This window comes from Staurois parvus, unplaced genomic scaffold, assembly GCF_062004578.1.
Source record: "Staurois parvus isolate SC_StPar_1 unplaced genomic scaffold, SC_StPar_1.0 ptg000376l, whole genome shotgun sequence".
Lineage (NCBI taxonomy): Eukaryota > Metazoa > Chordata > Amphibia > Anura > Ranidae > Staurois > Staurois parvus.
The window spans coordinates 2,672,746-2,744,834 of record NW_028318172.1 but is presented as its reverse complement, the minus strand read 5'-3'; the positions used below and the strand labels follow the sequence as shown (position 1 = coordinate 2,744,834).

Below are 72,089 nucleotides of genomic sequence, written 5' to 3'. Positions count from 1 at the left end.
TGGCGCAATCATAGTTTGAGTAGCCATATCTTGGTATTCTGCAGGGCCCATTATCACCTTGAAAGGTAAAGTTACTGCCAGTGACTATGTAGAAATTTGGGCTGACCATTTGTACCCTATGGTGTAGACACTGCTTCCTGAAGACAGCACCATTTACCAAGACGATAATGCTCCGATTAACATGGCTGATATCAAATCATGGACTGACGAGCATGCAGACAAAGTCTCGCATCTTCCCTGTGAGAACTGGAACAATTTTTGCATGCAGAGTGGTATCAGATTCCATTACCCACCATTCAAGACTTAGATTTGCCAATTCCCATGACAATTCAGGCCATCTTGTTTCCATAAATTTGTCCAACCCCTGTAGGTGCATGTCTTTGTCAGTATTGATGTTACTTTATGCATATTTCACTGCTAATAACTTTTTATTGCTATCTATAGCAGATACAGTATCTCACAGAAGTGAGTACACCTTCACATTTTTGTAAATATTTTATTCTATCTTTTCATGTGACAACACTGAAGAAATGACACTTTGCTACAATGTAAAGGAGTGAGTGTACAGCTTGTACAACCGTGTAAATTTTTTGTTCCCTCAAAATAACTCAACACACAGCCATTAATGTATAAACCACTGGCAACAAACGTGAGTACACCCCTCAGTGAAAATGTCCAAATTGGGCCCAAAGTCTCAATATTTTGTGTGGTCACCATTATTATCCAGCACTGCCTTAACCTTCCTGGGTATGGAGTTCACTAGAGCTTCACAGGTTGCCACTGGAGTCAATTCCACTCCTCCATGAGGCTATCACGGAGCTGGTGGATGTCAGAGACCTTGCACTCCTCCACCTTCTGTGTGAGGATGCCCCACAGATACTCAATAGGGTTTAGGTATGAAGACATACTTGGCCAGTCCATCACCTTTACCCTCAGCTTCTTTAGCAAGGCAGTGGTCATCTTGGGGGTGTGTTTGGGGTTATGTTGGAATACTGCCCTGTGGCCCAGTCTCAGAAGGGAGGGGATCATGCTCTGCTTCAGTATGTCACAGTACATGTTGGCATTCATGGTTCCCTCAATGAACTGTAGCTCCCCAGCAGCACTCATGCAGCCCCAGACCATGACACTTCCACCACCATGCTTGACTGTAGGCAAGACACACTTGTCTTTGTACTCTTCACCTGGTTGCTGCCACACACATTTGACACCATCTGAACCAAATCAGTTTATCTTGGTCTCATCAGACCACAGGATATGGTTCCAGTAATCCATGTCCTTAGTCTGCTTGTCTTCAGCACACTGTTTTCAGGCTTTTTTGTGCATCATCTTTAGAAGAGGCTTCCTTCTGGGATGACAGCCATGCAGACTAATTTGATGCAGTGTGTGGCGTATGGTCTGAGCACTGACAGGCTGACCCCCACCCCTTCAACCTCTGCAGCAATGCTGGCAGCACTCATACATCTATTTCCCAAAGACAACCTCTGGATATGATGCTGAGCACGTGCACTCAACTTCTTTGGTAGACCATGGCAAAGCCTGTTCTGAGTGGAACCTGTCCTGTTAAACTGCTGTATGGTCTTGACCACCGTGCTGCAGCTCAATTTCAGGGTCTTGGCAATCTTCTTATAGCCTAGACCAGTGGTCGGCAAGCCGCGGCTCGCGAGCCACATGCGGCTCTTTACACATTTTAATGCGGCTCTTCTGTGTGCCGGGCGCCCGCTCCCCTCCCTCCTCTCGGGCGGCCGAGGACTCTGCAGCTAGCCCAGCAATGATTGGCCAGTCTCGCTGCCACTCACATCCTGATAGCTAGTGATTGGCTGTCAGGATGTGTGTAGGCGGGGCAGCGTGACGAACGTGAGGGGAGCTAGGCTCCTCTCACAGTCCGCCCTGAAGACCGGAACAGCGCGGGGAACACGGCGAGAGGAACGCGCGGAGCAAAGGTAAGTGAATTGACACAGGGGGGACTTGGCTTACTACTTGCTACTTACTTACTACTACTATATGGGGGATGAATTACTATATGGGGGATGAATTACTATATGAGGGATGAATTACTATATGGGGGATGAATTACTATATGAGGGATGAATTACTATGGGGGATGAATTACTATAAGGGGGATGAATTACTATATGGGGGATGAATTACTATAGGGGGGATGAATTACTATAGGGGGGATGAATTACTATATGGGGGATGAATTACTATGGGGGATGAATTACTATATGGGGGATGAATTACTATGGGGGATGAATTACTATATGGGGGATGAATTACTATGGGGGATGAATTACTATGGGGGATGAATTACTATATGGGGGATGAATTACTATATGGGGGTTGAATTACTATATGGGGGTGTCAAGGTCCTACCTTTTCCCAGAGGTTATGTTACTCCATATGCTAGCATCCATCTTGGATTTCTGCTGAGCATGATGGGAATCTTTTATGCCTTCAGGTCTCTGAGGTCCATCCCCCAGAGGGGTGTGGCTGAGTACATATAAGCCTGGGATCTGCACATGCTCTTTGCACTTGTGTCTTGTGTCTTTGTCTTGCTACAGCTCTGTGTATACGCTCGTGACTCTTCTGGTATTCTGACTCGGCTTGTGACTAAGACCATTCTCTGCGTTTCCCTTTGATCTGACCTTCCGTTGCTGAACCCGGCCCGTGACCTGTGATTCTCTGTCTACTGTTCTGTACTGTTTTGTCCCGTTGTTATTGACCCGGCTTGTCTGACTACGCTATTGTCATTCTCACCAACTACACGCCATTGGCGGCAGCCATTACCGCAGCTGGGGTGTCTCGGGGGCCGCGACCTGGTCCCTGGTTGCGTCAAGTCCATCCCCACCATCAGGGGCCCTGGTGAAGGGCAGCCTGGGACTTAGACTCCGCGCCCTGAGGGACTTCAGTCTGTTGGTGGTGGTTGTCGTCAGCCAGTGCGTTACCCTGCCACTAGGCCTACCTGTCCGTTCCACAGCCCTGCCCTGACATTACACAAGTGCCATGAATCCTGACGGTGCAGGTACGCCTTCACTTCCTATGTTGGTTGCCAGACTGGATCAACAGGATCTCCTGTTGGATCAGTTCGCTCAGGCGTTGCAAACTCTGCTGGCACGCACCGCGCACCTTACTCCTGGTGTTATTAGGCCGGTTGTCACTCCGGTGGTCGCTCCCGTTGCTGTTCCGCTTGCTGTGCCTACCGCCGCGGCTGATGCGGCACCCGCGGTGTCCAGAGGTATGACCGGTTCAGCCCCTCTTCCACAGCGCTTTGGGGGTGAGCCGAGTCAGTGTCGTGGGTTCCTTAACCAGGTGGGGATTTACTTTGAATTAATCCCCTACGCTTTTCCGACTGAGAGGTCAAAGGTGGGTTTCCTCATCTCACTACTCTCAGACAAGGCCTTGGCCTGGGCGAATCCCTTATGGGAGAGGAATGACCCCGTGATTCACGAGTTTTCCGGTTTTGTCGATGCCTTCCGTAGGGTATTCGATGTACCGGCTCGCTCCGCCTCGGCTGCCAAGCTGCTCATGTCTATGCATCAGGGTTCACGGACCGTGGCCGAGTACGCCATAGAGTTTCGTACCCTGGCAGCAGAGGTGGGTTGGAACAATGAGGCTCTGGTGGCTGCGTTTTCTCAGGGTCTTTCTGATGCATTGAAGGATGAGATCGCAGCCAAGGAATTGCCTGTGGAGCTGGAAGCACTAATTTCCTTCCTGATCCTGATTGATACCAGGCTCAGGGAGAGGCCTTCACTCAAGGAATGCCTGCGGAGGCCTTCCAATCGACTGGCACCTGCGTTTTCTATCCCACCCATTCCTCCCTCTCCTCCCACGCCTCCTGGGGATAGATTGTCTGGTGGTGAGCCCATGCAGCTGGGGTTTGCTCGCCTTTCCGAGGGAGAGCGAGCCGCTCGGCGTCGGGAGGGTCGCTGCCTGTACTGTGGTCTTGGTGGGCACTTTCGGCAGTCCTGTCCGGTCCGTCCGGGAAACGCTCGCACCTGAGATCCTGTCGGGGACAGATCTTGGGTGGAGTCTCCTCGTCCCCGGCGTTCCGCAGAGATAAGCCACTGATCACCGTTGTCCTCTCTTGGGCAGAGGGCTCGGTGACGGCCCAGGCGTTGGTAGATTCTGGGGCTGGCGGGTTGTTTATGGACAGCTCGTTTGCTGCCCAGCACTCCATTCCCCTGCAGGCTCGAGTTACCCCATTGGTTCTCGAGGCGATAGATGGCAGGCCCCTGCAACCACCGCAGGTTACCCACGAGACTATGCCAGTTGAAGTAGCTATTGGGGCTGTTCACAGGGAGTTGGCCTGTTTCCAGGTGATTTCTTCTCCGCACTATTCGGTGGTTTTGGGGTATCCCTGGCTCCAGATGCACAATCCAACCTTCAATTGGCAAACTGCCGAGATTCTCTCGTGGTCTTCACAGTGTGGGGCCGGGTGCATCCGTGGGCCGGTTAAGGTGTTGTGTGCCTCCTCAGACTCTGCGTTGCCCACTGATTATGGGGAGTACCAGGACGTGTTTGATAAGGTACGCGCTGGTGCCTTACCTGCTCATCGTCCTTACGACTGCGCCATATCCTTGCAACCCGGTGCCACTCCTCCGCGTGGCAGGGTGTATCCTCTCTCGGTTGCGGAGAATAAGGCCATGGAGGAGTACGTTGCGGATGCGCTTTCCCGGGGGCACATTCGTAAGTCTACTTCCCCAGCAGGAGCGGGCTTTTTCTTTGTAAAGAAGAAGGGTGGTGAATTGAGGCCTTGCATCGATTATAGGGGTCTCAATCGAATCACCACTAAGAATGCCTACCCGATTCCCTTGATTACTGAGTTGTTCGACCGCCTTAAGGGGGCAACAGTCTTTACCAAACTTGACCTTAGGGCGGCGTACAACCTCGTACGGATCAAACAGGGGGATGAGTGGAAGACCGCGTTTAACACCAGAACCGGTCACTACGAATACCTGGTGATGCCCTTCGGGTTGTGTAACGCGCCCGCAGTTTTTCAGGAATTCATAAATGATGTCCTTCGTGACTTGTTGCAGCAGTGCGTGGTAGTTTACTTGGATGACATCCTGGTTTACTCTGCCTCCATGGAGTCCCATATCCAGGATGTCAAGCAGGTGCTGCAACGATTACGTGAGAACGAACTTTTTTGTAAACTTGAGAAGTGCGAATTCCATCGATCCCAAGTTGCCTTTTTAGGCTACATCATTTCTGCGGAGGGATTCTCCATGGACCCTCAGAAGGTTTCGGCAGTTCTGCAGTGGCCTCGTCCCAATGGCCTTCGGCCCATTCAGCGCTTTTTGGGTTTTGCCAACTACTATCGGAAATTCATCAGAAATTTCTCCACGCTGGCAAAACCTCTCTCAGACCTAACCAAGAAGGGCAGCAATCCTCACGAGTGGCCATCCGAGGCCATCGTAGCTTTTGAGGCTCTGAAATCCGCCTTCGCTTCGGCTCCGATACTGTCTCATCCCAATCCTGGATTGCCCTTCGTTCTTGAGGTTGATGCATCCGAGACAGGAGTAGGCGCTCTCCTGTCTCAACGTCGGTCGCCCGATGGACCCCTACTTCCCTGTGGGTTCTACTCCAGGAAGCTTTCCTCTGCAGAGTGCAACTACCAGATTGGAGATAGGGAGTTGTTGGCAATCATTCTGGCTCTCAAGGAATGGAGGCACCTGCTCGAGGGCTCCGCAGTTCCGGTCCTCATTCTTACCGATCATAAGAACCTGACTTATCTTTCGGAGGCCAAAAGATTGACACCCCGTCAAGCCAGATGGGCCTTGTTCTTGTCACGGTTCAACTATGTGGTCTCCTATTTGCCTGGTTCCAAGAATGTCAGGGCTGATGCATTATCGCGGCAATACTCTGAGTTGTCCAGGGAGGACTCTGAGCCAACCTCGGTCATACCTCCGGATCATATCCTGGCTGCCATTCGTACCAGTCTGACTTCTCCCCTTGGGGAGCAGATTTTGGCGGCTCAAACTGACGCTCCTCCCGAGAGACCGGAGGGTAGATGTTTTGTACCCGAGGGGTTGCGCACCCGTCTGCTGCGTACCTACCATAACTCCAAAACTGCCGGGCATCCGGGGAGGAACCAGTTGTCTTGGGTCGTCTCTCGGTTGTTCTGGTGGCCAACTCTCCGTGCCGACATCGCCTCTTATGTAGCGGCATGTTCGATCTGTGCCCAGAATAAATCTCCACGGCATCTTCCAATGGGTCTTCTGCAACCCATTCCCAATGGGGAGCGTCCTTGGTCACACCTGGGCATGGACTTTATTGTAGACCTCCCTGTGTCTCGGGGCCATACGGTCATCCTCATGGTCGTCGATCGTTTTTCCAAAATGTGCCATTGTATTCCACTCAGGAAATTACCAACAGCGCAAGAACTGGCCACGGTCTTTTCCAGGGAGATTTTTCGCCTGCATGGGTTGCCCAAGGTGATTGTCTCGGACCGCGGGAGTCAGTTCGTGTCCAGATTCTGGCGCGCCTTCTGCTCCCAGTTGGGCATTAGTCTCTCCTTTTCTTCAGCCTACCACCCGCAGTCCAATGGGGCTGCGGAGCGTTCCAATCAGGCCTTAGAACAATTCCTTCGGTGTTATATCTCGGACCATCAGGACGATTGGGCCGATCTCCTGCCTTGGGCTGAGTTTGCCAGGAACTCAGCGGTCAACTCCTCCTCCGGGATGTCCCCCTTCATGGCCAACTATGGGTACCAACCCGCGGTATTACCTGAGAGGTTCTCACCACAGGACATTCCGGCTGTGGAGGACCATCTTGCTGCCCTGCGTTCTTCATGGGGGCAGATCCAGAGGGCTTTGAGGGACTCGGCTCAGCGTCAGAAGTTCCAGGCTGATCGCAGACGGTTGCCCGCTCCTTCATACCAGGTCGGCGATCGGGTGTGGTTGTCTACTCGTAACCTCAATCTTCGGGTGCCCACACCCAAACTAGCTCCCCGTTTTGTCGGTCCTTTTCGCATTCTCCGCAAGGTGAATCCGGTGGCCTATGCCCTTGCCCTTCCACCTGGGATGCGGATCTCCAATATCTTTCATGTATCACTGTTGAAACCTCTGATCTGCAATCGCTTCACTACCTCTCTGCCTCGGCCCCGTCCCATTCGGGTTGACGGTCATGAGGAGTATGAGGTGAGCCGGATCCTGGACTCTCGATTGGTGCGCGGCCGATTACAGTTCCTGGTTCATTGGCGCGGTTATGGTCCCGAGGAGCGTTCCTGGGTTCCTTCCGCGGATGTCCATGCTCCTGCCCTCCTCCGCGCGTTTCATACCCGCTTTCCTCGGAAACCTTTTGTTGAGCCGCGGAGGGGGAGGGGCCCTTGAGGAGGAGGTACTGTCAAGGTCCTACCTTTTCCCAGAGGTTATGTTACTCCATATGCTAGCATCCATCTTGGATTTCTGCTGAGCATGATGGGAATCTTTTATGCCTTCAGGTCTCTGAGGTCCATCCCCCAGAGGGGTGTGGCTGAGTACATATAAGCCTGGGATCTGCACATGCTCTTTGCACTTGTGTCTTGTGTCTTTGTCTTGCTACAGCTCTGTGTATACGCTCGTGACTCTTCTGGTATTCTGACTCGGCTTGTGACTAAGACCATTCTCTGCGTTTCCCTTTGATCTGACCTTCCGTTGCTGAACCCGGCCCGTGACCTGTGATTCTCTGTCTACTGTTCTGTACTGTTTTGTCCCGTTGTTATTGACCCGGCTTGTCTGACTACGCTATTGTCATTCTCACCAACTACACGCCATTGGCGGCAGCCATTACCGCAGCTGGGGTGTCTCGGGGGCCGCGACCTGGTCCCTGGTTGCGTCAAGTCCATCCCCACCATCAGGGGCCCTGGTGAAGGGCAGCCTGGGACTTAGACTCCGCGCCCTGAGGGACTTCAGTCTGTTGGTGGTGGTTGTCGTCAGCCAGTGCGTTACCCTGCCACTAGGCCTACCTGTCCGTTCCACAGCCCTGCCCTGACAGGGGGTTGAATTACTATGGGGGATGAATTACTATATGGGGGATGAATTACTATATGGGGGATGAATTACTATATGGGGGATGAATTACTATATGGGGGATGAATTACTATGGGGGATGAATTACTATAAAAACTTATTGAAACTAAAAACAGTGTACCACCCTATGTATTTTCAGTTTTAAAAATGTGGCTCTCAAAATAAATTTCAATCGTGGTTTTGGCGAGATTTGGCTCAGTTGAAAAAAAAGGTTGCCCACCATTGGCCTAGACCATCTTTATATAGAGCAACAATTCTTTTTTTTCAGATCCTCAGAGAGTTCTTTGCCATGAGGTACCATGTTGAACTTCCAGTGACCAGTATGAGAGAGTGAGAGCGATAACACCAAATTTAACACACCTGCTCCCCATTCACACCTGAGACCTTGTAACACTAACTAGTCACATGACACCGGGGAGGGAAAATGGCTGATTGAGCCCAATTTGAACATTTTCACTTAGAGGTGTACTCACTTTTGATGCCAGTGGTTAGACATTAATGGCTGTGTTGAGTTATTGTGAGGGGACAGCAAATTTACACTGTTATACAAGCTGTACACTCACTACATTACATTGTAGCAAAGTGTCATTTCTTCAGTGTTGTCACATGAAAAGATAGAATAAAATATTTACAAAAATGTGAGGGGTGTACTCACTTCTGTGAGATACTGTAGATATGGCAAGTAAACCATTTCCTTACAAAGAGTAATTTGAACTTTTAAGAGACTTGTGACTGTGTTCTACTAAATAGTAGCAGAAAGACTCTGGCAAACAAATATCTTCTGAAGAGGGAGGAGAGCTGTCTGACTGTAATTTCAGAACTACTGTAATCTGGCAACAAAGAAAACCATAACAATAACCACAAGGGGAAAGTTATGGCTCATGCACACAGAAATTCTGTTTAGCCCTTCTGAATGCCAAAACTCTTTGCAGGAGAAGAGCCGCGTATTGCTTACGGTATTTAGGCATGTTCAACATTTATGGACTCCATTGACCATAATATTGTTCTGGCTACTGGAATGCACTAATGCTCAAACGCTAGACAGGTCTAGCTTTTTATTTTTTTGCACTTCAGCTCCCCTCCTAAACGCACCTTTCGTGTTTATTTTTTTTCAGTCTATAAACACTCCTCTTCTAATATGCTTGTAAACACCTATATGTACATGGACACATAGGCTTACATAGAAGTGCTTTTATAGGCTGAAAAAAAAAGCCAAATGACTGTAAAGGAGGAGGTTTTTAAGCTCTGTGTGCATGAGGCCTAATAATGCAGTATGTTACCAAAATACTACATAGAAAAACAAAGAGGGAATTTGAAACCTTGACCAGTGCAACATTTGAGTACTCCTAGAAAAGGTTTGCCTGCCACAGGCGAAAAACTTTATATGGTTCCTCAAATTTCATACAGGAATAATGAAATAACAACTTAGAGACAATTAGATATTGTGACTTCTGCAGATCTTTTGCTTTATTATTAACCTGACGCATTCTTGATCAATTTTTTTGGGAACGCTCGAGGGTATGCAAAAAATCAGTGATTAAATCAGAACTTCAGTTATGTTCTCTACATCCCGCAGCCTTTCTTCCCCCTTCCTGAACTCCCCATGCTATACATTTAAATAGGGCAATTGACATTTCTTACTGATGCACAGAAAAGTGCTCAGGTGAACGCCATTCTGTATGCAAGTACTGTGAGATGTGACAAACAGCCATCTCACATAGGTAGTAGAAAATATGGCAGTCTGACAAGAGCAACACTGCCCAAAAAAAAGTGGTTAATTAATTTTTTGGGCAGTGTTGCTCTTGTCAGACTGCCATATTTTCTACTATGTATTCTGGGTTTATAAATCCACATTTATATTATAAGTGAGATGGAGATATTATCCTGACACTGATATACGTGTCATGCTAGGTGGCTTCCTTCTTTTTGTTTGATGCATCTCACATATGTACCTTATCAACCATTTAAACATTCTGGGTGCACAGCTTAAGTTGGCACAAGAAAACAACATATTATTAAAAAATGCCAGCATACTATGTGATAGGAGTATTCTATATATTGTCTATCATTTCATCCTGCAGTCATGATGCCTCCCCTTATTCAGGTGAAAGCAGGAAAGGGGGCAGGGGGGGGGGGGAGGTGTCATTGATAGCCTGGGCTCACAGAAAGTGGGTCTGTTAGAGGACTGGAGGCCAGGACCGGGAGCAGCGAGTCTGCAGAGGACAGAACCAGAAAGTTAAGTCAAAAGCAACTTTGTGTGTTTTCCACTGCTGGGCAATACATCTGAAATTAAAATAAATAAAAAAAAAAACTTGGAGTTGTGGTTTAATTAAATCTAGAAATGGTTGCTGCTTTAGGAAAATCGTTCAGTGTCAGGACCAGCTCAATGAACTGCAACCCTGGTCATGACTTGATTCATCTTCTTAACACCACCAGGACTTATGTCTGCCTCTATAGAGGCAGGATTCTCCCCTTACCCTGGCCATGTGGTTAAAGAAAATAAGACATAAGGAAATGCTAACAGCCTCCTTGAATACCGTGAAGAAAACTTTAGGCTCACATGGTTTTATTGGGTGGAATACACATGCTGCCCATAATATAGATCTATCCTTGAACAATGAGTCCCAGGATGGTGGAAGTTTTTTCCCTGTGCCTTGATTCTTTTTCTATGCATACTTGTCTTCTGCCCTTTTTTCTTCCTCTTCTTCCCTTGCCCTTTCTATCCCAATATGTAGTACCTGTTATTTCTTTGACCTCATGCTTTGCAAAGAACTGGACATTCTACTGGCTGTCTGGTGCATATATGTAGATGGAACCATAGGACTTGTAATCTGCATCAACAACATATATGTAGATTGTAGTATTTTGAAGACAGACTATAACTTTACAGTCAATTGACCTCTCTATTATACCTTTTCTTTGTTTATATGTATGTATTAATATTTTGTTAATGTATGCATTAACATGCATTATTATTGTCCTATCCTTTTGTCAAAATAAAATAAAGGACTATTTAAAAAAAGGAAAAAAGATGCTGCGACCGCTAATGACTTGAAATTCAGGCTGCCCAAGCTTTAGTTCACATGCTTGGAAGAAAATTTTTTATAAATTACAGATACACTTTAAACACTAGGTAAACAACAAATAAAACAGCTTCTTTTTGGACTAAGGCTCCATTCACACTTGTGCAACTTCAAAATCGTGTGATTTTCATAGCAATTTTACAGTGCGACTTGGGCTTTGACCAAGGATGATTGTTTGTGCTTTACAAAGTCGCACACAATGTATAACATTCAGGTGCGACTTTCATGCGACTTTGGAGGATTTACATTGAAGTCTATGACTCAAGTCGCATGAAAGACTGTTCAATTGGTTATAATGAAGACAGACGTTCCATTTAGCAGTCAGTCTGAGAAAGGGCATAGTAAGACCTACATTAACTATATTCAAAACCAAGCAAAAAAATGTTTAATGTGCATGGAAGGATCGCTGCTCTCCCGATCGGCCCAAGTAAACAGAAGATGAAAGAGGGCCTCAGCCTGCGTCTCTCCCAAAACCACAAACAAACAAGAGATACCTGTCCCAAAACCACGTCCCATGGCAAATTTCACTCCACCCATGGGCTTAGTCATAGGGCCTATGACTAACCCCTTATTGGCCAGGGTGCAGTATGTCAGAGGGCGTGATTTTGGTGGAGACACACAGGCCGAGGCCACCTTTCATCTTGTGTTTACACAAGCTAATAGGGAGAGCAGTGATCCTTCCATTCACATTAATAAGCCCTCTGGAGCGGTACATGGACACCCAGCATCCCATTTCTAAGTGGATCCAGGGAAGCAGTCCTCTTTGCTTGGGGCTGGGAGTCCTGACTACACCAGTTTCATACTAGCTTTGTGAAAGTGGATAGCTGTAGGATAGTTGGATCTCAGCAGGCAGAACTAACTATAGGTAACTAGTAGGTTGGGAGCACCAGTACACTTTTCCCTCATTAAAGGCTGTCTTTTAATGTTACCTCTTAAAAATGTAGACAAGCATACAAATTATGGAAATGTAAGCATTGTTTAATTTTCGCAGTTTGAATGTGATCTACAAATAACAATTAAAAGAAAAACGTTTTCTTTGTCTCTCCTTGACAAACAATGCTTACAGCAATACAAGAGTATTAAAATGGATAATTAGTATATCAAAGGGCAATGATTTGCTGGTATATGACAGTAAAAAGAGCCACAGGGCTGGGGGAATAAATTATAAATGGAATATTGCCTCTGACCAATCGTCTAAACATCACAGGAAAAAAAAAAAAAAAGAAGAAGGAGAGGAGAGTCAACTGGCCAAATATGAAGAAATAAACATGCATTGCTGGTAAGCCTTTTTGTCAGGGACCAAAACAGAACCAAATGCCTTGTTGATAACAACAGTATGGGCTGCTACTAATAGAGATGGAATGAGCGGGTAAATTAAAGTGCAGCTAGAAAAAGAATCTGCCCTAGTCAATTTAAGGTAAGGGTTTAACTTGCTATCACACTAAAACAATTTAAAATGGTTAATCTGCACCACTAGCAATCAAAATGAAATTGGGTAAAATAAAAACAGTACTCCAAATGTTTAAGCAGAGTTTTAAAATCCAAAAGTGCTGGAGAGTTAGAGCAAGCTTAGAAATAACATTTTTGATTAAGCAGAAATAATTATCCCTCTGCCCATTTAACAATCATAATCAAGATAAACCAAAATATGTGCCTTGCCACGACAAGCAGCAAAATATTAAATCCATAATGAAAAAATTAATGGGGAACATACTTTTTTTTTGCAGTGCCCTTCATGCTTTTTTTTTTCTTTCACTTAGTCTCAAACTCATCCTGGACCTACCAGCCTCTACCTTAACTTCTACTAAGTGTCAAGCCCACATACGTTGTAAACATTTGAGACATAGCCCAAAATGTGTGTTTTGAAGCGGCTTGGTCCATGCCTTTCAGTAAAATTAACATGGGCATACCACTCCAATTATCCGTTAACACTCAAGAGCTCATTTAAACAATTTTAAATAATAAAAAAAAATCTTCTTTTTCTTCAGGGAGATTTTAGAGTAACAAATATCTTCACTAAGAAGGTGTCTATACATACTGCAAATGAGATATAAAATGCATAGATGTGTTTAAATCAACTTTAGCAGACCCACAGCAGGCTCTTTACTCCACACAAAATGTATGCACCATTGGCACCTAACTGCCATCTGAAGGCTAGTTATAAAAAAGTTCAGTCCTTGGGGCTTCATTGCTCTCCACAAAATATAAGTGGGTTGGATAGCATGATCCATCCCAGTGCAAATTTCCACAACACTCCTAACTCTTCTGCTGGGTCTGGGCAAGGCACAGCCAGCTGGAATTAGGAGTTACTTAGCAGATGCATCATTGCTGGGTAAGCTCCGTCAGGCTGTCACATTCACATCCCTGAGAGAGGAAGAGCCTTGTGTATAGAGTTCAGTAGACAGCACAGGCAAGGCAGAGTCCGGCTGCACCACAGAACCTCCCTGAGCCAGGATCTGCTGGATGGTTTTACGTAGATTTGGATGTAATCGTCCATGAGTCTGACAGAAGATTTCCAGGGCACATGATTTCAGTGGTCCAGCGCTAAGATCTTCATAAAGTGGGATAGTTTACATCCTAGATGTCTAAAATAAAACAGAAGATAAAAAGGGGCATATATTAGAAGTATAACAACTCTTACTGTTATAAATAGCATGTACTATTAACCACTTCCCGTCCAGCCGCTGTTTATAAACGGTAGGACGGTGGCAGTCCAGGGGCGGGTTGCCGTTCATAACCGGCACCCGCATTTTCAAGCTGTGTGCGCTCCCTGGGAGCGTGCAGCACCGCGATCCGGCGCCAGCTGTGTCCTCCGGACACAGTGAAACACCGATCGTCGGACGGGACCTCTGTGCGAGGTCCCGATCATGTGATCACTGATTGGCTATTCAGTGATCACATGCAGAGTAGTAAGCAAGATGTCACTTCTGACAACATTGCTTACTATGTGTGAAATCTGTGAATGATCACAAAGGTCACAAGGTACAAGGCTATTCACAACAGCCTTGTACCATGTGACAAGCTGTGACCAATCACAGCTCACACAGCATTTCTCAATGGCTGCAAGAATGCAACCAGAGAGAAGGAGAAATGATTGCTTTTACATCCTTTATGGGTATAAAAGCAATCAGCGTAAAAAAAAAAAAAAAATCTTCCTCACCCCCCACAAGTAGTACTGTGTCACCATGGTGACACTGTACTGCTAGGGTGACAGTATGAAAAAAAAAACATAAATAATAATAAAAAAAATTAAATAAAAATGTAAAAAATGTTTTTTTAAATTATAATTTTTGGTTATAAACTAATTTGGGTTATTTTTTTTTACTAAAAAGATAACTTTTTAAATTTTGGCCAAGATTTATGATGAAATATTATTTATTTGCAAAATTTTATAAGAAAAACACTTTTTTCTATAATTTTGGACCTTTTCATTTATATAACAAAAAAAAATAAAAATCCCAGTGGTGAATAAATACCACCAAAATAAAGCTTTATCTGTATCAAAAAAATGCTAAAAAATTCATATGGGTACAGTGTTGCATGACTGCGCAATTGTCATTCAAAGTGTGATAGCGCTGAAAGCTGAAAATTGGCCTGGACAGGAAGGGGGTGAAAGTGTCCGGACTTGAAGTAGTTAACAAAAACAAAAATAAATAACTGCATATAAAAGAATAAACAAAAAAAAACAAAACAAAACACATTCTTAATTAAACTGGTATGCACCATACCAGTTTAATATATGGAACCTACTATGCCATAGACTGGCCAACCACTAGTAGATCAGTTACAACAGCCCAGTCTCTAGTATAAGCTTTTAACAAACCCTGGTATATATTTCTATTTATTCAGTTATACTACTTTATAAAAAAACACTTGGAGGTATAAAAATGCAGGAACCTAAAGAATCAGATATGTTTTAAAAGTGCACTTAATCTTTAAAAGAGAAGTGCGGGAATCAATAAAAAGCCTGGACTGGCTAAGTGACATCAGCAGACTAGCCTACTGTTGGCTGAATATGGGTCACAGAACTGCACAACTAAGTGCGCTCCGGTGACCCACAAGAGAAGTAGGGCCGAAAGAGCTTTGGTCCTACCTCTCCTTTAAAAGCAAAGCCCACTCAAAACTGTTGAGAACTAGCTAAACTTCATAGACCTAAAGGTCATAGAGTACATTTGATTTTTTTTTACTTTGGGACCACTGTTGAATTCTTAGAAGATTATGAGCTTCGGCAAAGTAAGAACCACTGAAAACTGAATTAGGATTTTAAGACCAACACATAAAGCTGAACTCTGGGTTCCTGTAAACGTTTACTTGGCAGTGGGCACCTGTCCCACTCTACAATGATTAAATTCTTGTTTTGTCAGAAGGCTTACCTCATTCATCGCACTTCTGGCAGCCAGCACTCTTCAGCCCTATGATGTGAGCAGGATATGGGTGGGCCTTTGGCATCATGTACAATGCAGGACCACTTGGTTCCTGCATTGTATGTGATGACTTGGAGAGGCTGTAACCACAGAAGTGGCAAAGGGAAGTGCGTCTGGTACCTGTCATACTGGGGGATAGCGAGAGGAAGTGGGGAAAAATGTATGTGCCATATATCTACTTTTTCCAATCCCCCTAAACTAAAGGAGAATTTCACCACTGCATTGTGGAAGGGGGGGCACTGGTTCCAATGCAAGCTTCCATTTTTATAGTAACTTGGAATTCAGTTTTAATTCTTAGCTCAAAAAGGTATGAACTTCTTTAAAATGATCCCTTGTAGCTTTTGAGTGTTCTTTGTTGATATAAGCTAAGTGCACGCAGAAGACAAACATGTTTCAAGTCGCATTAAATACTTTATAAAGATTTCAATTACTTGGCAGAGTAGGAAATGGCGCACTCGGGGCAAGTCTGACTGGAAGTTGTGTCGCACCACAATCTGTAACCAGCGGATTCGGATTTCTGTGTTCATAGTAGCCAGATCAGAAGAATAGCACAGGGACAGCTGAAGCATCACCTCTAAGTAAAAGAAAAAAGAAGGCTCAGATACAACATGCCTGGTCTACCAGTGTCTTTACTCAAATCTAGCTGCCTGCATTATTTCTACAAGAAAGCCAACTGTCTACTGAGGAAATGTAAACAAACGTGTGGATTCTATTGCTGCCTCGAGTTTGTCAACCACTTGCCCTCCAGATAATTTACCCCCCTTCCTGATCAGGCCATTTTTTGCGTTACGACGCTGTGTTACTTTGACTGACAATTGCGCGGTCATGCAACACTGCACCCATTTTAAATTTACATCCGTTTTTTCCCAAGAATTGAGCTTTCTTTCTGTGGTATTTGATCACCTGTGTGGTTTTTATTTTTTTGCGCTATAATAAAAAAAAAAAAAAAGACCGACAATTTTGAGAAAAAAAAACAATATTTTTGACTTTTTGCTATTAAACATGTCCAGTAAAAAATTTTTTAAAAATCTAATTTCGTCATAAATTCAGGCCAAAATGTATTCTGCTACATGACTTTGCTAAAAAAAAAATCTCAATACGTGTAAATGAATTGGTTTACATGAAAGTTATAGCGTTTTCAAATGGCGGTATATATAATGTAATTTTTTTTTTTTTTACCAGTAATGGCGGCAATCAGCGACCTAGAGCGGGACTGCGGCAGGCATTCTGACACTGGGGGGAACTGACTTGGTGTCACTGACATCCCCAGTGACACCAATACAGTAATCAGTACTAAAAGAAAAGCACTGACACTGTACTAATGGCACTGGGCAGGAAGGGGTTAACATGAGGGGCGATCAAAGGGCTAACTGTGTACTGTTTCACTATGTGCTGTGTCCGTGCGCTTCACTGTAAGCACACTACTTTAGATGGTTGTGCTGTGCACAGCCATCCAAAGCAGTGTGCTGGAGCTGACAGGGAGGAGAACTGTTTTGTTTACAAACAGTTCTCCTGTCGGAAATGCTCAGCAATCACCGACAAGTAATCACCGGCCAGGACCTGGTGATTGACAGCCGTGGCCACGAATGGCACGCGCTCTCTATCCGGAAATGCAAAATCATGTATATATACATGTGATTTTGCACACCCGTGCCACCTTGTAGCAGTATTTCTGCTATAGGGTGGTCGGGAAGTGGTTATTACCATGTTTTTGTTGAGCTGAAGTAATAGTAACAGAGTTGGCAGTAAAAAGTTCTTATTTTCGACCAGAAACTGACTGGTTGCTATGGACAACTGCTCTGTATATATTATTGGCAAGCCTACAATTTTACAAACAGAGGTTAATTATCAAGACAGATGTTATTTTTAACTCACCATTCTCTACTAATGTTCATATTTTTTTTTATTTTTTAAGACAATGTTAACTTCAGGTAAACTGCAATTTTTAAACATGGTGATACTAGGATTCTTGTACTGATAACCATTAAGAAAGACAACCATGTGAGAATAGCAGCATATGTATAGCTACAATAAACGTCAAAGCTACTAATAGTAATATAGCTTGCAGTCACCTGGTCGCAGTGGAGATTGATCTAACAGCTTGTCCAAAAAGAGTACAGTCTGGAAAGTTTGCCAATCTGCGATATTGACAAAGGTGGCAGCAGCTTCAATATCCAAAGGTTCAGCCATCCACAGCTGATTCAATGCTTCCACTGAAGAAGTGAACACAGATCCCTGAGAAAGATCTGGCTGGGTCAGGGGAGGTCCTGGAGCATTAAGCCAGCGATCAAAGTCTAGACCTGACATTGGTGAAAACATAATGAGGACACATTTTATATACGAGAAGAAGTATATGTTTTACCTATTACCTTATCTTACCTTCACTATATGATGGACTCTCACCCCTTAAATGAGGGAAAAAGCTGAGATAGGACTCCAGCAGATCATTCGCTACAACACTGTGGAACTTAAACCTCTCAATATAATCCTGAAAGGCAAAGAGTGGAAATGATTTTCTAGGAAACAAAAATTAAAGTCAATTATAAAAACACAAATATATTTTAGAGTGCAACTAGCAAAAGTTTGTTAAAAGGGCATAATGAAAATAACTAAAATAATGTAAAAACAAATTAAAGGATTTCAGTAGATATTATATGGCAATGGGAAAACATGGACTTTGGAAATGGACCCCAGCAACATGTAAAGTTTGTCTCGAAGGGTTGTTATTAGGTATACTAAACCTCAATCTTAGAAAAAACTGCAACCTTTTAAACTGTACATAGAAGTCTGTTGGAATTAGTACAGTATCTTCATGATATTCACCTCCAATTATGATGCATGCACAATGTTTGCATGTAAGTTAATTATCCAAAGTTGTAAAGGGAATCTATGCCTAGAATATGTACACTAAAATACTTATGTATTCCAAACAAGCTGTAAAAGCACTTTAAAAAAAGCACTTATTCACCTCTGTGGGCACGGAGGATAAAATCATCTTTAACCAATTGCCCTCCTAAGGATTTGCCCCCTTTCCTGACCAGGCCTTTTTATGCTATTCGGCAGTGCACTATTTCAACTGGTAATTGCACAGTCATGCAATGCTTTACCCAAACAAAATTTACGTCCTTTTTTTTCCCACACAAATAAAGCTTTTTTCAGTGGTATTTGATCATCTGTGTGCTTTTTATTTTTTGCGCAATTAACAAAAAAAGACCGAAAATTTTGAAAAAAAATATTTCTTACTTTCGACTATAAAAAAAATATATAGTAAACTCATAAATAGTCATAAATTTATGCCAAAATGTATTCTGCTACATGTTTTTGGTAAAAAAATCCCAATAAGTGGATATTGATTGCTTTGTGTGAAAGTTATAGTGTCTACAAACTATGGTATACATACTGCAATTTACACCATTTTTTGCAACACAGCGCTGCACTAGTTCAACTGACAACTGCGCGGTCATGCAATGCTGTACATAAATGAAATTTATGTCCATTATTTCACACAAATAGAGCTTTCTTTCGGTGGTATTTGATCACTTGTGTGCTTTTTATTTTTTGCGCTATTATTTTTGAAAAATAATATTTCCTCATTTGTCATGAAAAAAATATCTAAAAAACGCAAATTTCATCATAAATTTAGGACAAAATGTATTCTGCTACATGTTTTTGGTAAAAAAAAAAATCCCAATAAGTGTATATTGATTTCTTTGTGTGAAAGATATAGCGTCTACAAACTATGGTATAGATACTGGAATTTACACAGCTTTTACTTTCTGACTGCCACATTTCTTGAGGTGCTAAAATACCAGGACAGTACAAACACCCCCAAATGACCCCTTTTCGGAAATTAGACACCCTAAGCTATCTGCTGAGAGGCATATTGAGTTCATGGAAGATTTATTGTTTTTCCACACGTTTTTGGAAAATGACAAAAACTTTTTTTTTTTTTTTCCCACACAAAGTTGTCACTTAACCTCCTTGGCGGTATTCCCGAGTGTAGCTCGGGGGAACATTTCAGTACCAAGAGCGGTAACCCCGAGCTACACTCGGGAATACCATGCGGCACTGCTCCGGCATGTGTTCTTAACTTACCTTACCCTGCGCTCCCACGATGTGTCCCCTGCAGCGTCCCTGGCCATCTCCTTCGGCCGATGCCGACATCCGGCTTCTGTGTCCTGTCCCTGTGACGTCGGGACGTACAGGCGCCGCCGGCGGCGGGAAATTTAAAAATTTTAAATAATGTAATTTTTTTTTTTTCACATTTTACATAGTAAAACATTGCTGTCTCAACCAATTTCACATACATTTTGTCCCGAGTGCTTTGACCTGTGCCCTGCCTGCATTTTGTCTGTTCTTTCTGCCTGGAAACTGAGAAACGTCCATGACGTCCAAAAAGTGTCCCTTTAGGTCAAAAGCGGTTTAGATCAGCTAGAGAACAGCGATAGTAAATCAGAACCACTTGCAGAATTGAGTGATAATGATTTGTGGGGAAATTCGTCATCAGACACTGAAAACGATTTTGCGACTTTGCTCAGTGATGTGCAAACTTGGCACTATATTTCAAATTTCAGTGTTTTCGGTTTGATTATATTATTGAATTAAATGTATTATTATTATATTATTATTTTTTATGATTATTTATTAAATTATAATTTATGATTTTGTGTTTCAAATTTTATCATACCGGGGATGTTTAATAGACTCTTGTTCGGACAGATTTCAGTGAGTTATTCCTAAATATTACAGCCTACAATAAAAAAACTACATATTTCCATGCAAAATAATGGTACCGCTTTCAGCACCAAAAATTTGAAATAATCATACCGCCAGGGAGGTTAAATGATATATTGTTCACACAAGCCATGGGTATATGTGGAATTACACGACAAAATAAATTCTGCTACTTCTACCGAGTATGGGGATACCACATGTGCGTGACTTTTTGGGAGCCTAGCCACATACAGGAGCCTGAAATCCAATGACCACTTTGAAAGCCTGAAGGCGCATAACTTCCGCATTTCACTTCCTCACTACCTATCACCATTTCGAAGGCCCTGAAATGCCAGGATAGCACCTAACCCCCCCAAATGACCCCTTTTTGGAAAGTAGACACCCAAAGGAATTTAAAAAGAGGCATGGTGAATATTTTGCAGATCTATTTTTTTCTCACAAGGTTTTGAAATTTAGAAAAAGAAAAAATGTTTTTGTTTTCTTTCTTCCTTTTCCAAAAGCTTGTGGCAACAAACGAGATCTGCAAAATACTCACCATGCTTCTTATCAAATTCCTTGGGGAGTCTACTTTCCAGAAAGGGGTCATTTGGGGGGGGGGGGGGGGTGATGGTGCTATTCTGGCATTTCAGGGACTCCGAAACTGTGATAGGTAGTCAGGAAGTGTAATAAGGAAAGAAGGCCCTTTAAAAGCCTGAAGGTGCTTATTGGATTTTGGGGTCCTGTACTTGGCTAGACTGCCAAAAAGTCTCTCACATGTGGTGTCCCCATACTTGGGAGAAGTAGCAGAATGTATTTTGGGGAGTAATTCCACATATACCCATGGCATGTGTGAGCAATAAATCATGTAAGTCACAATTTTGTGCAAGAAAAAAATAATTTTTTGGGGGATCATTTTCCAAAAACTTGTGGTAAAAAAATAAATTCTTCTATTGACTCAACATGCCTCTCAGCAAAATGTTTGGGGTGTCTACTTTCCAAAAAGGGGTCATTTTTTGGGGTGGGGGCATTTTATGCCCAGCATTAGAAGTTTATGCCTCACATCACTCACTCTTCTAACCCCATGATGACCAAGCCTTTTCTGACAATTTTTGTTCACATGAAAAAAATTAATATTTTTTGCTAGGAAATTACTTTGAACCCCCAAACATTTACCCTAGTGAATAAAATGGTGGGTACTGCAATGTTTTATAAACAAATTTAAACGATAGTGCCGTGCTCCTAATTACCAATAAAACATTATATAACAAATTTCATATCTCCCAAGAAAAATATATAAAACAATACAAATATAAATAATCTCTATACGTGTAATTAATAGTGATAAACGTCCATTGTGATAATGTGATACACAACCCATAAAAAAGTGATAATAAAAAAGTCTCTCTAGTGAAGAAAGTAACAAATCCAAAGTGAGAAATCACAATTCCCGGTGACTTCTTATTGTATTCTCAATATGCGCTCACCTCATTTAAAGCCTACTGAAAGGCTCAACCAGCTTTTGTTCACCAAATGGAACTATAAATCATATATTGCACCATAGCAGTAGTGGTGAGTATCTACCAATTGCTGTTCCAACGTGGCTCTCCTCTCCACGTTGAAACACATTCACAACTAAAACTTCAAATTTCTTGCCACTTCTGGGTTCTGACATCACACAGTGGGAGGAACAAGATCAGTTCCTTTTACTGTGTTTACTGAAATCAATGCCGCCGCTCGTGAGACCACCCCTACAGCCACCTGTAATGGCTTTTATAGCTGCTATGATTACATTTACAAGGAAGGGAATCGCTGGCTGAAGAAAATGATAACTCGATAATTGCTGCAGCTGCAGTAATAACCAAGACTTCACCATTCCAATCCAAGTGGTTAATATGGCGCAGGCCACACCTGACAATTAAAATGGCACAGGGAGCTTTGTTGATTTCCCAGTTTATCCTTACCCTGAGGAAGGCATCAAAGTTGTCCTGGTCCCCGCATAACTGGGACAAATAGTGCACAAAGCAAAAGCCCTTCTCATAGGTGAATAAGTTCATGAGGTTACTAGGGTTTACACCTAAAGACAACAAAAAAGAAATAAGACAGGATATTATTTTTAGCTATTTGTAAATATGAAAATAAAATTGTTAATGTCAACCTGAAAAAAGTTAACTTTAATTCTCAGGCCCCAATAAGAGGCTATACTTGCATTCCCTTCCATTGCTTCCTTATTTTTCCAGGAAAGTAAACTGACATACCTGGTATTTCCGGGCGTATGACTCACTCTTTTTCCCAAATGACAGTGCTGATCAGGCACTTAGAATGTCATATGGGGGTGGAGATCCCTAAGCCCTGTGCTCATCGCTCCTGATGTGAGGTGAACTTAGTGACAGGGGAGCAGAGTAGGTTAATATAAGCAGCTGTGGAGGCTGGCATTCGTTACCCAGTTGTAAACACGTTCACCTCAATTCTGCATTAAAGCGTATATCAAAAAACACTTTAGTTGGCTAAAAATTTACAAAAGTTCTTACAGACTTTTTACCTGGATCCAGTTTGGCCTGCAATCGGCTGAATGGTATATCGTGACCAAGGATTCGGATCTGTCTGTGCAAAGCTTCAAGTCGAAAAGTTGTCTCTAGACACGTGAAAGCAGCACCTGTCAAAACATAGAACATGGAGTTACATAGGAAAGAAAAAAAAAAAAACACACCAAATACACATTAGGATGAAACATGCAGCTTGATTAAAATTGTCCTGTCAGACCTATCAATATACATTAACGCAGAATCCATGAAATACATGGATTTTCAGAGATTACTAAAAATCTTATGTTTTTCATTTCTAAACTCTAATGAAGGGAGACTGTAGAGGACAAATGAAAGTAATTATTTATGTTCAAAGTAGTGATTCTGTAAGATAACCAATTTTTAAAGTAGATGACTGTTCTAATTCCAGAGTGGCTGCTACATGCAAGAGTTTAGATGGTACATTTGCTGCTATTAAGGCCACAAAGAGCTGTAAGGTAAGCTTTCAAACAGGTATTTGAAAAAGGGTCAAGATATGTGATTTTAGCACTTACTATTTCTTGGAGTTCATTAGCCTCCTTAGAGGTCTGATTATGTCAGTATTTCTGTGCTCAAAGCGGTACATTTTTTTGCATGGAAATATGTATTTTTTTTTTATTGTAGGCCAGTAATTTTTAGGAATAACTCACTGAAATCTGTCCATACAAGAGTCTAGTAAACATCCCGGGTATGATAAAATTTGAAACACGAAATCATAAATTATAATTTAATAAATAATCATAAAAAATAATATAATAATAATAATATAATAATACATTTAATTCAATAATATAATCAAACCAAAAACACTGAAATTTGAAATATAGCACCAAGTTCCCACATCACTGAGTAAAGTCGCAAAATCGATTTCAGTGTCTGATGAATTTCCCCACCAATCATTATCACTCAATTCTGCAAGTGGTTCTAATTTACTACCGCTATTTTCTAGCTGGTCTAAAACCGCTTTTGACCTAAAAGGGATGCTTTTTGGACGCCATGGACATTTCTCAGTTTCAAGGCAGAAAGAACGGTAAAAATGCAGGCAGGGCACAGGACAAAGCAGTAGGGACAACATGTATGTGAAATGCTTTGATACAGTGATTTTAGTGTATTTGGTATTATACTGCTGCCTACCGGAGAATTTGGACGCTGTCAAACAAAAATTGTGGCCAGCCCAATATACCCCCTCCTACTCCCACATGCCTCATTTTTGTGGAAAAACAGTATCTAAAAGCATGAACATAGAAACAGGGGATGAACCTGTGTTCTGAATGGACCTCCAAAAAAATCAATTTTTACGGTAAGCCTAAAAATCCCCAAATTACTTCTAGTTCATTGAGGAACACAAGAATTCAGAAACTGTCAAAGTCACACTGCTGCCTACTGGAAAATTTGGAGACTGGCAAACAAAACTTGTGGCCAACCCAGTAGAACCCTCCTACTCCCAACATGCCTCAATTTTATGGAAAAGCAGTACTAAGAGCATGAATACAGCCAAAGAGAATGGACCTGTGACCTGCAATGAACTTTAAGAAATTGGTTTTACATTAAAGTGGTTGTAAACCTCAGTCATGAAGTCTGAACAAGGCACATATATATGATGTAGTGTTTACTTGTCATTCTCCAAAGCTCTATGTGAAGTTTCTCTCTGATGCTTCTTCCTGTTATCAGCATGTCTACTCAGAACACAGCTCTGCAAGTTTCTTTGCAGGTAAACAAGTAAAATGCCTTAGATTGTACGCCCCTTGAGGGTTAAGGACTGATGTGAATGTATAATATATATATATGTAAAGCGCTGCATAAATTGACGGCGCTATATAAGTACCTGAAATAAATAAATAACATTTTGCAGTAGAATTTGTTTCATCTCTGTGTCTCATCTGAGACTACTCACTTCACTGTGTATATGTAAGAGTTTACAACCACTTTTAGAAAAAAAATAAATAAATAAATAAATCACAAAAAAACACAGGAATTTATAGACTGCTGGCAAGTTTAAAAACAAAAAACAAAAGAAATGGGGACACCTCACAGCTCAAAGAGCTGCCTGAAGAACCTCACGTCTGAAGCTGGCATCAGATTACCTGTAAAATGAATTACCTGTAAAATCCATTTCTTGTAGTACATCATAGGACACAGAGTAGGCTATTCATGACTATGTGGGTTATCAAACAGCAAGTCCTCCTCTATATAACCCCTTCTACACAGGAAGTACTTCAGTTTCTGTAGCAAGCAGTGAAATTCCAGAAAGCGCTGCCCTGTGATGTAGGATAAATTTTCTTTATCCTACATCACAGGGCACAAAGCAGGCTATTCATGACTATGTGGGATGTCCTAAAGCAATAAAATATCTGAGGGGTGAGTGACACCGTAATAACCACTATCAATCCCAAAGGTCCTAATCAGCAGTACGTGACACGGTGAGGCCAAAGGCAGAATCATCCGCAGCTCTGACATCCACCGATAAAACCTTGTAAATGTATGAACCAAAGACATTGTAGTGGCCTTACAAACTTGAGCAACTGACGCCTGGTGGCGGATAGCCCAAGATGCCCCCACACTCCTGGTAGAGTGTACTCTCACCCTCATAGGCTTGAAAGAGTAACTGGCAGATCCAATGAGAAATAGCTGGTCTGGATACTGCCTGCCCTTCCTGGGCCCTTCTGGCAGTGCAAACCAGGATTCCTGACCTGTGCCACCAAACTCGAGTAAATCTCCTAACCACCCGAACTATATCCAGAGTATGCAACAATCTTTTCCCTGCCACCAGTGGACTAGGAAAAAATAAAGGCAAGACACTGTCCTGATTCAAGTGAAAACTAGAAACCACTCTAGGCAAGAAAGATGAATGAGGATGCAAGATCACCTTATCGTGATGCAAGACCAAGAACGGCTACTTACATGAAAGAGCCTCCAGGCTTTGACACTCTCTTGCAAGAGTGCTAGTAACCAAAGAAGCCACCTTCCGAGTCAAAGGACTAAAAGTCTCTGGAACTGGTTCAAAAGGTGGCTTCTGCAAGGACAGCCAAGACCATGTTCAAGTGGGACCGTCCACGTTACATTCTACACGAAGTATGAATCAAGGAGTGAGAAACAATTTTCTCTGGGAAAAAATGGATAGAGCCGAAATCTGACATTTAAAAAGGTACTGAGGACCAATTTCATTTCTCCTCTGGATTGGAAAAAAGGAACAAAAACCTTTAAATCAAACATTTCCACGGGTGCGGCATATAAGATTTCCAGGTCCTGTAATGGAAGCTACAACAAAAACCACCAAAAAGGATATAGCAGCTGTCAATGGCAGTATTTATTCTGGATGTAAAAAGTATATGTTGGAACCATACAAAACAATGCATATGCCCAACCCAGACCACCCCTCCACCCTTCCCCCCTCACCTCCAACTGATCCCCCCTACCCAACACCCATCACCCCCAGCTAGATACCCACCCGACTCTAGGGCACCCAGAGCCACCACCACCCACTCCTCCTTGTCTTCCCCTGGTCCCCCTATCCTAGAAATGCTTTCTAGTAGCAGTGCCAAAACTGAAGGATGGTAAGAGTCTATGTTAGTATGAATACTCGGCTCAAGTCCGCAATAGAACAACATAGTCCCAATACAAGTAATGCCGGGTGTAACACCACTTGGGGGAGGAAAGAGCGGAGGGACAACTACAATTCCCCACTTGAGGTGGACTAATTAGCTCATGGTGTGCCCAGCCACTCAATGCCGCTACTCCCTCCAGAGTGCAGTAGTTACTCAGACACCATCTGGGCTACCCCAGGGTCGACAGGTCAAGCCCACCAGAGTTGCACAGTATAAAGGTAGCTGAATGACCCATACACAGCCTGTATGACGCAGGTGGGTTCTTCTAATTACAACACAATAGTATATATGGAACAGGCTCTCAGGGAGACCTCTCAGGATAGGAGGATGTGATCCCTTCCGCCTACATGTTTTGCCCCTCCGACTGGCCAGGGCTTCTTCAGGGCGTAGGCCTCCATGTCCAGTCTGGATAGTATGTGCTGTTTCCACACATCCATGCATGGACACTGTGAACTGCGGCCACAGAGCTAAGGATGATATCCCATAATAATGGAATCTTTTACTCTAACAGCCAGTCCATCCTCCACAGTTACTTCCTTTTGTACCACTAGCCCCTCCCTCCTAGATTGTAAGCTCCAAGGAGCAGGGCCCTCCTTTCCCTTTTGTATTGAACTGTATTGTCTCCCGTTATATTGTAAAGCACTGAGCAAACTGTTGGCGCTATATAAATCCTGTGTAATAATAATAATACTAATAATAATATGTTGGCATACGCGTGGTGAGACCGGTCCATATATACTGTTATGCACTGCTACAGAGGGACTCTTTGTGGGACACTGCCCAGCATTTCTAGGATAGGGGGACAAGGGGAATACAGGGGGGAGTGGGTGGGGGTGGCTCTGGGTGCCCTAAAGTGGGATGGAGGTCTAGCCGGGAGAATGGGGGAGAGGTTGTTTGGGTTGGGCATATGCATTGATATGATTGTTTTGTATGGTTCCACCATATACTTTTTACGTCCAGAATAAATACGGACGTTGATAGCCAATGGGGTGCTATATCCTTTTTGGTGGTTTTTTTGTTGTAGTGCATTGTTCTTGGATGCATCTCCACGATGCAGGGTAAGGCACTGGCAGATATACCATTTCCAGGACAAGGCTTTGCCGTGGGTTTTTATATATACAGTAATGGAAGCTCCCTGAAGCCAGCTTCCTGGCACCTTTTGCTCTGGTGCAGAGAAAACAAGACCGAAGACCCCCCCGATCTTTCCATGCCTGGGATCAATAGCCAAGCCTTCAATCCTAGCGACCGTTAAGCAGGATACATTATTGGACCCAAAACAATAGGTCTGGGTGGACAGGAAGTGTCAAAGGAGCATCCCCTGCGAGATACACTTATGTTGGTGTACCAAGCTCTCCCAGTATTAGCCGCTAATGACTGCGGGGAAAAAAAAAATGAATTTTCTATACCTGCAACATGTACTGCCGATAAAGACAGCACATGCTATTCTGCCCCAGAAAGAATGTGGTTCACCTTTTCCTGAGCTGCACGACTCCTGGTGCTGCCCTGGTGGTTAATATACAACACTGTTTATTAAAATTTTACAAACAGTAATAAAAACATATTTACATATATACAGAAAATTATATATATATATATATATATATATATATATATATACACACACACACACACACACACACAAATAATAGTGTGTTGAAAAAAGTGAATAAAGCTCAAAATCCTTCTAATATCTTTTATTTCCATACACACAAATGCATTGGGAACACTACACATTCTATTCCAAATCAAAACATGAAGAAAAATAGATCAAATTTGTGTTGTTCTTCTAAAACAATTGAAGAAAAGTGTATATTGGACTGTTCAAAAAAATAGCAGTGTTTGTATTCTTCTTTACAAACTCAAACATTCACTATATAAACTGAAAAATGTTTGAAGATTTTGCTTTCCTCTGAATCACTTAATATTTAGTTGTATAAGCACTGTTTCTGAGAACTGCTGTACATCTGTGTTGCATGGAGTCAACCAACGTCTGGCACCTGTGAACAGGTATTCCAGCCCAGGATGATTGGACTACATTCCACAGTTCTTCTCTATTTCTTGGTTTTGCCTCAGAAACTGCATTTTTGATGTCACCCCACAAGTTTTCTATTGGATTAAGATCCGGGGATTGGGCTGGCCACTCCATAACGTCAATCTTGTTGGTCTGCAACCAAGATGTTGCACGTTTACTGGTGTGTTTGGGGTCGTTGTCTTGTTGGAACACCCATTTCAAGGACATTTCCTCTTCAGCATAAGGCAGCATGACCTCTTCAAGTATTCTGATGTATTCACACTAACCCATGATCCCTGGTATGCGATAAATAGGCCCAACACCGTAGTACGAGAAACATCCCCATATCATGATGCTTGCGCAACCATGCCTCACTGTCTTCACAGTGTACTGTGGCTTGAATTCAGTGTTTGGGGGTCGTCTGACAAACTGTCTCCGGCCACTAGACCCAAAAAGAACAATCTTATTTTCATCAGTCCACAAAATGTTGCGCCATTTCTCTTTAGGCCAGTCAATGTGCTCTTTGGCAAATTGTAACCTCTTCAGCACATGTCTTTTTTTCAACAATGGGACTTTGCGGGGGCTTTTTGCAGATAGCTTGGCTTCACATAGGCGTCTTCTAATTGTAACAGTACTCACAGGTAACTTTAGACCTTCTTTGATCTTCCTGGAGCTGATTGTTGGCTGAGTCCTTGCCATTTTGGCTATTCTTCTATCCATTCGAATGGTAGTTTTTCGCTTTCTTCCACGTCTTTCAGGTTTTGGTTGCCATTTTAAAGCATTTGCGATCATTTTAGCTGAGCAGCCTATCATTTTCTGCACTTCTTTATATGTTTTCCCCTCTCCAATCAACTTTTTAATCAAGGTACGCTGTTCTTCTGAACAATGTCTGGAACGACCCATTTTCCTCAGAATTTCAGAGAGAATCGCACTGTAAACAGCATGTACAACATTTGCTGCCTTCCTTCACTAAGGGCAATAATTGCCACCTGATTTTCAAAGAATGAATGACCTCACTAATAGAACTCCACACTGCTATGATTTTGAACATGCCGCTTTCAATTAGTGATTCAATTACAAAGAATCAGCAGCATGCATGTCATGACTGTTGGGTCTGTTGGATTTCTATTACTCTACTACACCTGCTAGTAAATTATTTGCCATGTAAAAATATTTCTACCAAAAACAGTGATTGATCAGGTTAGCGATGTCTGACTGCTATTATTTTGAACACAACTGTATGTATTTTGTAGTGCACTGTATTAAATTCTTGTGCAATTCTAAAGCCTGCTACCACACACTGGCAGTAACGAATGGGCAACTCAATGCAATAAAGCGTGGGTAAATCCATTTAATCTCATTAAAGTGGTAGTGAACTTTTTTTTTTTTTAACTTTTACCTACAGGTAAGCTTATAAGCCTTACCTGTAGATAAAATGATATGTCCTAAACGTGCACTGTTTAGAAGATATCCTTTTTTAAAGCCGACGCATGCGCTCTGAACGGCATACCCATGCCAATCCTTCGGAGTACTGTGCCGTAGCCCAGGACTCCCACGTGCATGAGTGACATCATCATGGCCCTCCCTATCAGACAGAACCTGAAAAGGAAGACCAGGTGAAGACAGAAGCCTCTGCAGCAGTGACAGTGCCCCACCGGAGGGCTTAGTTTTAAGATAAGCTTTACATAATGTGATAGTATGCAGTGCATACTAGCATATTATGACATTAACCTGCAGGGATCACTTTTCTCCTGCGGTTTACTAACACTTTAAAATGTGCAAATTCTTTTGCAGGCAGTCAAAGACAGCATGGATCTATTTACCCTTACTAGCACCATCTTTTGAAGTTGGAAGACGGATATCTTTGGCATTTTCAAACATCTCTTGCAATTCCTCTGAAGTTGTGCTATAGGGGATGTTCTTAACAAACAGAGTTCGTGCATCTCTCTCCGAGATTAAAAGCGAGTCTTATGAAGTTACACACATTTCATTTAAGTATTAAAAATATTTTCATTAAAATTAAAAATTTTGTTCAGATAACCCATCTGGAAAAATAAGCAGCTCCAGGACCACCACCTTGGAGTTCTGCTAGATTCAGTTTAGACCAGCCCCACTTTGAAAATTCATCGATTTTCACTGCAGACTAGAATGCAGGTATAGCTCTAGAAAACTACTGAAATGCAACGTTTATTTAAACTCACAGAACAAACCTTTTGTGAAGGGCTAACTGAACACATCAGGCCTACATTTCTACGACTTTGGAACATGCACCACGAAGAAGCTACTATTTACTTCCTCTAGTACTGCAAACTTTACTTATGAGGAAACTGAAGCTATTGTTGAAACAAGGATGCAAATATAGGCTTGACTGAACCCCAACCTTCCTTATCTGCTCACTTTATTAAAACTGGTGATTAAGTATTAAAAACAGTGTGTCAGCATAACAACCAGGATGCCAACATCTTTTTGGTCCCCCCAATAACAGCATCACTATAAAGGGAACAAAGAGTGAGCAGTAATTGACTTTGATTTACAGAGAGTTTCACAATCCATGCCTTAAAGTCAATTAGAATCCAAAAGATACACAGGACCTATTCTTGCTTGCTATTAGGCTAGATGTGTACATTTAATATATAATCATATTATGAAAATGTAAAAACTAGCCAACGGATCAATTTAAAAACAAAAGTACTATATGGGAGGACCAACAGATCCTATCTTATGTTCTCTGCATTTTTTGTTTTCTCTGCAGGAGTGTTGGCCTTCTCTACTTTCATCGCAAAACAAAGAACCTTCTTTCCATTTAATTTCAGGGCTTTTTCCACTTCCTCCGCAGTAGCAAACTCCACATAGCCAAACCTCCTGCAGTAGAGATGGAAAAGTGAAGGAGCTGCAGCACAGCAAACAAACAAGAGATCCCTGTGCTCAAATCCTATCCTTCCTATCTTGGCTGTTGGCAAAGAGATCCATGGAGGGAGTGCCCCATCTGGCGCAGATTTGATTGAATGCTGTACGGCTGAGGCACCACTCTGTTCGGGTGACCTCTCTGCGGCTCAGTTGGTCCGCCAACTGATTGAGATCTCCTTTCAGATACACTACTGTGATGGACTCTAGGTTTGTCTCTGCCCAGCTCAGGAGGGTTTCTGCCAGATCCATCAGTCTTGGGGACCTTGTGCCCCCTTGCCTGTTTTAAGTACGCAACAGCCGTTGTGTTGTCGGATAAGATCTGAACCTCCTTTCCCTCTACCTTTCCCTGGAAAGCCACAAAAGCTTTGAAGATTGCCAACAATTCCTTGTAGTTTGATGATCTGCCCGTGATTTCCGCGTCCCACTTGCCCTGGGCCAGGCGGTCTTCCATGTGAGCACCCCACCCTGACATACTCGCAGCTGTGGTGATTCTCACCGGGCTGACTTGCTGCCATTTTCTCCCAGCCTCTAAGGTGTGGATGTTCCCCCACCACCTTAGCGAATCCCTCACCTTGCGTGTGAGGCGGATCCTGGAATCTAAGGCTGCTTGGCTGCCATCCCAGTGGGAAAGGACATGGTTCTGCAGTATTCTGGAGTGAAACTGTGCCCATTGCACTCCGGGTATGGCTGCTGTCATGCGCCCCACTAACCTCATCACGGCTCTGACCGTGCAGGTCGCCATCCCCCGGAAGGTCTTCGTATCTTGCTGCAGTTTGAGAGCTTTTTCCGCTGTTAGGTATAAGCAGGTATTCGTGGAATCCAGGGCATACCCCAGATACGTGATCCTTTTGGAAGGTACTGGCTGGGATTTTCCCCTGTTGATTAACCATGCCAAGTTCTCTAGGAAGGATATTGTGCGCTGTACATGGGATCTCAGGCTCCTTTCTGTATCTGCAAATAAAAATAGGTCATCCAAATAAGGGAAGATGTTTATCCCCTCCAATCTTAGAACTTGTAGCGGTTCCGCTAGGATCTTGGTGAATATCCTTGGAGCCGATGACAGACCAGAGGGGAGTGCGTTGAACTGAAAATAGAATTGTTCTTCCTGCGCCTTCCAGTGCAAACCTGAGAAACGTCTTTGATTCCTCCCTTATGGGGGCGTGCAAATATGCGTCCTTCAAATCTATCGCAGCCATAAATACGCCTGGTGGCCGGAGTTCTTTCCCCGTGTGTATGGTCTCCATGCGAAACTTTTTGGGTTTCACGAACTCGTTCACCTTTTTCAGGTTGAGTATCATCCTGCAGGTTCCCGGCGCCTTCCTTCTTAGGAAGAAATGGGAGTAGAAACCACTCCCCCTCTCTTCCTCCTCCAGCTGGCAAATTACATTCTGCCTGAGCATCCCATCCAGGAGGTCTATTAATATGTCCGTTTTTCCCCTGTCCCTCGGCAGGGGTGTTGCGAAGAACCTTTGGGGGGGGGGGGGTCTTGAGAACTCTATTCTGTAGCTGTTCGGATTGCATCTAATATAAGTGTTCTGGGTGATTTTCAGCCATTGTGTGTGGAAGTGTCCCAGCCTTCCTCCCACTTGGCTCCTCCAGTCACTTGGGCTGGTTTGATGAGGAAGCCTTCCATTCCCCTTGACTCATTCCTGCCTCTCCTTGATCCCCAGCCTGTGCGCTGCCCCTGAAACCTAGTTTCCGTCGTATACCGCCTGTTGGGCCAAAACCCCTTCCGCCCTGTAGGCCTGCTTGGAACTGGAAAGCCTTTCCTTCTATCGGCCGACCTTTCCAGGACTGAATTTAGTTCTGGCCCGAAGAGGAGTTTTCCCTCGAAGGGCAGACCGCAGAGTTTGGATTTAGAGGCAGGATCCCCCTGTCAAGATTTTAACCAGATAGCTCTTCTGGCAGAATTTATAAGTGCAGTTGACTCAGCTGTAAAGCTAATAGTTTCCGCCGATGCGTCTGCAATGAAAGCCATCCTTTTCCCTAAGACTGGCAGCAACTTCCGGATCTCTTCTGATGAGGTGCCTTGTTCTAGATGAGAGCGGAGCTGCCCCAACCATACATCCAAGGTTCTGGAGACACAAGTCGTCGCTATTGCAGGCTTGAAGTTCACCACAGATGCCTCCCACGCTCTCTTCGGGAATGTGTCTGCTCTCCGATCCATTGGATCTTTCAGGGGGCCGCCGTCCTCAAAGGATAGGTCCGTTGCTTTTGAGATTCTAGAAAGAGGAGCATCTAGCTTTGGGCAAGTTTCCCACAGTGAAGCCTCTTCTTCCTTGAATGGAAATCTCCTCTTGAGGTTTTTGGGAAAGGAAAGCCTCCTTTTCGGGCTCTTCCCATTCCCTTCTGATAGTGGGCCATAAAGTAGAATGCACAGGGAATGTGCGGCCGCTCTCTCTTTTTTTTTTTTGTCGTAGACCTGCATACAGCTGGTCGCGGAGAGAGAGAGAGATCCAGTTGTTCCTCCTCCAGATCCAGAGTGTCGTAGATCACTTTCAGAAGGCCCTCCGTGTCCTCTCCTTCACCTTCCTCCGAGTCTAAAGTGCTGGATAGCTCGGTCTCTCTAACTGCGGCGGCGGCCTGGTCCCTGCTTCCTCTTTTTTCCCCTGCTGGGCAATGCCTGAAGTGCCTGGTTGGGGCTCGTCCTGGGCGGGACCCGGACACCTCTTTTATTAGCTTATCGATGCACTCTTGGCAGAGTTGCTTCCGCCAGGTGCTTGCCAGCTTCTTTCTTCCTATCCTCCACCTGTGGGCCCCCTGGGGATGAGGAACATAATGCGTCCATCCACCGTGCAGCCCCCTCGGGGCCCCTACGTGCACCCCCTAGCACCCAGAAAGCCCCTAGGGTAGTGTAGGGAAGAAGGGCAGAGGGGGGATGAGAGGGCAGGGGGGATCGAGGCCCTTACCTTGCTGCAGGCCTCCCCCGGCCCTGACAGATCTACCTCCATCCTCACCGCGAACTCCCCCTTGGTGCGGCTGCTTTTCAGGGTTAGTGGGCTCCGCCCTCTCCCTGGGGTCCTCATGCGATGGCCTCCCTCTCACGGCCGCCGGTGGAAGAAGCGGCCGTGGTGTGGGCGAGTTCTACGGCCCGCCGCCCATAACGCACATGGCGGCGCCGCTTCCTGTTACTACGCCGGAAGTGACGTCACTTCCCGGCGCCTGGAAATTACGCGATTCCAGCGTCCTGGACCGACCACCATCCATGCTGCAGAGATCCTGGAGAAGGTAGCTCACCTCAGCCCAGGGAAAAGGCAATCCTGCCCAGGTCGGCCGAGCGGGCTCTGCCCCCCTGGAGAGCCCCGCTAGGACCATTCGGGGTCTGTCACCCCCACCCCAGAGGGGCTCACACGAAAGGGACCTGACTGAAGCCCCCTCACAAGGCCTCTGCCTTGCTTAGAAAAGGAGGAGAGGGGGCCTCAGCACCTCGCCAGGCGGCCCGAAAAAAACAACAAAATGGGCGTAGCTCATTCCTGGCCGGAGGAAATACTAATACTGAGGGTCCCCTGGGAGACAGGCTACTTATAGAGGAAAAAGGTGGAGCGGGTGTTTCTTGGGAGGAGCCTATCTCTCAAGTGAGCTGTCCTAGAAGATGACTCGGGAAAAAAGATTTTAACCAGAAATACCAAATACACATTAGCAAATATGGCATGAACTTTGAAATGATGGCCAACATTGAATAGAATTAGCATGTAAAGCAGGAATTTCAGCTTCATTATCTGTCCCAGAGACCCAAGGGAACGCTATTATGCTACTATACGAACACAACTAAAAGCAGAGATATACACACACCGATTTAACAGTTTCACATAAATGACATTCAGAGCATCCCATGAGAAAAACTGTCACAGTTACCTGCATCTTTCAACTAAACTGTCAAGCCATTTAATGGTTGGTGTTATAACCAATCACACGCGCAGCACCATGGCAACTGCAGAACAGAGGTTAAAGCTGGCCATACATTACACAACTTTCCTATTCAATTTCCTTTAGATTTACCTTCAACTAAGACACGCAAGAGCCTTCCTGACTGCATACAAACTGAAAGTTTAGGTTTGACCGCATATGTTTTGGAAAATCTAAAGGAAATTGACACTTGCAGACTTAATACTACTGACAAGAGAAAACTCAACTGAAAGTTTCTTGACACTTGTACCCCTGAAGGGCCATTATATTGCCAGGTGAGAATTCTCAAATTTTCTCAACTGGAATGCACACAGCCAATATGGATTTCCTGACATTTTCATTAATCTGTGCATCTGGATATGCATAGTACATGAGAAAGGTCTATAGGTGCCAGAAACCAAGAGTCCAGCATACATCCAGCGTCACTTACAGAGCCAATGTTTTTAAATTTTGTGCACATTTGTACATAAAAATGCACACGAAACCCTGAAAATATTTTAAGAAGGTAGAAAAAAAATTTTAATGTATGAACTTTTTTTTTTTTTTTTTAAATATTTTTCAGCAAAAAACTAATGAAAACAAATGCTCAATTTCCTGGTAAAGTATAAAAAAACAGCTGTAACGGCTCAGCATTTTTACATGCCACTGTCGTACCAGTAAGAGCAGGAGCAAAAATGGGTTAAAAAGTTTTATATAAACTCGCTTAGAAATTCCCCTTGCACTTTATATATAACAAAAAAAAAAGGGGGGGGGGAGGGTCCCCAGCCAACAAAGTTATTCTGGTAAAATAAAAACTTTGCGCTTTACAAAACAAAATACCTTCATTTCCACCTTCTGTTTTCTACTTCTTTGCTTCAGGAGCACCTTTACTCTCTTTTTTGCGTTTTGCACAGTCTTTTGTGCCCTCTGAAGAGAACAGAAGTTAGCAGAGAAAACTACTATCTGTTATACAAGATGCAACATACTAAATAGAACATACCATCATCATCCTCCTCTTCATCATCATCCTCCTCCTCCTTCTCCTCATGAGATTCCTCTTTTTTGGCAGGACCAGCTTTTTTTCCCTTTAGTAACAGTTGGTGTCACTTCCATTGCTTCTTCATCTTCTTCAGAGTCTGACATTTCAAAAAGCTATTGCATATTGTAACCAAAAAACCTCAAAACACACTTTTGTAAAACGTCATCTTATTTAACCACCTCCTGTCCGGCCGCTGTATATAAACGGCTGGATGGTGGCAGTGCAGGGTCGGGTGGCCGTTTATAAACGGCCTCCCCACCCCCCACTTGTGCACGCTCCCTGGGAGCCCGCAGCACCGCGATCCGGTGCCCGCTGTGTCAGTGTGGAACACTGATCGTAGTACAGGATCTCTGTGTGAGGTCCCGATCATGTGATCACTGATTGGCCAATCAGTGATCACATGCAGAGTAGTAAGCAAGATGTCACTTCTGACATCATTGCTTACTACGTGTGAAATCTGTGAATGACCACAGAGGTCACATGGTACAAGGCTATTCACAACACCCTTGTACCATGTGACAAGCTGTGACCAATCACAGCTCTTACAGTAGTATTCAATGGCTGCAAGAATGCAGCCAGAGAGAATGAGAAATGATTGCTTTTACAGCCTTTATGCGTGTAAAAGCAATCAGTGTAAAAAAAAAATAAAAAAAGTAGTGTCACCATGGTGACACTCCACTCCTAGAGTGACAGTATGTAAAAAAACAAATATAAAAAAATAAAATAGTAAAAAAAAATGTTTAAAAATTATAATTTTGGTTATAAACTAATTTGGGATTTTTTTTTTACTAGAAAGATAACAGAATACATTTTGGCCAAGATTTATGATGAAATATATATTTGCTAAATTTTATAAGAAAAACACTTTTTTTCAAAATTTTTGGACTTTCATTTACATAGCAAAAAAAATAAAAATCCCAGTGGTGAATAAATACCACCAAAATAAAGCTTTATCTGTCTAAAAAAAAGGCTAAAAAATTCATATGGGTACAGTGTTGCATGACCGCGCAATTGTCATTCAAAGTGTGATAGCACTGAAAGCTGAAGATTGGCCTGGACCAGGAAGGGGGTAAAAGTGTCCAGACTTGAAGTGGTTAAATATGGCAATGCAGTTAAGTAGAGCAAAAAGGCTTTTTTTTCCCTTTTTAAATATGTTGGATAGAAGAGGAGAGGGTTCCATTTATTGACCATCTGTGTCAGAGAATTCCCTTCACTTCCTTCAATGTTGCCTCAACATGAAGAGGAGATATCTTTCCAATGTGAAGGATATCCTCTCAGACAGTTGTCACAGGAAAAAGTGCCCCCATTAGAAAAAGGCCTCCTGCATTCATGTTTTGGTGGCAACAAAATGTTGAATCTCCACAACGGGGACACACACGGCAAAAAAAAAAAAAAAAAAAAAAAAAAAAATCTGACAAAAGGTTTTCTTTCATTACACAAGTAAAAAAAAAAATAAAAGTTCCAGTAAAAAGAGATCTCCATTGCATGTTAAAAACAAAGTTATCACATTTCTGGCACATCAGCAAACATCAGTCATCAAAGATCAGTATTAAGTCCCAAAATTGTTCATCATTTGTGCCAACAATTCACAAGACAGCAGGCAGCTTACCCTCCTCTTCAGACTCCTCCTTTCCAGCTTTCTTCCCTTGAGGCATTTTGGCAGGAGCTTTCTTGGCAACAGGTTTTTTCTCTTCTTCAGATTCATGTAAAGAATAGAATTCCATTAACACACCAAACCACATTTCAGTGACACCATCTCTCTATTAGATATCTAGTATTGTAAGAGTGGGAGGAGCCATCCACTATGTCCATGTCTCCTTCCCCTGTAATCCCAGGGCGCGGCCATGGAAACAGAGGTGACCCGGAAGTAGAAAAGAGGGCAGCCTGTCACTTCAGGTGTCCTCAACCCACAGAGAGCCGCCTCTTTCTCTATGATTTGCCTCCTGTTCTCCTCCCCCTAGGTGGAGACCCGCCCCTTCCATCACAGCAGATGAGGATTCTGATCCCGCCTCTTCTCCGCCCCCTCGAAGAGTTCTACACCATACTCCTCCCCCCAGGCGGAGTTTCGGTCTTTTCCCCACTCTCATTTAGAGAGGTACCACGCCCCCACATTTATGGAGGTGAAAGCCACCCCCTCTAAAAAATCAATGGGAGGACATAGAGATGCAGCCCCAAAGCTTTGTGGCCCCGCCCCCATGCTCTGCAGCCACGCCCCCGTTTTCTGAGCGGTAGGTTGCAAAGTCCCGCCCCTCTCATTTGCATAAACGTTGCAGAGGATTGTGGGTATGTCGGTGTGTGATCCGGGGATGGGGGCTGAGCGGTTGTGTGTAATGTATGAGTACTGTATTCGGTGTAGGAGGTATACATTATTAATAATAATACATCTACACATACATCACAGCAGACACGTCTAGGAATAAAGGGAATGAGATGGACGGGCTCTCCATGATGTGGCCCTCACAGATCCTGGAAGGGTTTATATAGCCCAGGACACACCATAGGAATTAGGTGAAGGAAGGCTCACTACCAAGGCTGTATCACCTTGGGGGATGGTGAGGCCAGAACCAATCAGTGGTGAGTCCACCCAGACCACATGACATGAGAAAAGCAACAAACGAACATTGAAGATAAGAAGAGATGTTGTCATGTGCGACCATGGAAGGAGACTCCTGATTGGCTGGCAGAGCAAGTCTGATTCAGACTACTCAACCTTCCCTCACCAAAGTTTTACTTCACCACAGCATGTGAGGGTGCTGCACGACCCGATTCAGACTACTTTCCCCTCCCCCACCCTCATTATTCATCACAGCATGTGAGGGTGCTGCACGACCTGATTCAGACTACTTTCCCCTCCCCCACCCTCATTATTCATCACAGCATGTGAGGGTGCTGCACGACCTGATTCAGACTACTTTCCCCTCCCCCACCCTCATTATTCATCACGGCATGTGGGGGCGCTACATGACCCGACTCAGACTACTTTCCCCTCCCCCACCCTCATTATTCATCACGGCATGTGGGGGTGCTACATGACCCATTCAGACCACTTTCCCCTCCCCCACCCTCATTATCCACTTGCCTACCAGGCACTTATAGCCCCTTCCTTACCAGGCCAATTTTCAGCTTTCAGCGCTGCCGCACTTTGATTGACAATTGCGCGGTCATGCAACATTGTACCCATACGAAATTTTGATCATTTTTTTCTCACAAATAGAGCTTTCTTTTGGTGGTATTTAATTGCCACTGGGCGCTTTACTTTTTGCGCTATAAATAAAAAAAGTGCAAAAAATTTGAAAAAAAAAAATTTTTTTTCTTTGTTTCTATTATAAAATTTTTCAAACAGGTATTTTTTCTCCTTCACTGATGTGCATTGATGAGGCAGCACTGATGGGCACTGATAGGCGGCACTGATGAGCACTGATAGGCAGCACTAAAGGGCACTGATAGGCAGTACTAATGAGGTGGCACGGATAGGCGGCACTGATAGACAGCACTAATGAGGTGTCACGGATAGGCGGCACTAATATGAAGCACTGATAGGCGGCACTGATAGGTGACACTGATGATGGGTACTGATAGACGGCACTGACTGGCATCACTGCTGGGCACGGACTGGCGGCACTGACTGGCACAACCCCTGGGCACTGACTGGTGGCACTGACTGGCAGCACTGCTGGGCTGCACTGGTGGGTGGCACTGGTGGGCAGCACTGGTGGGTGGGCACAGGTGGGTGGCACTGGTGGGCACAGGTGGGTGGCACTTCTGGGCACAGGTAGGTGGCACTTCTGGGCACAGGTGTGTGACACTGCAGAGTGGCACAGGTGGGTGCACTGCTGGGCACAGGTGGGTGCACTGCTGGGCACAGGTGGGTGATCTGCTGGGCACAGGCGGGCGGAGCTAGTGGGCGCACTGCTGGGCACAGGTGGGCGGAACTTGCGGGTGGCACTGCTGGGCACCGATCATCAGGGCACTGATCATCAGTGTCCTGATGATCGGTGCCGATCCCCGCTGTGACAACTGCCGGTTCTCGGCAGTACTTTCCTCATGATCTGACAGCGTGAGGAAAGTGCAGCCGAGAACCGGCACTTGCATTTCCCTGTGATCAGCGTGTCATTGGACACCGCTGATCACGTGGTAAAAGGCCGCTGGGATCGGCCTTTTACCACATCACGTGATCAGCTGCGTCCGTAGGACACAGCGATCACGGATATCGCCGGGTGCGCGCCCCCTGGGGCGCGCAGGAGAGCGCGTTCTGGGGGGACGTCATATGACGTCCACCCAGAACTGGCCGGCCGCAGTGAAGCCGTCATTCGGCTATCTGCGGTCGGCAACTAGTTATTCATCACGGCATGTGGGGGCGCTACCTGACCCAATTCAGACTACTCTCCCCTCCCACACCATCATTACACTCCACCACGGCATGTGGGGGCGCTACACCACCCGATTCAGACTACTCTCCCACCCTCATTACACTCCGCCACGGCTTGTGTGGGCGCCACACGACCCGATTCAGACTACTCTCCCCTCCCCCACCCTCATTATACTCCGCCACAGCCCGTGGGGGTGCCACACGACCCGATTCAGACTACTGTCCCCTCCCTCATTATACTCCGCCACGGCTTGTGGGGGCGCTACAGAACCCAATTCAGGCTACTCTCCCCTCCCCCACCCTCATTAATCCCCGCCACGGCCAGTGTGAGCGCCACATGACCCAATTCAGACTACTCTCCCCTCCCCACCATCATTATACTGCACCACGCCCACTCTCCCCTCCCCCACCCTCATTATACTCCACGGCTTGTCGGGGTGCTACACAACCCAATTCAAACTACTCTCCCCTCCCCATCCTCATTATACTCCGCCACGGCTTGTGGGGGCGCTACACAACCCAATTCAAACTACTCTCCGCTCCCCCATCCTTATTATACTCCACCACGGCTTGTGGGAGCGCTACACAACCCAATTCAGACTACTCTCCCCTCCCCCATCCTCTTTATACTCCGCCACGGCCTGTGTGGGCGCCACAAGGCCCAATTCAGATGACTCTCCCCTCCCCCACCCTCATTATACTCCACCACGGCCCATGGGGGCGCTACACGACCCAATTCAGACCACTCTCCCCTCCCCCACCCTCATTATACTCCGCCACAGCTTGTGTGGGTGCTACACGACCCAATTCAGACCACTCTCCCCTCCCCCACCCTAATTATACTCCGCCACGGCCCGTGTGGGCACTACACAACCCAATTCAGACCACTTTCCCCTCCCCCACCCTCATTATACTGCACCATGGCCTGTGGTGGCACTACACGACCCAATTCAGACCACTCTCTCCTCCTCCACCCTCATTATACTCCGCCACGACAAAACCACTTCTTCGGTTCCAAGACCTTCCATTCTCAACCAGTGTTCCATGGAACCCTGGGGGCTCCTCCAGAGGTTAAGAGTCCTTTGAATTGTGGCTGAATCTGATGGTGCCTGAATAGTTCTGGACCCAATGCCTATTTGAAGAGCCAACGGCAGGACACCAAAGATCTTTTTAACGGTCTGTAAGAGTGGCCTGCTGACCACCATTGTAGGGGGCAATCTTCCAAATGACTACCACTAAAAGGGGGGTGCGAATTCTTCCCACTGGCCACCAATGCAAGGGCCACTCTTTCAAATGATTACCACTAAAAGGGGCAAAATTCTTCCCACCGGCCACCAATGCGAGGGCCGTTCTTCCCACCAGCCACCAATGCGAGGGCTGTTCTTCTCACCAGCCACCAATGCTAGGGCCGTTCTCCCCACCGGCCACCAATGCGAGGGCTGTTCTTCTCACCGGCCACCAATGCGAGGGCCGTTCTTCCCACCGGCCACCAATGCGAGGGCTGTTCTTCTCACCGGCCACCAATGCGAGGGCCGTTCTTCCCACCGGCCACCAATGCGAGGGCTGTTCTTCCCACCGGTCACCAATGCCAGGGCCGTTCTTCCCACAAGCCACCAATGTAAGGAGCATTCTGCCCACTGATCACCAATGAATTAATTTTAGCAAGGGTTTCCTGAAACCTGAAAATTATTTCAAGGATTCCTCGGGTAAAACTCTTGAGAAAGTCTGTCTAAGAGTTTCACAAAGATGCTCAGCATTTATATTTACAGCTTAGGTCACCTCACCCTGATTGCCATGGAACATGGAAATGTGGATTGTCCAAGAGCAGGATGTGGGTGTGTGAAAGTGGCACCATCCTGTCCTAGTTACATAACCCCATTGTTGGTGTCAGGAAACCTTTATAGTCGTTAGCTCCTCCATTTACATCGGCTGATAGTGTGAATTGTCGTCAAATCCCTGGGACATTAAATGTGGTAGTAAGATGGTGAAGAAGGCCACCCACCCAGTGGTGTATTTAGGTTTTGTGCTGCCCTAGGCAACACTAACATCGTCCGACCCACGGACACCGACCAACACCAACCCCCCCCCTTGTCCCTCTCGTGGAGAAAGCCTGACATTGACCAACAAAACCCCTGCCCCCCACCTGGGAGAGCCTTCCACTACCACCCCCCGCCCTGGCAATAGGGAGAAAGATACTCATCTCTGGACATCCCCGGGAACGAGAGTCAGGCTCTACATACACCATTAACCACTTCCAGTCCGGACACTTTCCCCCCCTTCCAGTCTGGACACTTACACCCTTCCAGTCCGCACACTTTCACACCCTTCCAGTCCGGACACTTTCCCCCCTTCCACTCCGGACACTTTCACCCCCCTTCCAGTCCGGACACTTTCACCCCCCTTCCAGTCCGGACACTTTCACCCCCCTTCCAGTCCGGACACTTTCACCCCCCTTTCAGTCCGGACGCTTTCACCCCCCTTCCAGTCCGGACGCTTTCACCCCCCTTCCACTCCGGATGCTTTCACCCCCCTTCCACTCCGGACACTTTCACCCCTTCCAGTCCGGACACTTTCCCCCCTTCCATTCCGGACACTTTCGCCCCCCTTCGGGTCCGAACACTTTCCCCCCCTTCCGGTCCGAACACTTTCCCCCCCTTCCAGTCCGGGCACTTTCACCCCCTTCCATTCCGGACACTTTCACCCCCCTTCCAGTCCGAACACTTTCCCCCCCTTCCGGACTGAACACTTTCCCCCCCTTCCAGTCCGGACACTTTCAACCCTTCCAGTCCGGACACTTTCACCCCCTGCAAGTCCGGACACTTTCACCCCCTGCAAGTCCGGACACTTTGTCCCCCTTCTAGTCCGGACACTCCCCCCCCCCCCCCAGACCAATTTTCAGCTTTCAGTGCTGTCACACTTTGAATGACAATTGCGCGGTCATGCAACACTGTACCCATATGAATATTTTAGCATTTTTTTAGACAGATAAAACTTTATTTTGGTGGTATTTATTCACCACTGGGATTTTAATTTTGAAAAAGTCCAAAAATTTTGAAAAAAAGTGTTTTTCTTATAAAATGTTGCAAATAAATATTTCATCATAAATCTTGGCCAAAATTTATTCCGTTATCTTTTTAGTAAAGCAAAAAAAAAATAACCCAAATTAGTTTATAACCAAAAATTATAATTTTTCTCAATTTATTTTTGTTTTTATTATTTACATACTGTCACCCTAGCAGTACAGGGTCACCATGGTGACCCTGTACTACTTGTGGGGGGTGATGAAGATGTTTTTTTTTTTGTTTTTTTTACAATGAATGCTCTTACTCCCATAAATCTGTAAAAGCAATAATTTCTCCTCTCTGGCTGCATTCCTGCAGCCATTGAGAAATACTGTGTGAGCTGTGATTGGTCACAGCTTGTCACATGGTACAAGGCTGTTGTGAATGGCCCTGTACCATATGACCTCTGTGATAATTCACAGATTTCACACGTAGTAATCAATAATGTCAGAAGTGACATCTTGCTTACTACTCTGCATGTGATTACTGATTTGCCAATCACTGATCACATGATCACACAGAGATCCCATACAGCGATCGCAGTGCCGCTCACTCCCGGCAGCGCTCCCATCTGGTTGTTTATGGACATGGTCCGGACGGGAAGAGGTTGACGGGTTAATTTGCTGCCTGTACGCGCCCTAAACTGAACTTCACTGTATTTTTCATGGAAATTTTAGCTTTGCGCTAATGTCGTGGGACGCAGAAACTTGGATCGGCCGCCATCTTGTTCTCCGAGGTCTTTGCTTTCAGGAAACACATCATGGTGGGAGGTTTCATCTGACCTATCAGGACTAAAACGCAAATCCAGCTCCGGCGGGGGAAAGGGTTCATCCTGATTGGTGGTTATAGGTGTCAGGGCTCCGCCCCTGCGGTACGGTGCACTCACCTGACTGTCCGCAGCTTGTAGGAGGAACGCGGAGGAGGACAGGGGTCTCCGGAGGAAGGGGGAGCCCTAGACACATCTCTAGAGACAGAGAGAGAGGGAGAGGGATTAGTGAGAGGTCACAGAGTATACCCTGCATGAGGAGCTCCGCCTTCACTGGGAACATGCTGCTTCCTCCAGGAGAAGGCTCTGTGTACACAGAATGGAGGGGCAGTGAGGGGGCACCGCCCTATTCACTGTCTACCACACCGGAGTCTCACCTCTGCCGCTGCAAACAGCTGCCTGAGCGCCAGTGTAGCGGCAAGATCTGTCTCCCATGAAGCAACTGCTCATGTCCCGGTTTTAGGCATAAGAAGCCAATCGCGGTCTGTAGTACGGAGCTGCCACAGTTAACCCCTTTTAGGCTGGATTACACTTACACGCACCGCTGAAGCAGATCCCTCGGATCACTAGGCGCCGACGACGCTCCCGCAAGATGGTTCTAAGCTGCGTATTGGGGAGCATCAAGGATCGGAGAGAGGGCAGTTACACTGGGGAGGGGGGTTGTTACATGGGGAGTACAGTCACATGTGAGGAGTACAGTGACATGGGGGGAGTGAATGACATGTGGAGGGCCAGTGACATGAGGGGGGTGAATGACATGGGGAGGACAGTGACATGTGGGGGGAGGATGGGGGCATGACATGGGTAGGACAGTGACATGTGGGGGGAGGACAGGGGGGGCCTGACATTGGGAGGACAGTGACATGTGGTGGGGTCAGTGACATGAGAGGGGGAAGTGACATGGGGAGGACAGTGATATGTAGGGGCCGTGACCTGGGGAGGACAGTGACATTTGGGGGGGGGTCAGTGGCATGGGGAGGACAGCGACATGAGAGGGGGAAGTGACATGGGGAGGACAGTGACATGAGAGGGGCAAGTGACATGGGGAGTGCATTGACATTGGGGGGGCAATGACATGGGGAGGACAGTGACATTGACGGGGGGCCATGACATGGGGAGGACAGTGACAATGGGGGGCACTGACATGGAGAGGACAGTGACATTGGGGGGGGCATAACATGGGGAGGACAGTAGTGAAGTGCTACATACCATAACCTTATAATAAAAATTATTTTAAAGTGCAACAATGTGCGCCAACATATAGTGCCAAACCTACAAATACATACAAAACCACTCAAATCATTTTCATAAATACATTTCATAAATCACACTTAAAGTGATACGTGCAAAAAAAAGTGACCAAATTATGTGTATATACCAAATATACACATATATTTCACTCTCCAATAAATACTAATATGTGCAATAAATGATTAAACAACCCCTATCACAAATTATATACCAAACTTAAAGTGATAAGTGCAAAATAGTGTCAAAAATTATACAAAATGAGTATAAAATCACAAAAAGTGGTGGTGTGAACCTCCTGCGCTCCTAATCTTAAATATATATCCTGTTATGAGAAGCTGCTAATATTAAATCATATACCCGTGATCTGTGGTTTAACTGGTTGCCGACCAGCCACAGTGTTTTTACTGCGGCAAGGCGACACCTCTGCGCAGAACGACGTTAAAAAACAGCGCTCTGCAAAACAGGTAGGGGGCGCGCACAAGGCGCGTGCCCACCCTATCCGCCTCGCTGATTGTGGTTTCCATCATCGGGTTTCGGCCGGTCACAACCCTCCGAGTCTCGGCGATTACAGGCAATCACTGACAGAGAGCATGGCTGCAGTGTTTACACTGCAAGTCTGCTATCTGTCAGTTCCGAGCACACAGCTGATCCTGAGAGAAGAGTTTATCTCTCCAGATCAGTGTCCTGTGAAGCATCCTAACCCCCCCCCCCAGTAAAACACTCCCCTCACACAGTTAACCCTTTCAATACTTAAAAAAAGTTAACCCCTTCCTCCCCAGTGCCATTAGTACAGTGTCAGTGTTTTTATTTTGCACTGATCACTGTATTGGTGTCACTGGGGATGTCAGTGACCCCAAGTCAATTCCCCCCCAGTGTCAAAATGTCCGCCGCAGTCCCACAATCCCGCCGTAGGTCGCTGATCACTGTCATAAATTGCTGATCACCACCATAAGTCTCTGATCGCCATTATTAGTATAATAAAAAAAAAATCCCAGTGTCTTTCCCGCCATTTGTAGACACTATAACTTTCACGTAAACCAATTAATTTACACGTATTGGGACTTTTTTTTAGCAGAGACATGTCGCAGAATACATTTTGGCACAAATTTATGACTAAATTAGATTTTTACATTTTTTACTGGACATGTTTTATAGCAAAAAGTCCAAAAAATTGTTTTATTTTCTCAAAATTGTCAGCCTTTTTTTTTATAGCGCAAAAAATAAAAAACACACAGGCGATGAAATACCACCAAAAGAAAGCTCAATTTGTGGGGAAAAAAGGATGTAAATTTAATTTGGGTGCAGTGTTGCATGACTGCGCAATTGTCACAGCAACGTAACACGAACCGCTTCTGTGACCGCCCTATAGCAGAAATACTACTACAGTGCGGCATGGGTGCGCAAAATCACAAATATATATACGTGATTCGTGCTCCCGTGGATTTCACGCCCCTCCCAGGTAGTGTCAGATTGCCCATCAGTACACCAGTCATCATATTTAACCCCTTGATTGCCAGGAGCACGCTCATGCACAATAAACCTCCATTGCTAGTATAGTGTCTGAACGGGTCAATATCTTTGATTAGATCAGCATTATACCAGCATTCACATTAGTATAGCGTCCCCAAAAATGCAGCGTTAGCGAGATCAGCCCCGGCACCTGCCAACACCTGCATTTAGCCCCTACGCTTACCCCCCCTTCTCCCCCAGCAAGTGCAGTGTCAGTAGGTCACTGTCACTTGATACATTGCACACAAAACCGCAGTGTTCGCAGAATCAGGCCTGATCTCTGTTAGCACTTGCCGGTAAATTTTGATGACTCTCATATGCAGCAGAGTGCCAGTAGTAGTGCCACGCTACCTTTTGGTGAACTGGCGAGCACCAGCGGTCTAGTACATCATGGTCTTTCACATACCTCCGTGATTTTTGGAGCTGTTTTTCACGGAATATCTGTATGCGTTGATTGTGGATCAAAGCAATTTATATGCACAACAATTTATCGATGCCAACCCAAATTCAAACCTTGCCAGATCATTCGCATGGAAACTCATTACGGTTTTCGAATTTACATTTTTTTGGGGCCTAGCCAACATGGGCATTACTTAAAGAAATGAATTGCAGTTGTATTGGTCCGCAGACCCGATTCATCATATGCCGTGTTCTCTGCTGCCATGGCCAGGCATAGATATGAGAGTATAATGTGTTTTATGCATTTCAATGATAATACACTCTGTCATCCTCGGGGTAACCCTGAATTTGACCGGCTCCACAAAATTCAGCCCCTCGCAAATCACCTTAACCAAAAATTTGCAGATGTCTATACTCCCCAGCAAAACATCTACGTTGATGAGTCCCTCATTAGTTTTTCTGGCCGCCTTGCAGTCAAACAATTTCTCCCCAGCAAGCGTGCCAGATATGGGGTCAAGATGTAGAAGACCTGTGAGAGGGCAACAGGCTATACTTATAAGTTTTGGATTTACGAGGGAAAAGATAGTCACATGGAGCCCCCTGGATGCCCAGACTACATGGGGAGCAGTGACAAGATAGTTGTCATCCTTTTTCCATATGGGGTACCACTTATACAGTACGTGGACAATTTTTATTTAAGCGTGCCACTATTTAGACATTTGTTCAATCTTGAACTGGCACTTGTGGCAAAGTGTGACCTAATGTGTGCCCACCATTAGAAGTGGGTGGATGCAGGGCGGTATATTCTAATGGTGGGCATACCACACACTTTTTCTGGCAGAGATTTCTTCTCATTTTTTCATTCAGTCAACAGGCTACATACAAAAAAAAAAGAACATAGTATATATACCCAACAAGGACTAGCGACGTACTGGTACATCACTGGACTTTGAATGGTTATACCAGGATGATGCCTACAGCTGCAGGCATCATCCTGGTATCGTTTTTTTCAGCCGGCGATCGACTTTCATGTAAAAGCAATCCTAGTGGCTAATTAGCTGCAGGATTGCTTTTACAAGCAGCGGGAGATGATGCCCCCCCTCCCCTGCTGCCTTCCAGGGCCTTCTCGGGCAGTCCCGTGCCATCGGGGGAACCTGAGAACGCAGCCGGTGTTTCTGCCAGCTGACCATAGAGCTTATTGGAGACCAGAGTGGTGCCAATCATCTCTATAGTCTAACAATTCGGAAGCTACAAGCATTTCATCACTTCCGTTTCGCAGGATATAAACAGCGCCATTTGTAAATTGGGAAAGCATCTGATCACACTGATTTTGGTTTGATTAGATAATGTAAGGGCAGAGGAGATATCCAGAGTCTGATAGACCCCAGATTTCTGAAAAAAGAATATGTGGCAATGCCCATTGAAGTTATAGGGGATATTTGCATTCCCTGTTATAGCATTAAAAGTGCTAAAAAAAAATGAAAGGTACAATGTAAAAATAATAAAAAAAAATCAAAATAACTAAAAAAAAAAAAATCGCCCTTCCCATGTGCGCACACCTGTGTGCACAAGCCTTTACCCTGTGCCGGTATGTAAACAGCGGTTGCACCATGCATGTGAGGTATTGCCGTGAACGTCAGATCAAGGGCAGTAATTCTAACACTAGACCTCCTCTGTAAATCTAAAATGGTAGCTTTTAAAGGCTTTTAAAGTGTTGCCTATGGATATTAAAAATGTTTGCAGTTTGTTGCCATTGCATGGGGCATGCACAGTTTTAAAGCATGTCATGTTTGGTATCTGTTTACTCGGCATACCATTTTTATATCTTTTATATTTTACCAAAGAATTGGCCAATATATTGTGTTTTTGTGCATTAAAAGAAAAAAAAGTGTATTTTTTTTTTTATTTGCATTTGAAAAATCGCTGCGCGAGTACTATGTGCCATAATAAATTGTAGTACCCACCATTTTATTCACTAGGTTGTCTGCTTTAAAATAATATATACTGTTTAAATTAATTTCCTAGCAAAAAATACTGATTTTTTTTCATGTGAACAAAAAGTGTCAGAAAAGGTTTGGTCTTCAGGTGGTTAGAAGAGTGAGTGATGTGTGGCATAAACTTTTAATGCTGGGCATAGAATTCCCCCACCCCCCAAAACAAACCCTTTTTGGAAAGTAGACACCCCAAACTATTTGCTGAGAGGCATATTGAATCAATAGAAGAATTTATTTTTTTACCTCAAGTTTTTGGAAAATGACAAAAAAAAAATATTTTTTAAACTTAGATGATTTACTGCTCACACATGCCATGGGTATATGTGGAATTACTCCCCAAAATACATTTTGCTACTTCTCACGAGTATGGGGGTACCACAAGTGAGAGATGTTTTGGCAGTCTAGCCAAGTACAGGACCCCAAAATCCAATAAGCACCTTCAGGCTTTTAAAGGGCTTTATTTCCTCATTACACTTCCAGACTACCTATCACAGTTTCGGAGGTCCTGAAATGCCAGGATAGCACCTAACCCCCCCAAATGACCCCTTTTTGGAAAGTAGACACCCCAAGGAATTTGATAAAAAGCATGGTAAGTATTTTGCAGATCACATTTGTTGCCACAATTTTCTGGAAAATGAAGAAAAAAACAAGAATATATTTTTTGTATTCTTTTTTTATATTTCAATATTTTTATTGAAAGATCGGTATACAACAGTATACATAGAAATATAGACAATATTCACCGACATGGTGAGATGGAGTACATAAGCATATTCTTAGAACATAGCGGCTCACAAGAAATATAGGAGAAATATCCCTAGTCAACCACATTGTATACAAAGGACACCATCACCACCAGACAGGAAACTTTACATCTATCAGTGAATATAGGCAAGTATCTTATAGATTTACCAAAAGTATCAAAGATCAGTTCAGAGAAGGAAAAAAAATAAGGATGAAGACTAGAAAAGTCATAAAAAGGTCTAAGGTAAGAGAGAAAGATTAGAGAGAAAAAAAAGGGTGGGGGGGGGGGGGGTTTGAGCGGTAGCACCATTAACTAACAGAAATATATCTGATCCATAGTTCCCACGTCACCTCAAATCTGGCCACATCATTGTTGACAATACTTGTGAGTTTATCATTTACCATTATCCAATTGAGTTTTTGTTTAACCCCATCCAATGGGATCAGTGATTGTCTCCAACTTCTAGCTATGGTGATGCGAGCTGCCAATAAGAGGGAGAGAATCAATTTAATCGATTTTTTGGGAACATCAGTGGGTAGCAAGTGAAATAACGCCACTTCAGGTGATTGTCGGATATTAACTCCTGTTACCGAATAGATAAAATTAAACATTCGGATCCAAAACCTATTTACCACCAGACATTTCCACCATATATGGAACATAGCACTTTCTTGTCTACAATGTCAAAAGCAAGTAGGTGACACTGACGGGTACATTTTAGTCAGGCGCGTGGGAACCAGATACCAACGAAGTAGCGTTTTATAGTTGGATTCGATAAGAACAGTATTAATCGAGATAAAGAATGGGCCACATCTCACCAAGTATCCAGGTCTAATGAGCTATTCAAATCCTGTTCCCATTGAGTCATATAAGATAATTTTGTGAGTGGATCAACAAGGGAAGCATAGATAATAGATAATCGACCCCTCATCATCCCAGTCGCTCCACAAGAGACCTCCAACGGACTGAGTGTGCAAGGTTCTGTGATTAATTTGAGTTTACTACCGATAAATGAGATAAGTTGATAATAATGAAATAATTCCCCAGGAGGCAATTGATATCTTGTCAAGAAACATTGGAGAGAACGGGGATGAAGCCCATCCAGGTAGTCCCCAATATGCAGTAACCCTTTATTTATCCACCATTGAAACACCGACGGTGACAAGCCGGGTATAAACTCAGGATTGCAAAAAACTGGAGCTAGGGGAGTATGCGGGGAGAATAAATGTTTGCGAGCTCGCCATCTATCCCACACCGTTAACGAATAGGACAATGTAGGACACATAACAGGAGGACGCAAAAGACCGGTAAGCCACATAAGAGCCCCAATAGCATAAGGATAGCAAGATAAGACCTCAATGCCAACCCACTGAGGGACATAACTCCTGGCCGTAGTACACGATAATTGTGCTATCTGAGCCGCCTGAAAATAGGCAAAAAGATTAGGAAGTCCCAAACCGCCATGCTTCTTCAAGGAGAATAGGGTTGACTGGTTAACCCTAGGACGTTTTCCCCTCCAGATGAATCTAGAGACTGCTGCTTGCAATAGTAACAGGTCCCGTTTGGGAACCATGATCGGTAACGTCCTAAAATAATATAATAATCTCGGCAAAAAGGTCATTTTAATCGCGTTAATTCTGCCAAACCAGGAAAGTGAAAGATCCTGCCATTCCAATAAATCAGATCGAAGGCGTTGAAAGAGTGGAGGATAATTTGCCCTATACAACAACGAGATAGATTTCGTGAGATGGATCCCTAAATAAGGAAGAGAACGAGAAGCCCACTGGAAGTCAAAGTTATCCTGGAGATGAGCAACCTCTGAATCGGGTAATGAAATATTTAAGGCAATTGTTTTAGAGGGATTAAGCGTGAGTCCAGAGGGACAGAGAAACGATGAAACAGGTGGAGGAGACCAGGCAAAGAGGTCCGAGGATTAGATACATACATAAGGACATCGTTGGCAAATAGAGCACATTGATGGTCCCGTTGACCACAGCGGATACCTGAAATAGTGGGATCAGAACGGATAATAATCGCCAGTGGTTCCATTGCCTGCCAACGCAAATAATAGCGGAGAAAGAGGACATCCCTGTCTAGTTCCTCGCTCTATCAAAAGGGGGGCTGATTTATATCCACGGATGGAAACGTGAGCTTACAGGCTAGAATATAAAGCCCATAGTAATGTCGTAACATAAGGGCCGAAACCAAACCTATCCAACATCTGTAATAAATAATCCCAGGATAGACTGTCAAATGCTTTATGAATATCCAAGGATAACAATAGAATTTCGCTCTGTGAGGATTTTTCCCAGTTGGATTGCACGGCCGACAGCAGGGCCAAAGTCCGATGAATTTGGTCTGAAGTCTGTCGACCGCTTATGAATCCGGACTGATCATCATGAATATACAGGGCCAGGAATTTATGGAGACGCAAGGCCAAGATTTTAGTGAGAATTTTAAAATCGCAATTAATTAGGGAGATAGGCCGATAATCAGAAACTATAGACGCATCCTTGAGGACACTGATAAATGCCCTGTTTTCGTCAGGGAGCACCAGTCCCCCCTCTCGTAAATAGTTAAAATAAAGAGCCATATGGGGAATCAAGAAAATGGCCCAACGAATCTAAGTGTGCTAGCAGTTGACCCTGGAGAGAGGAAATAAAAAAAAAAGGGGGGGGGAGGAAAGAAAAGAAAAAGAGGGAGAAAAAAGAGAAGACATTCGGACTGAAGAAAGAATCTTCTTGTCCCATAGAACCAGTAGTAGCATACAAAATAAAATAACATAGCATAAGCAAATCAAACTGTGTACCAGTAATAGCAGAGCTGTAGCCCTGCAATGGAATGGATCTGCCTGGAGAAAACAACTCAGGGAAAAGTCTTCCACTCAAGGAGGGCACATAGACACTCCCCGGCGCCAACAAGAACAATAACCCGAGGGACGTTCGTGAAAAAAACTGAGAATAGCTTGCACTAACCAGATGTCTCAGCACATGGAGCATGGAGTAATTAAGACCTACTCCTGGTACTCTGAAAGGAAGCCACTGAAGAATGATGTCATCTTATCTCTCGCCACTAGATGTCATGTTCCCAGGACAGCAGGACGGGGATCCCAGAGATATACATCAGCCAATGGAGGGATTAATCCAGCAAATCAGTCAGCAACCCACGGTACAGACTAAAACATTTAATGTGAAAATGGCTTAATGTAGTTTAACATACCATAATGTGCCTAAATCTCAATCAATTGACTTGAAACTTCGCACAGCCCAAGTTATCTATGTCCCAAACATGTCCTGGAAGTTTCATAGGTTTCTGCCTTCCACAAAGAAAATGGGGGACATTAAGCTTGTTTTTTGGGGAGCTTAATGTAGCTTAACGTACAAAAAAGATCTTAGATGTTGACCAATTTCCCCCAAACTTCACACAATACAAGACTCTATCTATGTCAACATATTCTGAAAATTTCAGGTCATTTGGTAAATCACACCAAAAGTTATTCACATTAAGCTATATTTTACAGTGCTAAAACATTTAATGTGAAGAGCTTAATGTAAAAAGAGCTTAACGTACCACAATGTGCCTAAACCTCAATCAATTGACTTGAAACTTAGCACAGCCCAAGTTCTCAACATCCCAAACATGTCCTAGAAGTTTCATAGATTTTGAACTTCCACAAAGAAAATGGGGGACATTAAGGTTGTTTTTTGGGGGGCTTAATGTGGCTTAACGTCCAAAAAAGAGCTTAGATGTTTACCAATTTCCCCCAAACTTCACAAAATACAAGAATCTACATCACGGGCACTGAATTAAAATTCATGGAGGTCCAGTTTTTAATCCTTTTTTCCGAATCTCATTTTTATTCTATGACTCAGGTCATTAACGTCACAGACCCTTTTCAATTAATGTCCTCAGTCCCCCTTTTCCAATTACACCCCTCTATATATCACAATTCCCTTTCACATCAGAGCCCCCAACATTACAGCCACACTTACATCACATCCCCTTGCAATCATAACCCCATCACAGTCGCCTTTGCAATCACAACCCCCCACATAACAGCTCACCCCCTCTGGACATCACAGCCCTCCTCCTCACATCACAAACCCTTCATATCACAGCCCCCCTTTCACATCACAGCCCACCCATAATACAGCTCCCCCATCTTACACCACAGCCCGCCATATCACAGCTCCACATCTCGCATCACAGCTTCCCCTTCTTACATCACAGCCCCCCATACCACAGCTTCTCCCTCTCACATTATTGCCCCACTCTCACAAAACTTTATATTACAGCACCCCCCCCCCCCATTCTCATCACAGTCCCTTATATCACGGCTCCCCATTCTCACATCACAGCCCCCTATATAACATCACAGCCCCCCCATATCACAGCCCCCATATCACAGATTCTCCCTATCACATCACAGCTCCCCAAGTATTACAATTCCCCTCTCTCACAGCCACTCATATCAGAGCTCACCCCTCACAGCTCCCTCCTCTCACTTCCCAGCCCCCCATATCATAGCTCCCTCTCTGACATCACAGACCCCCCCCCCCCATAATCTCCCCTTAGCTTAACTCAGTGTTGTGGAGGGCTGGGAGAGTGGCAAGTTAGTTTCCTCTTCTGGGTGTGCACACCTGCTGCTGCCACTAGGCTCCATGCCTCCTGCCCTCCTCCTTACTGTGGGTTCAATGGTGGACGAGTGCATTGGGGGGAAGAGGTTGGGCATACTCCTGTACACCTTACTTTCCTCCAACCCACTCTGCTGTGACTTCAACAGCGGTGGCAGGTGAGTGAATGTGGGGGGGAGGGGATTCAGGTCCTCCTTGCTGTGGGTTCAGTGGCGACAAGTGTATTCAGGGGGAGGGGTCGGGCAACTGCTGCTCCCCCTGTAGACCTTCCATTCCTTTCGCCCACTCTGCTGCGGTGGGCGGGTGCATGGGGGGGTCCAGGTCCCCGTCCACCTTGCCATTTCCTTCACCCTCTGCAGGACAGTAATCCTTAACATCTGCAGTGGTGGGAGGAAATGAGTCCGCTCAGGCTGCTGGGTGGTGCGGCTGAGGTCCGGACTGAACTATCACTTGGTCTGTGTACAGACCGCAGTCCGCCATTTAGTGAAGCCTGCTCTACATGTACCAACAAATTGTGAAAATTTCAGGTTGTTTCATAAAACATGCCAAAAGTTATTCAGAGGGAGAGGGGGGGGGGAGAGGGAGAGAGGATGAGACTCTCAATGCCACTACATATCAAGGCTTGACTGGCTCCAATTGCTCAGCTCACAGCACAGGAGACGAAGCAAAGTGATCACTAAAGCCCGTCAACCTTTCCCGTACTCTCAGTGGTCAATAAAGGCAGAGAAGGGCTGTTGGTGCAGAACAGCAGCAGAGGCAGAATTTTCACAGAGGATATTGCAGGTCTGCCAGTGTAGGATGTTCAGCTGCTTTCTCCAGCTGCTTGCTGTGCCCCCCCCCCCACCCATCTCTAGTTGCACTCTCTTGTTCCTCCAGCTGCTTGCTCTGCCCCCCCCCCCCCCATCTCTAGTTACACTCTCTTGTTCCTCCAGCACAGAATGCCTCTGTCTCTCTATTCCTGGCTCCCCTAATCACTCACAGCTCTCAGACTCTTCCATAGTCATGGTAAGCAGGGCAGACAAGGGAGGAGGTGGAGCAGCTCAATAGAATAAAGTTGGAGCCTCCTGGCTGTGAATTCTGTGGCTTTGCATATACATCACTGGTTGCTAGATACCAGGCGGTCCTAGCAACCAGTGATTTCACTGGGGGACATTGGGCAGCAGCTACCAGAACCAGAAAGCTGGTCTTCCGAAAGCTGGTCTTTGGATGGTACAGCAAACAGAGGATTCTGAGCCAGCTGTGATGCTACCCCAATGTGCAGGCAGCAAGGGTTACAGACTCCCTTGGATGCAGCCTTCAGAGCAGCCCAGGGGGGCTGTCATTCCTAGGACACCACCTCCATGGACGGTACAGACCGGCGGTCTGTGTATCATGATCCGCCCACTGCAACAAGCAGGGATGGAAATACATCCCTGCTTGCTGGAGAACAGAACTACAGATGGGATGTACCAAGACCATAGCAGTGATCGGTCTTACTAGAACAACTACTCAGATAACAAGAATATGGATTACATATTCAGGGAAGGCAGGAGATAAGCAACAAGAACATGTAAAAAAAGATTTTGCCCAGAGTTCTCCTTTAAATGTTAATAATCTTTAGTCTGTTTTACCAAACAACCTGAGATTTTTATAATATGTTGGCATAGATAGAGTCTTCTATTGTATACATTTTGAGGAAATTGGATAACATCCAAGCTCTCTTTTGTACTTTAAGCCACAATTAGCTCTCCTAAAAATAAGTACAGCACCTCCCTGACCCCCAGAGGCATAGCGTGGACCCTCAAAGGCAGGGAAGGCTGACATCTTGTTTTCGTGCAGATCCTAGGCCTGTGAAGGGATGTGCGATCAAAGAAAAGTTAGGCGCCAGTCAGTTTAAGTACATCTTTGAATTCTTTATTGGGGAACTTCATAACTGGGAGATAGGACATAGGGTTCAGAACATTCATGTCAAAACTATATTAGAAAAGAACTTCAGACTCACCAGACCCTTTCAGTATTTCACAGTGCAGAATCAATAGGAGCACAAGCCGGCACTGGTTATTAGAGGAACAGCTAAATATGGATAGTCATGTGATCTTCAATAGGTCAGACAGACTTGCCCCTTAGGTCCATTCTAGTACCAGGTACCTCCAGTAGCCATCCAGCTTCTCTCATTCTCCTCCTCAATCAGCATGTGAGGCCCCTTCTAGGCTTGAGGCCTAGTCAAACCTTTCTCGCACATAAGCATTACCTCCCCAGGCCAAGCCTGGAGGTAGACTGTACTAAGATTGAGCACATAGCAATTCTCATGAATATATACAGTGGATATAAAAAGTCGACATACCACTATTAAAAAAGTCAGGTTTCTGTGATGTAAGAAAATGAGACAAAGAAAAATAATTTCAGAAAAATTTCTACCTTTAATGTGACCTTTAAACTGTACAACTCAGTTGAAAAACATATTGAAATCTTTTTGGTGGAGGGAAGTAAAAGTAAAAGACTAAAATAATATGGTTGCATAAGTGTGCACCCCCTTAAACTAATACTTTGTTGAAGCACCATTTCATGTTATTACATCACTCAGTCTTTTTGGGTATGAGTCTATCAGCATGGCACATCTTGACTTTGCAATATTTGCCCACTCTTCCTTGCAAAAACTCTTCAACTCTGTCAGATTGCGAAGGCATCTCCTGTGCACAGCCCTCTTCACATCACCCCACAGATTTTCAATCAGATTCAGGTCTGGGCTCTGGCTGGCCCATTCTAAAACTTTAATCATCTTCTGGTGAAGCCATTCCTTTGTTGATTTGGATGTATGCTTTAGGTTGTTGTCATGCTGAAAGATGAAGTTCCTCTTTATGTTCAGCTTTCTAGCACAAGCCTAAAGGTTTTGTGCCAATATTGACTGGTATTTGGAACTTGGAAGAATGCACTTCCCAATTGATTGAGGTTTAGGCACATTGTGGTACGTTAAGCTCTTTTTACATTCAGCTGTTCACATTAAATGTTTTAGCACTGTAAAATATAGCTTAACGTGAATAACTTTTGGTGTGATTTACCAAATGACCTGAAATTTTCAGAATATGTTGCCATAGATAGAGTCTTCTACTGTGTGAAGTTTGGGGGAAATTGGTAAACATCTGAGCTGTTTTTTGTACGTTAAGCTACATTAAGCTCCCGAAAAAACAAGCATAATGTCCCCCATTTTCTTTGTGGAAGTTCAAACTCTATGAAACTTCTAGGACATGTTTGGGACGCTGAGAACTTGGGCTGTGCAAATTTTCAAGTCAATTGATTAAGGTTTAGGTACATTGTGGTACGTTAAGCTCTTTTTACATTCAGCTGTTCACATTAACAATTGAGTACTGTCCGTGATACTTTTTTTATTTGCACTAACATACAATTTTGAGGACAAGCTTTCGGGGAATGTCCCCTTCTTCAAGGTCTAAGCAGTACTATTAAAAATCACAAAGTTTAAGCAGAATGTTAGAATGGATTGAGAGAAAAAAAAAAAAAAAAAAAGGGCCCTTTTTTTTTTTTTTTTCTCTCTCAATCCATTCTAACATTCTGCTTAAACTTTGTGATTTTTAATAGTACTGCTTAGACCTTGAAGAAGGGGACATTCCCCGAAAGCTTGTCCTCAAAATTGTATGTTAGTGCAAATAAAAAAAGTATCACGGACAGTACTCAATTGTTTCTGTCGCAAATGCACTAATACGGCTACAATCACCTCAAGCTGTTCACATTAAATGTTTTAGCACTGTAAAATATAGCTTAATGTGAATAACGTTTGGTGTGATTTACCAAATGACCTGAAATGTTCAAAATATGTTGCCATAGATTGAGTCTTCTAATGTGTGAAGTTTGGGAGAGATTGGTAAACATCTAAGCTCTTTTTTGTATGTTAAGCCACATTAAGCTCCCCAAAAAACAAGCTTAATGTCCCCCATTTTCTTTGTGGAAGGCTGACATCTATGAAGCTTCTAGGACATGTTTGGTAAGTTGAAAACTTGGGCTGTGCAAAGTTACAAGTCAATAGATTGATATTTAGGCACATTGTGGTACGTTAAGCTCTTTTTACATGAAGCTCTTCACATTAAATGTTTTAGCACTGTCAAATATAGCTTAATGTGAATAACTTTTGGTATGATTTACCAAATGACCTGAAATTTTCAGAACATGTTGACATAAATAGAGTCTTATATTGTTTGAAGTTTGGGGGAAATTGGTAAACATCTAAGCTCTTTTTTGTACATTAAGCTACATTAAGCCCCCAAAAAACAAGCTTAATGTCCCCCATTTTCTTTGTGGAAGGCAGAAATCTATGAAACTTCTAGGACATGTTTGGGATGTTGAGAACTTGGGCTGTGCAAAGTTTCAAGTCAATAGATTGATATTTAGGCACATTATGGTACGTTAAGCTCTTTTTACATTAAGCTCTTTACATTAAATGTTTTAGCACTGTAAAATATAGCTTAATGTGAATAACTTTTGGTATGATTTACCAAATGACCTGAAATTTTCAGAACATGTTGACATAAATAGAGTCTTATATTGTTTGAAGTTTGGGGGAAATTGGTAAACATCTAAGCTCTTTTTTGTACATTAAGCTACATTAAGCCCCCAAAAAACAAGCTTAATGTCCCCCATTTTCTTTGTGGAAGGCAGAAATCTATGAAACTTCTAGGACATGTTTGGGATGTTGAGAACTTGGGCTGTGCAAAGTTTCAAGTCAATAGATTGATATTTAGGCACATTATGGTACGTTAAGCTCTTTTTACATTAAGCTCTTTACATTAAATGTTTTAGCACTGTAAAATATAGCTTAATGTGAATAACTTTTGGTGTGATTTACCAAATGACCTGAAATTTTCAGAATATGTTGCCATAGATAGAGTCTTCTACTGTGTGAAGTTTGGGGGAAATTGGTAAACATCTGAGCTGTTTTTTGTACGTTAAGCTACATTAAGCTCCCGAAAAAACAAGCATAATGTCCCCCATTTTCTTTGTGGAAGTTCAAACTCTATGAAACTTCTAGGACATGTTTGGGACGCTGAGAACTTGGGCTGTGCAAATTTTCAAGTCAATTGATTAAGGTTTAGGTACATTGTGGTACGTTAAGCTCTTTTTACATTCAGCTGTTCACATTAAATGTTTTAGCACTGTAAAATATAGCTTAATGTGAATAACTTTTGGTGTGATTTACCAAATGACCTGAAATTTTCAGAATATGTTGCCATAGATAGAGTCTTCTACTGTGTGAAGTTTGGGAGAGATTGGTAAACATCTAAGCTCTTTTTTGTACGTTAAGCCACATTAAGCTGCCCAAAAAACAAGCTTAATGTCCCCCATTTTCTTTATGGAAGACTGACATCTATGAAACTTCTAGGACATGTTTGGGACGTTGAGAACTTGGGCTGTGCAAAGTTTCAAGTCAATTGATTAAGATTTAGACAGTTTATTACACGTTAAGCTACATTAAGCCATTTTCACATTAAATGTTTTAGTCTGTCCCTTGGGAGGATACTGGAGAGTTTAATAAAAGACCACATAAATGAGTTCTTGCTGGAAAAAATATTTTAAGCAACAGACAGCATGGATTCATGAAAGACAGAAGTTGTCAAACAAATCTGATTTCTTTTTATGAGGAGGTGGTCCCAATAAATCTCAATATGTGTAAATTAATTGGTTTACGTGAAAGATATAGCGTTTTGTAAATTGTAATGATACTGGAATTTTTTTTTTTTGTACTAGTAATCAGCGACTTATAGCGGGACTGCGGCAGGCATTCTGACACTTGGGGGAACTGATTGGTGTCAATGACATCCCCAGTGACACCAATACAGTGATCGGTGCTAATAAAAAGTACTGACACTGTACTAATGGCTCTGGGCAGGAAGGGGTAAAAATGTGGGCCGATCAAAGGCTTAATTGCATGCTGTTTCACAGTAAGCTGTGTCTGTGCTTCAACTGTAAGCAGACTACTTTGCATGGCTCTGCTATGCCCCCTACCCAGATATGCAAAATCACATATATATACGTGATTTTGCGTACCCCTGCAGTATTTTTGCTATAGGGCGGTGGGAAAGTGGTTAAAGCAGAGTTTCAGCCCCTGCCACCTCCCCCCCAAAAACAATAAAAGTCAGCAGCTACAAATACTGTGGCTGCTGATTTTTAATACTAGGGCACTTACCTGTCCATACTTCCAGTGGTGTGCTCATCTCGAGTTGATTCTTCAATTGGCTGTTGGGTGGTGGCACTGCCATCTTGACTAAGGGAAACCAGCTGCGAAGCCTTGCAGCCTCACCACCAGTTTCCTACTGCACATGCGAAACGTGCGCTGCACTTTGTGAATGGGCCGCAGTCCTCTGGGACCTTGGAAGTGTTTTAAGACTCTGGGCCTCTTGATTGGATGGGCACTGATGATGTCACTCAAAGACAAAGCATGTCTCTTCTGCATTAAAATTTCTTGCCTGTATGCCAATATTTATTTTTTTCAGTTAAAGTTCTTCTTTAAAGCGATTCTAAGCTCAAACAACAAACTATTTTTTATTTATCTGCTCTGTACCGTGGAGTTGCATAGAGCAACCCCAATCCTCCTTTTCCAGGGTCCCGTGCCAGTATTTCTGGCTCCTCCTTACTTGGTGTGCCACCATGGGAAGTTGCATGCTATGGGGGCACACTTGCAGGCTCGATCCTGTGCAGTGCTGCCCACATCCATAGACACACACAGTGCAGCTCAGCCCCATCCCTGCTCCCTTTTCACAGGATTTAACTGGCAGCAGCGGGAGACTGGAAAGTGAGAGGGGAGAACCACTACAGACGGACACAGCATTGGATCGAGTGAGGGCTCAGGTAAGTATAAGGCAGTGGTTCTCAACCTTTCTAATGCCGCGACCCCTTAATACAGTTCCTCATGTTGTGGTGACCCCCAACCATAAAATTATTTTCGTTGCTACTTCATAACTGTAATTTTGCAGTGGGAGGACTAGCGCCCCATCACTGATGTCAGTGGGATGAATAGTGTCCCATCGTTGGTGTCAGTGGGAGGAATAGTGCCCCATCGTTGGTGTCAGTGGGAGGAATAGTGCCCCATCATTGGTATCAGTGGGAGGAATAGTGTCCCATCATTGGTGTCAGTGGGAGGAATAGTGCCCCATCATTGGTGTCAGTGGGAGGAATAGTGCCCCATCATTGGCATTAGTGGGAGGAATAGTGCCCCATCATTGGTGTCAGTGGGAGGAATAGTGCCCCATCATTGGTATCAGTGGGAGGAATAGTGTCCCATCATTGGTGTCAGTGGGAGGAATAGTGCCCCATCATTGGTATCAGTGGGAGGAATAGTGTCCCATCATTGGTGTCAGTGCGAGGAATAGTGCCCCATCATTGGTGTCAGTGGGAGGAATAGTGCCCCATCATTAGTATCAGTGGGAGGAATAGTGCCCCATCATTGGTGTCAGTGGAAGGAATAGTGCCCCATCATTGGTGTCAGTGGGAGGAATAGTGCCCCATCATTGGTGTCAGTGGGAGGAATAGTGCCCCATCATTGGCGTCAGTGGGAGGAATAGTGCCCCATCATTGGCGTCAGTGGGGGGAATAGTGCCCCATCATTGGTGTCAGTGGGAGGAATAGTGCCCCATCATTGGTGTCAGTGGGAGGAATAGTGCCCCATCATTGGTGTCAGTGGGAGGAATAGTGCCCCATCATTGGTGTCAGTGGGGGGAATAGTGCCCCATCATTGGTATCAGTGGGAGGAATAGTGCCCCATCATTGGTGTCAGTGGGAGGAATAGTGCCCCATCATTGGTGTCAGTGGGAGGAATAGTGCCCCATCATTGGTGTCAGTGGGAGGAATAGTGCCCCATCATTGGTGTCAGTGGGGGGAATAGTGCCCCATCATTGGCGTCAGTGGGAGGAATAGTGCCCCATCATTGGCGTCAGTGGGAGGAATAGTGTACAATCATTGGCGTCAGTGGGAGGAATAGTGCCCCATCATTGGTGTCAGTGGGAGGAATAGTGCCCCGTCATTGGTGTCAGTGGGAGGAATAGTGCCCCGTCATTGGCGTCAGTGGGAGGAATAGTGCCCCACCATTGGCGTCAGTGGGAGGAATAGTGCCCCATCATTGGTGTCAGTGGGAGGAATAGTGCCCCATTGTGGGTGTCAGTGGGAGGAATAGTGCCCCATTGTGGGTGTCATTGGGAGGAATAGTGCCTCATCATTGGTGTCAGTGGGAGGAATAGTGCCCCATCATTGGTGTCAGTGGGAGGAATAGTGCCCCATCATTGGTATCAGTGGGAGGAATAGTGCCCCATCATTGGTGTCAGTGGGAGGAATAGTGCCCCATCATTGGTGTCAGTGGGAGGAATAGTGCCCCATCATTGGTGTCAGTGGGAGGAATAGTGCCCCATCGTGGGTGTCAGTGGGAGGAATAGTGCCCCATCGTGGGTGTCAGTGGGAGGAATAGTGCCCCATTGTGGGTGTCATTGGGAGGAATAGTGCCTCATCATTGGTGTCAGTGGGAGGAATAGTGCCCCATCATTGGTGTCAGTGGGAGGAATAGTGCCCGATCATTGGTATCAGTGGGAGGAATAGTGCCCCATCATTGGTATCAGTGAGAGGAATAGTGCCCCATCATTGGTGTCAGTGGGAGGAATAGTGCCCCATCGTTGGTGTCAGTGGGAGGAATAGTGCCCCATCGTTGGTGTCAGTGGGGGGAGGAATAGTGCCCCATCGTTGGTGTCAGTGGGGGGAGGAATAGTGCCCCATCGTTGGTATTAGTGACACAAATGATGGGGCACTATCCCTTCCACTGACACCAATGCTACTTACCTTGCTGACCCCTGCTCCAGCCTGGGCTCTCTCTCTCCCTCTCCCATCTACAGCCTGCATACCTGGCTGCAGCAGCAAAATTTGCACTTACCTGTTAGCTGTCTTCCTTCTCTGGCCTCTCTCTTCACTCGCTCCTGCAGCTCCCTCGATCTTCTTCGATCTGCGCGCGCTGCCGCTCGGCTCCTCCTCTCCAAGCTCCACCTCCTCGCCGGTGATTGGCCGCCTGTGTGCCTCTCCTGAGCTACAGTTCCGGTGGCCAATCAGCGGCGAGGAGGCGGAGCTGTTGAGTGATCCCAGAGGTGTGGCCAGGTTACAGGGGCAGCATATCATCCCGCCCACAGATCGCCTGAGACAGGAGCGGTGTCTCGGTTCCTAAGACCATCGGAAATATGTGTTTTCCGATGGTCTTAGGCGACCCCTGGGAAATGGTCGTTCGACCCCCAAAGGGGTCGCGACCCCCAGGTTGAGAACCGCTGGTATAAGGAGAGTGAGGGGGCAATATTATTTCCTAAACATTTTTTTACCTTGACACATGAAGCACTGCCCTCTACTCACAGGATTTGACTGAGAACACCTTTAGAACCACTTTAAGTATGGTAGTTGCTTTAGTTCACCTTTCTTATTTTTTCCCTTTATTTCACCTGGTGATCCAGCTAGTGACACAGATTCTATATTTGTGTGTCTGCATTGTGGACGAAGTAGTAAAGCAGACACCTTTGGACAGCAGCACTTTCGGTCTGAGGAGAGGGTGGAGTTAGACTAGCAGATATAGATGGACTGGACTAACAAACTAAACTTAAAGTGTTACTAAACCCACAACAGTAAAATCAGTCTGTATATACAGTAAAAAATGCTTGTTATACTCCCTGTGGAACTTCTGATCCTCTCCTTCTACCAGTGTCCCCCACATATCTCCTGATAAAACATATTGGGTGGAGACACTGCACATGCTCAGTTTGGTGTATATTGCTAGAGGGGTTTTTTTTCTTGGGAGAGTGCATGTGATCAGCACAGGGCCAATCAGCACTGTCCAGACAGAGGTCAGGGGCAGGGGTGGACTGACCATTTAGACAATGCTCGAGGGCCCAGGGTCAGTAGGGGACCCCATGAGATGCCCCTGGTACCTGTCATAGGCTTTTTTTGGTGTGGTTTGAGTGTGGGTGAGGACACAGGGGCCCCATGATTTCCTATTGCCCGAGGGCCCCATGAGTTGTCAGTCCGCCCCTGGTCAGGGGTTCTGCATCCTCCTAGAGCAAAATGAAAACTCCTCCTACAAGCATAAACTAGTTCTGTGCTGGACAGAAGTCACGAGATTGCTCTAACTGCTGATGAGAAAAGGTATTTAGCAGTTTAGATTTACTAAAATAATTGCACTTCCATGTTCTGTGTACTGTGGGAGAACAGATATAGTGAATGCAGGGTCCTGGGTTTTATAACACTTCAAACTTCAGCTAACACCTTATCAGCAGTCCCAGTAACAGTTTTTTCCTTTTCAGATAAAGGTTGTACATGATTAAATAATAGTAAACCATTGTAAAAGAATCCCTGTCAGCTATAACTGGTTTGTCTCAACCCCATTTTTGCTGAACAGCTCGATCTGATGGGCCTCATGCACACTGAGTGTTTAGCCCTGGTACATGAGGCTCCAGCGTTTGGGTGCAGCTAGATGGTACAGGCGCACCATTCTACCCAGCTGCCAGCAGCCTGTCAAACTTTGAGAGGTTGACAGTTGCTGCAGCTGGATGGGGGTGGACATTGCACCGCGCGGTACTTCCATTAGCTGCACTATGCTCCCAGGGAGGAATGTTGTCCTTTCACAGAGCTTTACAGGCTGTCAGCAGCAGGGCTGGATGGTGCACCTGTACCATCCACCTGCACCTAAAATGCTGAAGCCTCCTGCCCTGAGCTAAACACCCAGTATATATGGGACCTAAGTCCAGGTTTACACCTAAGTGTTTTCTGCAGCGTTTTGCAGAAACGCAGTACAGTCCATTTAACATGATTCCCTATGGGACATGTTCACATCTCCACATTTTCACCCGGTGCATTTTTTGGAAAGGGTCAGGGACTTTTTTTAATGCAAAAAGTTGCGTTTTTGGTTCTATAGACGTCAATGGAAGCGCTGCAGAAAAGTAGGTAGTGTGTTTTTGCTGTGTTTTTTGTGCATTGTGGTTTAAATCTGCCAAGCAACAAGAAAAAGAAAAAAAAGAAAAACTGCAAAACACAGCAAAAACGAGTCAAAAACTCAGGTGCAAATATGCAAAACACAATGCAGAAACGGCTCAAATGCAGCCTGCATAGGTGTGAACCTAGCCTTACTGGCTGAATCACCAGGTGAAAAAAAGGGAAAAAAGCCAAAAAAAGAAAACTAACATCACTGCATAAGAATTGGTAAGCTGCAATATGTTGCACTTTGTTTTTTTTTAGTTTAGATACATTTTAACTTAAAAATGTTACAACGGCAGACAAGGGGGAGATCTGTGAGAAAGCAACATTGTATTGTGGTGGGGTTACCAGAGGGTGTAATGTGGGCAGTGGCAGGGACAGAGGTGGAGCACACTGGTACACAAAGTGATTCATGCCGTGGACCCTGCTATGGTGACAATGTGGACGCTGATAAAAGAATGTCTCTGCCAGGCTGTACACTCTACTAAGTGCACAATGTGTGTACTGGGGACTTGTCAGCATTGCAGTGCAAAACTCCATAACAGATCAGATCTCAGAAAAGTTTCTTGTGCAATCCTACCCAGGGGTGGACTAACCATTGGGGAACTCGGGCACTGCCCGAGGGCCCGGGGTCAGTAGGGGGCCCCATGAGATGTCCCTGGTACCTTTTCATATGCTTTTTTTGGGTGTGATTTGACTGTGGGCGAGGACACAGGGGCCCCATGATCCCCTATTGCCCGGGGGCCCCATGAGTTGTCAGTCTGCCCCTGATCCTACCACATTCAAATACTGATGGCAGAATCCTCAATGAGTGAAAATGGAGCTACAATCTTTTTCTATATGATGTGTAAAGCCTCCTGCACACTACTGCTCATAAACGTGAGTTTAGGAGCTTTCGGCGTGTTTTTGCCAGAGCCCCTAAATTCAACTCAATAAAAGCCTATGGGGGGGGGGGATTTACTAAAACCAGAGAGTGCAAAACTTGGTGCAGCTGTGCATAGAAACCAATCAGCTTCCAGGTTTTACCCCCTGTTCACTTATCTGTGGCCGTGGGGGCCACGTTTTGCACGGGCACGAGAGTCCATTCATTTGAATGGACTCCCGTGCCTGGGACACGCAGGGAAGAAGTCCCTGCACTTCTTTGGAAACCACAGCCTGCACGGGAACAGAGGTTCCTAGTACAGTTTCGATTTCCAGTGCAGGCGGTGTGCCATTAGATTCATGGCACCCGCCCGCTGGTCCTGCAGTGCTCTGTGCAGGTGGCGCAGCTGCACAGATTTTTGTGCAGGTCCCGCAGCCGCACAACCCACACATATGTGAACCTAGCCTTATTGTCAAAGTTTAATTGAACAAGCTGAAGTTAGAAGCTGATTGGTTTCTAAGCACAGCTGCTCCAGATTTTGCACTCTCCAGTTTTAGTAAATCAATCTCTATGTGTCCATCCATGCACACTAACACCCCGATCACATCGGGTGCGACTTGGCATGTGATTTGCATGTCATGTGACTTGCAAATCGTATGCCAAGTCGCACCCTATTGTCTGCAATTAGAGCGGTCAAATTGGTGCGGCTTCGACTTGGTTGGAGCCGCACCGATTTCTAAAGTAGGACATGTAACTACTTTTGGTGCGATTTGCATAGACATCTGTGTCAGATGTTTTGCAAATTGCACCTGGAAATCGACATCTCACCCGACTTTGAAATCGTGCAACTTAACTGTAAGTCGCACGATTTTAAAGTCGGGCTTAATGTGACCGGGGTGTTAGACTTTCATCAGAGTTTAACAGCACCAGAGTTTAGGGCCAGTTAACCTCTTCCCTGCTGCCCTATAGCACAAATACTGCTACAGGGCGGCAGAGCTGAGCAAAATCACGTACATATACGTGATTTTGTATTTCTGGGTAGGGGGTGTGTGCACGCCGCCATTGGCGACTACTGGTGTCAATCACTGGGTCCCAGACAGAGATTCCCCTATCACTGATGGGGGAGAGGAAATGCCCCTGGTACCTTTTTAATAGGCTTTTTTGGGTGTGCTTTTAGTGTGGGCAAGGACACAGGGGCCCCATGATCCCCTATTGCCCGGGGGCCCCATGAGTTGTCAGTCCGCCCCTGGAGAGGTCTGTATGTAAACAATACAGATCTCTCCCGTCAGCTCCAACATAATGCTTTGTATGGCTCTGCATAGCACAGCAATACAAAACAGCATGCCTCCCTAGTAAAACACACACAGCACACAGTAAAACACACACAGCACACAGTTAACCCTTTGATCAACCCAGATGTTAACCCCTTTCTGCCCAGTGTCATTAGTACAGTGTCAGTGCTTTTTATTAGCACTGATCACTGCATTAATGTCACTGGGAATGTCAGTGATAGTCAATTTCCCCCCAGTGTCAGAATGCCTGCCGCAGTCCCGCAGTCCTTCAAGTAGTCGCTGATCACTGCCATTACTAGTATAAAAAAATGTAAAAACAATTTCCAGTATCTATACTGTCATTTGTAGACGCTATAACTTTCATGCAAACCATTTAATTTACACGTATTGGGATTTTTTTTTAGCAAAGACATGTAGCAGGATGCATTTTGGCCTAAATTTATAACGAAAATTGATTTTTAAAATATTTTGCTGGATATGTTTTATAGCAAAAAGTCAAAAATATATATATATTTATAAATAATATTTTTTTTTCAAAATTAACGGTCATTTTTTGTTTATAGCGCAAAAAATAAATGCACAGGCAATCAAATACCACCGAAAGAAAGCTCTATTTGTGAGAAAAAAGGACATAAATCTCATTTGGGTGCGGTGCTGCATGACCGCGCAATTGGCGGTTAAAGTAAGTAAATCCTCTGGAGGGCAAATGATTAAACATCCCTCTCCCGAACACAGGAGAATCATATTCAGGAGAGAAATGTTTTTGCCAAAAAAATGCTAAACTCTGAACAAATGCGTGTAAACGTGTCTAAGTGCTAACCGTGTTTAGCGCTTGGGTGTTTATTCATTTCCATGGCAAGTACTTTGGCCACTGAAATTAACAAATGTCCAAACGCTAAACACAGTTAAATGCATCTAAACACGGCACTGTGTTTGCATGCATTTTTGACGCATTTAGCGTTTTCTTACTGCCAGTGTACATGGAGCCAAATAAAATATCTACAGCATAAGACGATGTTTTGGTGCTGCAAAATACTTTGTCATTAGATGGCACTGTTGTATTATATATAATGCTATTGAGAAAAAATGACTAAATCACAGGTTGATCACATAAAAGAACATTTTGTAACATTTACAAATGTATATGTAAATATTATCACTCCTTGGCAGTACTCAGAGATGTATCATCTTATGTTGTAAGTTGCTACATGCTGGTGGGCTGTTCCAGCAAATATTAATGTTCTTGTTAAAGGAATGAGCTGCTTGAACTTAAAGCGACAATAAACAATACTCTTTTTTTCTAAAAAATATTCCATACACATCCATTACCTAAAGTGGAATTTTACTCAAAAGGGGAAGTTCCGCTTTTCTGCCACCCCCCCCCCCCAATGGTGTATTTAGGTTTTGTGCTGCCCTAGGCAACACAAAAATCGGACCCCCTCACCCGCACAGAGAGTCTGAAACAGACCAACACCCCCCCCCCTGTGGAGAGAGCCTGAAATTGACCAACAACACCCCTGCCCCCCACACACACGCACACCCGAGAGAGCCTTCCACTAACACATCAACCCTGCCTTCCCGGCGAGGGAGAGACAGACACTCACCTTCATAGCTCTGGACTTCCCTGGGAACGAGAGTTTGGCTCTGCATACACCATCAAGCAGCCTGCAGCCTCTCTTAGATCCTACCAGGTCCCCGTGCCGTATGTGTACCTTTTTCTGTCCCTTCTTCCAGGGAATGGTGCTGCCCCCCTGAAAAATGCCACCCTAGGCAAATGCCCTGTTTGCCTTGTGGTAAATACGCCCCTGCTCACCCCTCCTTTATAACTTTTGGCATGCAAAACTTATTGGAGGGGAGCTGGGTACCTAGTTTTGCTAGGTACCAGCTCCCACTTCCGCTCAAGTCGATATGAGTGGAGGTTCAAACCACCCCCCCCCCCCCCCCCCCGTGTCTCCAGAATCTCCCACACTAAAGATTCTGGGACCAAAAGACCGGTTAAGAACCGGCCTGGGTTAGGATGGCACTGGATTCCTGGGCAGGTAAGTGTCCTGTTATTAAAAGTCAGCAGCCACAGTATTTGTAGCTGCTGACTTTTCATTTTTTTGTTCCTAGCTTGAAGATCCTCTTTAATGGCGCTGTAATCTATTGTTCATGAAATTGTTTCTTACTCTGTTTTTCTGCCGTCCTGTAACATTCTCTGTGAGGCCCTAAACCTCTCCTTTTTACCCCTCACTTCTGTTCTTTTGGAATGAGCAGGGCACGATAGTTGAGGTCATGTGTACTACTACATACATACTACAATTCTCATAGTCCATAGTTCTTAGTTCTCAGTCCATAGTCCATCTTGGGAGTTAGCAAGAGAGGGTGGCTACATTCCTACACACAGTGGGGCCATGAACATAACAACAGGGCCAGATTTACATCTCAGAAGTCTATAGGCAGAGAATTCTGAAGTGCCCCCACCGCCCAAAAAAAGACAGTAAGACCGACTTCTTTTTCATGATAACATTTTTGTATATAAATATTTTTATATATGTAAAGGAGAATTCTGTAGACCTTGATGTAAAGGGGAACTCTGATGTAAGTGGGACACTGTAGACCCTGGTGTAAAGTGAAACTCTGCTGTAAGCTGGTCTCTGGTCACCAAAGCCCCCCACTTACATCACAGTAAGCAGCGTTCCCCTGAGTCGACAGAGGTCTCCTTGCAATGTGAGGTGTTAGTATGATGGGGGGGAGAGAGAGCACATTGTACAATCCTCACACCAGCAGAAATGAATTGGAGGAAGTGTCCCTCGCTGTGTGTGCCTAAACTCTTTTTCCATTGATTTCAATGAAAACGAATAGGCCCAAAGTGTACATCAAGCCAAAACTTGCTTTTTTTTCTTTTGAGCCATGGGCACAGTGTGTGAGCATTAGTGAAGACCATCCCCTCCTGCTTCAGTCTTCCTTCACTCACCTGGGCCACACAACCTGCTGTATTGGTAAGGGTTGCAGTACCTGCTGTTGCTGTTGTTCCTCCAGCTCCCTGACACCTGCTCAGGGCTTCAGTTGCCTGGAATGCTGCAGCTCTGGCCAGTGGAAATGTCTACAGAGCAGCAGGTGAGGAGGGGGCAAGCTCTGGGTCACCAGCATGCAGTCCCCTGGGGTCTTCCCCCTGCACTTCACCACCTCCAGCAGGGTGCACAGAGCTTGTTCCTTCAAACATTTCAGCACACCTGAGGCAGCAGAGCACAGTTCAGGGGACCCACCAGGCAGCTCGGACAGACTGCAGCAAGACACTCTCCCATCCCCGCCAGCCTGCCTGGGTTAGCCACAGGTGCCGAACTAGCCCTGTGCATACAGACTTGAACATGTGGCGTCCCTGGGGATGGGCCTGGGTCAGAGAGAGAGAGACTCTGCTAATACAGACAGGTGCCCCTCTAGGAAGGGCTCCTGTAGGCACATGCCTACAGTGCCTACTGGGAAATCCAGCCCTGTGTAGAGCCACCCTCTAACAGGAAAAATGATCACAGTAGTTGCAAAATAAATAAAAAATAGTGAAGTGAATAGCTTACATGGCTGTAGTTGTGTAAACACTAATGCTTCTGTGCATGAACTGTTACCTGCTCCTGTGTGTACAATGTATTTCCTGAATGCAAAACTTTCAGTTTGGGAAATACATTGTAAATGCATGTGCAAGTAAACATACTCCCAAGCTAGGAATTTCACTTTTAGCCAGTGGTCTCCAAACTGCTGCCCGGGGACCAGATGCAGCCCTTTGCTTGCCTTTATCTAGCCCTTTGGGCATTTTTCCTCCCACTGATACAAGACACTATTTCTTCCATTGACATCAACAATGGTACACAATGCCTGCTTTTGACACAAATGATGGGGAACTATTGCTCCCATTGCCACCAAAGATGGGGCACTATTTCTCTCGCTGTCACCAAAGATGAAACACTATTCCTCCCACTAACACCAGAACAATTTCTACTCCCACTGGCCATAGCCCGGCA

The 72,089-nt window shown here is 44.7% G+C and overlaps 1 protein-coding gene and 1 non-coding gene across 3 annotated transcripts; both read right to left on the bottom strand.

Moving 5' to 3' along the window:
- Positions 1–12,611: 12,611 nt before the first annotated feature.
- Positions 12,612–36,558, bottom strand: LOC149456106 (aminopeptidase RNPEPL1-like). Of its 2 annotated transcripts, none has more exons than XM_089685497.1 (7): positions 36,039–36,558; positions 22,769–22,882; positions 22,191–22,303; positions 17,896–18,004; positions 17,589–17,816; positions 15,948–16,090; positions 12,612–13,677 (listed from the first exon to the last, which is right to left on the bottom strand). In XM_089685497.1, exons 3-7 carry the CDS (start codon positions 22,281–22,283, stop codon positions 13,663–13,665), a joined length of 588 nt encoding a protein of 195 aa, XP_089541623.1. In that variant the 5' UTR covers positions 22,284–22,303; positions 22,769–22,882; positions 36,039–36,558; the 3' UTR covers positions 12,612–13,662. The 2 variants fall into 2 exon arrangements, with proteins under 2 accessions (XP_089541623.1, XP_089541622.1); XM_089685496.1 differs by lacking the exon at positions 36,039–36,558 and adding an exon at positions 24,823–24,856.
- A 1,193-nt stretch (positions 36,559–37,751) lies between these two features.
- On the bottom strand, positions 37,752–37,817 carry LOC149456105 (small nucleolar RNA SNORD82). The gene has a single exon (XR_016313964.1). It is a non-coding gene; the product is annotated as a small nucleolar RNA SNORD82 (small nucleolar RNA).
- Between the last annotated feature and the right edge of the window lie 34,272 nt (positions 37,818–72,089).

Bases quoted from the DNA above. Each gene is read 5' to 3' on its own strand.
- LOC149456106 (XM_089685497.1), bottom strand. From the start codon at position 22,283: ATGAACTTATTCACCTATGAGAAGGGCTTTTGCTTTGTGCACTATTTG. The intron at 17,817-17,895 runs GTAAGATAAGGT...CACCAATGTCAG, and splicing joins GAGTCCATCATATAGTGAAG to GTCTAGACTTTGATCGCTGG. The intron at 16,091-17,588 runs GTGACTGCAAGC...TCTTTTACTTAG, and splicing joins TCAATCTCCACTGCGACCAG to AGGTGATGCTTCAGCTGTCC.